Genomic DNA, 60,948 nt, shown 5'->3' on the forward strand with positions numbered 1-60,948 from the left:
ATGATTCCATTTTATTTAAGCTGTACCTGACTTCAGAGGGAGTTTGGCCCAAGGGAATACTTCTGGATTTGGCCCAAGTAATTTAAATAATGGAAGACAGCGTAGTCAGTTTCTTAACTTCTAGCTAGACAGTCTCTTTAGATTTAACCCAACTTCATCAAAAGCCTTTCTCAGCCTACTGAAAAACCTGGTATTGGGAAATGGGACAGCAAAAAAAACTGCTTTGGGGATGTCCTCTCATCAATCACCAGTGACTGTGATTCTGATTAGCAAATCTCTTACAGACACTAGAAACAGTGCCCATCCTTGCCTATATTTTGACGAGACACTCAGCCACCTGAATGAACTCTGTGGGTTGAGATAAAAACAGTTTAAAAACACACACAAAAAAGGAAGAAAATAAAAAATATTAATAATTAATACACAAACAAGTGATGAACAGCACAATTTATCTCCACCTGAGTTCGTGCAAGACCCCCCCAAACTCCCCAGCCTCACAGCCCACACATGCAAGTAAAGCAAAATAAAGAATTCATTCGCAACTTCCATGGTGTTGGCAGGTGTTCAGCCATCCTCCCAGAGTCAGTACTGTGTGAGACCCTCAGCTGCTGCCCAGCCCCTCAGGTTTCCTCCAGTTATAAACAAGGCATGACATCATACGGTACAGAATATGTCCCTTTGTCCACTTTGGGTCAGCTGTCCTGGCTGTGTCCCCTCCCAACTTTTTGGGTGCCCCCCCACCTTCCCTTGGCAGGGAAGTGTGAGAAGCTGAAAAGCTTTTTACTGTTGGCAACAGCTAAAATGTCAGTATATTATCAACATGATTCTCATCCTCAAGCACAGCACTACACCAGCTGCGAGAAAGACTATTTCCCTGCTGAAACCAGGATACTTAGTTGCAAGAAACAGATATTAATAATAATTTCTGTGTTGCTTATTAACTTCACTCACTGCCCCTTTCACCAAAAATGAGACAATCAGTGATAAAAATATTTTTGTTCACAGAGAGATGACATTGTATCTTCTCACCCTAAGACACCCCTAAGCAAGTGTCCTGATCATGTAAATATTTCTTAAGTTTATGTGTAAAATTCTCCAGTTTCAGCTGCAATGCCAATGTGCTGGATGTTCAGTCTGTGGGATCAAAGACTTGGGACAGTCATGAGTTTTGTGACCAATGGGAAAGAGTATCAAAACTGTTTACATGACTTCAGACTGAACTTGCTAAGCTATTTAGCTATGTAAACATGCAGAGGAAGACCAAAGATTTTTTTTTTTAAAGTCCCTATACTGATTTGGAAGAACAACACAAGTTTTTAAAGCTCCAAGCCAGGAAAAGGATGTGCAAAGTGAAATTTAGGTAGGCAAGCCCAAAACTTATGTCTTGGTAATCTGCTACCTGTTTAAAAAAGCTCCAACAGCTTCCTGACAAGTAGGTACTAAGGTATATGCTGTACAGTAGATTTAGTCAGTTGTTTCTGTTGAAGGAGTGTTTTTTCTTGGAATAACAGAACTATACCAGGACTACTGAAAGACAGCAAACTTTATTCCCCCATTTCATTAAGAGGCCAAAGTAAATCCACTGAGGGAAAAAATATGGAATTCCTGTCTGTAGGAGTGAATGTTAAATCCTTTTGGTTACTTTATAAAGCAATAACTACCTCATCAAATTTGGCTTAGGACTAGTGTGAAAGTATAGGCACTCAGCTAGACGGAAGAAATGGGTCTCCAGTTCCTAATGGATAAAACAATGATGTCCACCCCTTGGCTTTTGTCTGGGTGAGCAAGGTTCTTCTGCTTGTGTGAGGGAAAGGGCACATGCCATCGATCTTACACCACTGGTCTGCTGTCATGTTGTTATGATGGGGCTTTACGCTCAGGCCCAGAATAAATGCCCAGTTTTACTGCAGCAGCCATGACTCTTCCCAGAGGCATCGCACTTCCACATACATGCAATCAACCAACAGTCCTCGCTTTGCAGATTTGTTTATGACACTGTTAGCAAGCATATTTTTATTTGGTTTATAGTTAATTATTTATTGGATTTGTATTTAGCTCCTGATAGGGTGAAAGTATTTATTTTCTCGAAACTTAATGTCACCAAGGAAACACCGTAGTTGCAAACCTTATTAAGTCTTTCCATATCTTTCTGCCTTTGTTTATAACAATAAATACTAAATAATTACTAACTATAGCAGTTAATAAGCCAATATCTGCTTAATATTAAGGCCTGTTTTTTATTGTTGTTTTTTAAGCTGCAGCCAGGTTAGCAATCCACATTTAATATCCATTCTCTATTATCCTGATCTCAGAAACACCTGCCTTGGACAACTCAGGTCCTTCACATGTTTTACAGACTTACACATACTTGGTAATGAGCAGTTGTAACAGTGAGGGGAAGCTGGTTTTTTTTGTTTGGGTTTTGTCTTTTTTTGTAATTGTTGGTGAGGTCCTGTAAAGAAAGGTAGCAAAGTAGTGAGCATTCGCAAGGCAGGTTGCTGAGAAATGTGTCTGGGTCAGGGATTTTTTGTTTGTTTGCTTTTGAGAGGAAGCAGAAGTTTAAATATTAATTTCCAGCCTAATCTGTGCCTGGCAGAGATGTTTCAGGCTCCTGTCCTGGTTTATTGGCCTGCTAGAGGCAAGCTCAGTGTTGCTCCTTTTCCCAGGAGAAGCGGGTAGAGACACTCTGTGCTCCCCTGTCAGTGCAGTGCGGCATGGCAGTTACATGCAGCACAGTAACTGGCACCAAGCAAGGCAGCTTAGCAACGGGGAACTCTTGGAACAGGGGGTCCTTGGAGGTGGCACATCACATTAATTCCCATCAAGGCTGCTTCCTGAGGAGCAGAGCCAGCTGAGCTCTCCTGTCCTGCTGCCGGTTAGACCAGTATCTGTGTGCTGCCGGTGGGAGGGTTGCTTTTGTAATCATGTGAAAACCCAGCAGTGAGAAGGGAAAACGCGACAAAGAATAATCCTCTGCTAAGGAGCTTGCAATTTAAATGCAAGCACATTGTTTCAGGATTTAAAGAGATTAGAGCAATGTAACGGACACTGGACTGGCTAACCCTAGCCTTCCCTGCTCACCCTTCCTAGCCATCACCTCAGTTCAATGACCATGGGCTGAAGGGAGGCATCCCATTTTTCTCTTGCTCTCCACTGAGTCTGTGCATTGCCATCCTCATATTACCCACAGCAGTTACTGCAGCAGGTCCAAGGCAGGCCGAGCAACACATTTCTCTTCCCTCTGACAGCACTGAAAATGACTTTCAGCAGGCAAATAGCTTCCTGAAACCAAAATGTTTAGAATGAATGCCTTAAAAGTAGTCAGTATGTATGCTTAGCTCATAGTTTCATTTTTCTCATACCTTTCTGCTGTACAGTAGCAGCTAATAAGCCAATAGCTACTTACTGTTAAGGGCTGCTTTTTATTGCTGTTTTTTAAGCTACAGCCAGGTTAAGAAACCACATTTAATATCCAAGCAATTTCCCATTTTTCTGAGAACTCAGCTCCTTCAGGCTACCACTGGGCCACAATAGATTGAGGCAAATCTTGTGCCCTCCTCACCCTGTTCTCAGTAAGAGTCCTCAGCTTCACAGCCTTTTTCACGACTGATTTCACTACTGTCAGAGCAGATGTCTCGCTGTGGGTTGGTATCTGAAAATAGACTATTATCCTGCAATTATCCATACACAATCCCTCCACCAAGTTGCTGAGAGATAACTTTTCCATAACATTGCATTTTTCCAGCTTATGCCTTTCTTATCCTCCGTTAAGGCAGACCGGCTCTTCACTCAAAAGCCTTTCAGTCTTTTGTGACTGTATAACCAAAACTGATGCACAACATTAAAAATCGTCACACTTGGGTTACTCCATAGTGACTCCATGCCTGTCATGGTAAAAGTAGATATATTTGCTTTTATAAATAGATGGCATCAATCAGTTGACTTCTCTGTTTAAGGTGTAGCTTGGCTTAGGTAAGAGCTTCAATCACTCATACTATGCAAAAAGCTATTCTTATGTTAAGCACCAAGTGCTGTTTGTATGTGAGGCATAGAGGTATTCCTTTCAGGATGTGAAAATGAGAATTTTATGTGTTTAGTTTTATTTACAACTCTATGGAAAAAAAAATCAAACCTTGCTAGAGTCCCTGTATTCTCAACCTCTCCCCTTGATGTACACACACATGCCATTCATTTGTACCTTTTGATATGAAGCATTTATGGTTTATGCCTTCTGGATTGTCTGGCTCAGACAAAAGAGTCTTGTAAAGTTCTTGTTCAAGTGCCTTTCCAGCATTATTTTTTCCAAATAGGGGGTTTTAGGGTTTGTTTACTCTGTAACAGATGGAGTCAGTGCTCTGTAGTTAGCTCCCCATGAAATTAGTTTGGTTGGAGTGACCACCCAGGAAAATACAGCCATTTTAATTAATGGCAATCAATTACAAGTGTGACTAGGCTCTCTACAAGGTTTTATAACTAATTTACTTACTTGTGTATCAGTAGCACTTAAATTCCAGCTCACAACCCCAAGCAGATGAGCAGGTCCTCAGAAAAAAAACCCCTCTGTGCTCAGATCCCAGTATGAAGTTCAGTGCAAGTGAGTATTGCACCAAAGACAAGCTCTCCATGAGACCCCAGTGCCATGAAGCTTGTCCAACACGTGTATTTCAGTGTATTTGTCTGTGTCAGGCAGCAAGGCTCTGATTATTACAAAATGACCAAGTACTTTCATATATAGTAATACTTCATATAAAGTGATATAGCAATTTATAGAACAATTAATACGTTGAATTACTTCTGTATGTCTGTAATAATTTGCTATGTACTAAAAGGTAACAACAGAGATAAGGTTTCAGTTCTTCTGGACACAGAATGGAAATGTTATGTGTAGTTTCTTGTCAAAGAGCATGGTGAACTTCACAGTGTAAAAAAGTCAAAAAGTAATTGTAGAGTAGCACTGTGTGTATTTTTGTATCATTCTTGAAATCAAGGACTTCTAAACAATGCAACAATTTCCAGCTTTGTACTGTTTCTATTTTCAGTGCTTCAGTGTGAAGAGAATAGGCACATGTAAATATTTTGATAGCCACTTCAAGATCACAAGAAGAGGTGTCCCAGTATCACCATTGCAATGGGGTTTACAGATGATTGACAACACATAGCAGATACTGTGTCTTTCATTTCAATGTTTCATTTACTGAAACAAGAATTTTGTGAGAATTTGATATCATTGTCGTTGAACATTCCTGCTTGAAACATTTCCTACCATGTTCATCATCACTATTTCTTTCAGTGGCACCTATGTATAAGGAAATGAAGTATTTTATTAATGCTCTTTATCTACCTATGTGCTTTTTTTCCTGATATATTTAAACTTCATGAAAGGTTCTTTAGAACGATCAGTAAACCATGCCTGTCAAATGTACCATCTGGAAGCAGAAACAGACCTGGAGTGCAGATGAGTTTTAAAAGAGGGGAAAAAACCCAGAAGTATTTTACAAAACAAGCCAACCAAATAACAAAAAGCCACAAAGCCCATATTTTGTTTTGAATCATGTTTTTTTCATGTTACCACATCAAATATGAAAACAGGAGGCCTGGGGCACGGGTAGCTGCTTTCTATTAGATGACTGAGAAAACACTACACTGATGAAAGACAAATAACCACCTTCCTGTCACGAGAACATAATTTACAGGTTATTTGCTGTACCGCATCTGTGTTTTGTTCTAATTTGTTGTGAAGTTTGTGTCAGCAATACTTTCCCACTAAGATACTTCTTTAAGACAGCATTGTCTAGTGACCTGAATCACTTCAAAAAGCAATAAGATGTTTTTCAACAAATGGTTTATAGGCTAAAATAAGAGTGGGTTTTGGTTTTGTTTTTTTGTTTTGAGGATAAATTACACTTAAGGCTTAAGCTGATGCAATGTCTTCCTACTGCTGAGGTGGGAAGCTCTCCCTTCTCCTCCCCTGCATCCTAAGCTTCCCACCCAGTCTCATCTGTGTACTCGCAAGCCCGTGCTGCACCAGGGATGTGACATGGATGTTGGCCACCCGGAGATCCCACTCGGCTCAGCAAAGGGTCCAGCAGGCACCAGAAGTGTCAGAAGAAGGGAAGCAAGGCCACTCACTCAGAAGCAGTGGTATCAGGTGTTGGTCCCCCCTTCCAGCTTCAGCATGAACTGTTGGGCTAACGCAGCTATTCATCCTGTGTGACTTACGCTTGGGGTTATGATGCAGGAAATAGTTAACCCTGCTGTGATTCCAGTTTCATATGGAAACAAGCAAGGCCTCTGATTTAAAAAGAAATAAATCGCTTTAATCTCAGGCTATGAACTGTGGCAGTGATGGGAAAATGCTCTTTGTTTCTGTGTTTATGATGTTTCTTTTACATCACTATAAAAGAAATGTTAGGCTATGAACATGACAGTATGTGGCAGGCAACAAAAATAATCTTGGAACACAGAGGCACTATAGGGAAAAAACTGCTTCAAATGAAACTGTCTATTACATCCTGGATTTCTGTCCAATTTTGCAACATCTGAGACGCTCTTTAAGAACATCCACACTTAATGCTTTATCACAACCTACTCCTATCACAGCCTGAGAGCTCTGAATATACTCTTTACCCCTGTGTGTTCAGCAATTACTGCTATCGCTAAAAGGCAGCCATCCCAGGCACGGAACTCTAAGGCCATTTTGTGTCAAAAAAAAGAAGCTTCCGTTGGGTGGTTGGAAGGGATAGTAAAGGTTTGTTACCATGTCATAGTCCTACACTGTGCAGATAACCTGGGAATGATTATGATTAAAAGTAACTGATTTATTCTGTGGGAAATGATGATGCTTACCATTGGCCTTACGAATGCTCTCGTACTATCGTGCACTGTCATGAGGAAATTGCCTTTAAATAGCTCACAAGATTTACTAAGTTTGTGCCTAATTCCCATGTTTCAGAAGCTGTGTTTCCCACGTTTCATATGGATCTTTCTCAGAAACATAATGTGAAGCAATAGCTATTCAAGTTGCATCTTGATAAAAGGGGCATTTCCCATGCAGGAAGAATTTCTCTAGGAAATGTGGTCATTTGGTCTTTTTTGTGCTTATGCAATTCCTCTATAATACAAAAGTGTGTACAATCAAAAGATTACCAGCCACAGCAACAGCTAAAAGGTCAGAAAAATGGATGTGTAACCTGACAGATTAGACACTCTAAACTATGTCTCTCCAGAGCCCTTGCCTAAAAAAATGAGATTGCAGAATCTTTAAAAAGTTCAGGCTGGATGGGCTTGTCTAGGTGAGGCTTGTTTAGTTAAATTCTAAATACCACCACTGATGGATATTCCTCAGGTACTTCTTTCCAGTACTGCACAAAGCTTGGGGAAAAACATTATTCCTTGCTTTCTACCAGGATTTCCCTTGCTGCCATTTGTGTCTACAGTTGTTTTGTGGCCTCTCACTGAGCATCTCTAAGAGTCACAGAAGCACACAACAGTTTGTGCTGGAAGGGACTATAAAGATCATCCAGTTTCAACCCTCCCCTGCCATGGACAGGAACACCAGAAGTACTGGCTAGAGGATGGCTCTATCTTCCTCAGAGACTCCTTCTAGGTGGGAGAAGACCCATTTAGGTTTCTTTAGGTGCCTGTTTAGGTTACTCTTCTAGGGGATGAACAAGATCAGTTTCCTCAACCTTTCCTCCTATCTCATGTCCTTCAGACCTCTGGCCTTCCTCTGGATTCTCTCTATTTTACTTCATTCTCTTGCACTGGCATACCCTGATATTGGACACAGATTAGATGTGGCCCCACTGGTACTGAGAAAGGGATAACCACTTCCCTCTAGTTGCTATTCTTTTGCTAATGCATACCAATAAATACTTCAGTGAGTATCTCATGTTTTTCTTTCCAACCATCTAAATTGGAGATTTCCTCTTTGTGTCGAAGGCTGGTATTTCAGGCTTCTTTATACTACCTTTGAAGACTGCAGAAATGGTGTGAATTGGTTTTGTTTTATTTTCACATTAAAGGAAGCTGGATTCCCAGCAACACATTAGACCCTGGCAGCTTGTGGACTGGGGAAGTCATTAAATATCTCAGATATAGCTGCTGGAGCTGACACCAAGAAATATCTGCTGCTGTAGATCTTGCAAAAGGGAAAAAGAAAAAGCCCCTTGGAAGGAAAGTGAACTTAAATATGTGGTTTTAAAGGTTTCATTTAAACACTGGGGGATGTGTGCTGGTTTTGGCTGGGATGGAGTTAATTTTATTCGTTGTATCTGGTATGGGGCTGTTTAGGATTTGTGCGGAAGACGGTGTTGATAATACAGAGATGTTTTCATTATTGTTGAGCAGTGCTTACACAGAGTCAAGGACCTTTCTGCTGAGATACATCCCACCACCAGCAAGAAGGCTGGTGTTGCACAAGAAGCTGGGAGGGGCCAAAGCCAGGACAGCTGACCTCAAATGACCATAGGGACATCCCATACCATATGGTGTCATGCTCAGCATATACAGCTGGGGGAAGAATAAGGGGATATTTGAAGTGATGGTGTTTGTCTTCCCAGTAACCATAGGCAGATAGAGCCCTGCTGTCCTGGAGATGGCTGAACACCTGGTTGCAGTGGCAAGTGGTGAATGAACTCCTTGTTTTGCGTTGCTTGTGTGTGCAGCTTTTGCTTTACCTATTAAACTTTATCTCAACTCACCAGTTTTCTCACTTTCACTCTTTTGATTCTCTCCCCCATCCCACAGTAGGAGAGTAAGTGAGCAGCAGCATGGTGCTGAGCTGCCAGCGGGGGCAAAAACCACGACAGGATGCCATTTCATCCGAAACTATATTCTCCTCATGGATGTCGGCCAGTCAAGCTGTTCCATGCAGGAGTGAGTGTGTCTGTGGATCCTGGCACAACCCCCTTTGCTGGGAAACCAAAGAACATAATGAGTCCCTAACTGTTACAATTTCTCCTCACCCGTTCTTTGGCCTAGAAGTGATATTTCCTTTACTGAGAACTGCATCAAAATGCCAGTACTCACCAGGAAAAATGAACTAACAAATGGAAAGTGTAACATGAAGCTTGGTATTCAGCCTAGTATAACAAAAGCTCTTCTCATCAATACAATGTCCCTTTTTCCTAGCTCAGAAGTGAACCATCTCTAATTTTATACAGGCAGGTTTACTGCTTCTTATGAAGTATTTCAGAGGCTCAAAGGCAGTGACAATGTAGATTCACAATGACTATTATGATGTAAATCAACACTAGATCCTCTGTTCAACTGAGACACAAAAGGATTAATCCTTGTCCTCCTCTTACCTACCAGTATCTCACCTTTTCCATGCTCTACCATACCTGTAAATCTTCATGGTGAGGTAATTTTTAATCACTGTTGTAGCTCTACCCTGTGGCTGTATTTATTCTGTCTTGCTGAAGTCATGTCTGTGGTCCCCCCAACTTAATCGGTCACATCAGTGCAGCTTATGTGTGTAAAACATACACATTCTTCATTGAGGAGAGATTGCTGATAAGTTTTCTTAGCAAATCTTTTGGCTTTTTACTTATTGCAAAAGACAAACTGAACTACCACGGAAGTCCTAGTATACCAGTGATGCATGGTAAAATATCTCTTTGCTTAAATGGGGTTAGAAATTGCAATGCAGTAAGTAAAAGAAAATGCAGGCTTTTTTATATGCATGCTACCCAACTGTAGCAGCAGTTAATCAACCTGAGTCATTAAACATAAGGCATTTACAAATTAAACAGTGCGTGTGGAGGGGAGAAATGTACCAGGTGCAATGTTTGCTGCAGTTTCTGTACTGAACCATTTCTGGGCTTAACATGCCTGCATTTGGGTAAGTAATCAAAGCAAACATTAAAACACTTGACAGCTAAATTGCCAATAAACCAACGTGAATTTGGCCTTTTGCTTGCCTACAGAAACTTGTGATTAAGACAAACCCTGTTACAGTTCCTTCCTGGAATCGCTCTGAGAGTCTTCATTTAGATTTCTGTTTTCTAGGAAACCTAGGCAATCTTGAGTTCAAGATAATGGGCAAAAGTGAGAATGTTCTTCTAAAAAAGTATGTGATTGTTTATCATTTTATTCTTTCCTGGGTGGCTTCTGATTAAATAATAAGACACAGTTTTATGATGTGAATCAATCTCATCTGCGCCATCTGCAATTACAGTAGTTGTGGTTAAGGCCTGGTTTGCTTTGTGTAGCCATAAAACCACTACAAAGCTGGCATAAGGTGTTATTCATATGCAGTGGCAGAGCCAAAGGCACATACTGCAAATGGGTTTTGTGGTATTGACTTCATCCATTCACTGTGCTATTGTGAATCTTAGAATCATTGAATCTTTAAGTTTGGAAAAGATCTCTAAGAACAAGTCCAATCATCGGTCCAATCCCACCATGTCAACTAAACCATGCCCTGGAGTGCCACATCTACATGTTTTTTGAAAATCTCCACCACCTTTCTGGGCAGCCTGTTCCAATGCCCGACAACTATTTCAGTGAAGAAATTTTTGCTAATATCCAATCTAAACCTCCCCTGATGCAACTTGAGACCATTTCCTCACATCCTATTGCTAGTAACTTGGGTGAAGAGACCAACTACAACCTCCTGTCAGTTAGTGATAAGGTCTCCCCTCAGCCTCCTCTTCTCCAGGCTAAACAACCCCAGTTCCTTCAGAAGGGTACCTCATCTGTGTCCCTTTGCTCATGAGACTGCATCTTCCTGTCTTCAAACTTCCATTTCAAATTAACGCTCACAGGGCTATGTAAGTTCCAATTTATTTTCCTCATTTTCAGAAAGATTGGAGGTTTTTTCCATGGTGACACCTGTTTGTGTTGTACAATATGGCTAGAGATATTCTGGTAGATGATCCTGTTATCTTCAGAGCTGCTTCATTTTGGCAAGAACTTCTAGTTACCTGGAGGATGTACAGAGGGTCTGTAGCAATGACAATGAATTTTGGAAATAATTTAAAAGAGACTTCATAAATTCATCATGAATTTGTGTAATTTTAGCAGGACAGGAGGGCTTCCCTATAAGCTGTATAAGGAGCCTTATAAGGAGCACGGGGAAATGCAGCAGTAATGTGTGGCGGTGTTCTCACACTGACATTTCATACAGCAGGCTGTACTTACAACACCTAATACTTGGTTGCACAGCAGTGTGGAGGGCATCCTAGAGTATTCAGTGTTGCATCAATGGGTATGTTTGATGCAACTGTAAAATGACATGAGTCAGCTGGAAATGCAAAACTAGTAAATTAAGAATGGAAACGCTTGAATATTATTTAAAGTTAGGTTTTCTTTGGAATGACTTAATTTTTAGCTAGTTTTTTAGATGGTGTTTGTTATTTCCTTTTATTTCAGAACATATTAAATCTTCAAAAGACTTAACAAATCTCATGTGAAGCCAAATCCACACTCTATTTTCTGTTATTGTCCGACTGCAAGGAATACAGAGTAATTATTGTCTCCTTTAAGTGTTTATAAAGAAATCATGCAAATCTGCAAATTTAGCAGAACAGATTTTTTTGTGGTCCAAACACCAAGATCATGCTTCATGACTGACAAAGTATCTCGATTAAGTAATTTCACATTTTAATTATGGTATTTATTAGAAATACTTTTTACAAAGTTTTTTTTGTATTTTCAGAAAGCATGCTTATGGTGGCATCAAAAATAATAATTCAAACAGCTTTTTTCTTCCCCATGGCTTTATACTGATGTTTTAAAGTTTACTTAATCCTAAGAAACACAATTTATTCCTCCTATTTCAGTAAAAAGTCTTATTACGAAAACTGAATCAAAGTTTAAGGAAGCCTTGAAGTCTGGCACTATCAGAAGAAATGCAGTGTCCAAACGAAATGTGAACTTCAGCTCTATATATGCTTAGATTCAAAGTCTAACCTTTCTCTTCAATTTCATCATGCTTTGAAAATTTCAGAAATAAAAATGTGAATAAAATGTTCATGACTTTTTTTCTCTGTTTTTGGGTAATTGGAAAGCAGAACTTTTTCTGCAAGAGCAGAGACTTTGTTGACCAGGCTCAGCTGTGCAACACTCCATGGCCCTCAAAACCATGATGGGTTGGAGGAGACAGAAGCAGCCATAGCCTCACAGCCACAAGACAGCCCCCTGGGCCAGATGAAAGTTCTGCCCACCTGTGGGCAAGGTCCAGTCCCACACCCCATATCTATCATTGCTTGGATACAGACATCACAAACCCTAGCAGAGAGGGGAGGAGGTTGCAAAGGCCATGGGTTCTTGCGTGAGGTTTCTTCCTCCTCCTTCTTCTCTAGTGTCACAAGATTCAGGTCTCTACTGACCAAGGGCATACCTGAAATCTTAGAAGCAGCAACTGAAGGTGGTACTCAGGTAGCAACACTGGCATTTCATCTATTTTTTTTTGTAGCAACCATCCACCCCAGTAAGGCATTCAGGAGATATTTTCCCAGAGCAGTGCCTGCTCACTTGAGTTACAATATTTTCTTTCTACCACACAATTTGAGTCTTGCTTTTACAAATTTTTCACAATGTACATTAATTTATTTCTTAACCTTTTTCAGGGCTTCTCCAAATATTGATCTGTACTCAACAATTTTTTTTTTCTTTTAATTTTATGTAGCCTTCACATATTTACAGAGACTCTTAAAAGGGCTTTTACCCTGTAAGCAGAAGCTTAGTCTTGCGATCAGTCATACGTTGAAATTTTTCTTTCAGAAAACAGAAACTCTTTGCCTGCAATTGTGGAGCAAGGCATTTTAAATAGAAAAATAAATATTTATGTAAAAGAAAAAAAATAATCAACAGCTGGCTTAAAAATAGATTTCCCAAACGGATTACAATGGTGTTTTCCTTCTCGTGTCTCTGAAACATGCTTTATAGCCATCTACACAGAAATAGCTCCAGGCCCAGGCTAATGGTTATAATGCTCTAAATATGAGATTAATTTTCTCAAGACAATTTAACCCAATTGCAATTCATATTAAACAGCAACATACCTTCCTTGCTAGCACAAACACCAAATATCAATGGTCTAATTTTTTTACTACAAGCTGCTAATTAAAAAAAAAAATCTATTTAATGATTCCTTGTTATTAACAAACAGCTCATTTAAATAGGATTCATAGCTTTCATGCCAAGTATGAGATCTTGAAAATCTAATTTCTGTGTGAGAGAAAGAAGTGGGTATTTTTTCCTTGCCTAAAAAAACCTTTCCTCATTTCTAAAAAAGGGGCCTCCAACCCACAGTGGAATTTCTTCCTGTCATGTTCCAGATGACCTATGGTAGTGATAGCAGGATCACATGCTGTGTTCCCTTTCCAGGCGCTACTGTGGCTGCAGAGCCCTAGTGCACAGCTAGCTTCTTCAAAGAGATGCTGTTTCTCCAGTACAGAACATTTCTTAAGAGCTGTGCATCTCCTTCTACCACTGTATACCCCATTTGCACCAGCTGAGAGGTTGCACCAGCTGAGATGGGCCATGATGTACCAAGACACAGCAAATGCTAGTCAGTTTGGTTTGTCTCCTGGTTTTGGAATTCTGTGTTAGCCTAATATGGATGTCAGAACCTCTCAGCAGTGCCCATGGTCCTAACTCCATGTCTGCTGTAGTGCTGTAGTCTAGAGCACTTTCCCAGCTGGTTGAAGGAAAATTGTTCTGCCCTACATGGAGACGGAAGTGGAAAGGGAACTATTGGGAAGAAGCTTAAGGGGCTGCAGATGTCCTTCTAGGTTGGTCTGTCCCCTCAGAGCAAGGAGGAGGGATGCCAGCCCAAGCCCCAGGAGATGTCAGGGTATGGCCACCATGCATAGAAATCAGCTAATCCAGATCAGAATCTGCTCCATATTGAAGCCTGATTTAACTGTGCAGAGGAGATTTGGGCTAAGATGCAGCCACAAGCTAAATAAAACAGATTTTTCCTTTCTCTGTCATGACGGTGAAAACTAATATTAAAAGTATGTGCTCATTATGAGTCTGACCAAAAGCCTACTGGGCGTCTTCCTAATTAATTCAATAACCTTGGGTGGGGTCTTGGACGTTTTGGTTACCTTTTTCTGCCAATGGGGTCAGCTGCTTCTTCTGTGGTGATGTGTGTGCATGTAGGGAAAAGAGAAAGCATAGAGAAGGCACTAACACGTGTGCCTTCACTGCCTTTCCTGCAATTTGTTAGCACCTCAGCAGACTATTGAGCAAGCCAGAGGGAACCACAGAGAGTAGGCACTTGTGGGTGTTATAATATAGGAGTAAACTAATAAGAACATTTTTACAAGGAAGGAGAAAGAGTAAACAACCACTCAGAGCCACAAACCTGACATATAGCACGTGGCTCCCAAATGTCCTCTGCTCATGCCATTCCCACTACCCCAGGGACTGATACCAGGAATAGGAAAGGCACTGGATGACTATAAGAGGAGGCCATAGGACCAGGAATTAGGAAGAAATAAGAACAGCAGGCAGAGCAACCACAGCTGCTGGAGAGAATGTAAATCCTTCCTGCTCCGTGGCTGCTAGTGGGTCAGCACACTGGGGAAGCAGTTTCTGCTTTGGCATCTGAATGTCCTGTCTCCTTTCCAGCAGTCAAACACCAAACACAAAGTTCCTCTGTATTCAGCTATCCATGAAGACCTAACAGCTCTCTTGCAAATATTATTCTGTGATTAAAATGGGACTACTGAAATATGTATGGGCCTCTTGCCTGAGAGGGTGTTTCAGGACCAAGCCCTAGTTTACTAGGAGAAAATTAGAATAACGTCAGAGCTATTATCTCCCTGGGACACATGCTTGAACCCATTTATCTGCTAAGTTTCTTTCTGCTTTCTAACTAAAGACAGCAGGCCATGTACATCCCCAGAGGGAGGGAGTGGAGGGAATAAAAGAGGTTATTGTCGCAGAGGCAGTAACCTGCAAAATCTGCAAAGCTCCCTTCATCTTTTCCCTTTGCTGTCCAATGTTTCAGAAACTTAGCTCAGCTGTTGGTGTTTTCCATTAGGCTCACTGTCAAAAACAAAAAAGGAAGATAGTGGCTGAAAGAGAGGAAGAAGAGAGGGATCAACTATCTTTATTTTACAATTTTAAAAAGGATTATGTTAAAATCCTTTTTTTTCCTGCTTAAATGTTTATATTAAATCACAGTTTGTTTCTTACTGCCATCTGCTTCAGCATAATCTGTCTCCTTCCCTCACTATCCCATTTTTGAGAATATGTGGCATAACCATTAGAACCTGCTCTTAAAGATACAAGGTCACATTTTGGTTTTCCCTCAGTTATGCTATCAACAGCCAGCCTTAAGTGAGGAGACAGAGGGACCTTTTAGAAGGGAAATTAGTGTGATTCTGGAACACTCCCTGAACCTGGTGCTGTTGCTTTAGTTTAACAATCATGAAGTTATACAAGCCACAAAAGGAGGTTAGCTAATAGTGACCTTAATAGTGACAGAGGATCTACAATTAGAGATTATGAGGGTATACACGTGGTATCAAGAGGATTGTGTCTGGACATTTTTTCCTATTATTATTTTAAATTCTGTTTGGACTGAAGCTAGTAAGAAGACAGAGTTACTGAATGCCTTCTTTGCCTCTGTCTATGCTGCTAGAGACTGCAGGAGGCCCAGAAGGCTGAAGCTCCAGAGGATGTCAGGATAAACGATGAGTCTGCCTTGGTTGATGAGGATCAGGTCAGGGATGAAATAAACCATCTGCACATCCATAAATCCATGGGTCCTGACGGGATGCACCCAAGGGTGCTGAGGGAGGTGGTGGAAGTCATTGCTAGGCCACTATCCATCATCTTATCTAAGACCTGGGAAATGGGAGAGATGCGTGAGGACTGAAGGAAAGCAGATGTTACTCCAGTCTTCAAAAAGGGCAAGAAGGAGGACCTGGGTAACGGCAGACCAGTCAGCATCACTTCCATCCCTGGAAAGGTGATGGGTCAATGTATCCTTGGTGCTGTCTCTAGGCACATCAAGGCTCAGAGGGTAGTTAGGAGCAGTCAACCTGTTTTCACCAAGGAGAGGTTATGTTTGACTAATCTAATAGCCTTTTATGAGGATATAACCAGGTGGATAGATGATGGTGGGATGGTGGATGTGGTCTCCCTTGACCTCAGTGAAGCATTTGACACCATCTCCCACAGCATCCTCGTGGCTAAACTGAGGAAGTGTGGTCTGGAAGGTCGAGTAGTGAGGTGGATTGAGAGCTGGTTGAAGGGAAGAAGCCAGCAAGTGTTGATCAATGGGACAGTCTAGCTGGAGGTCTGTATCTAGTGGAGCCCCTCAGGGATTGGTACTGAGACCAGTATTATTCCATAAATTCATTGATGACCTGGATGAGGGAATTGAGTGTACAGTCAGCAAGTTTGCTGATTACACAAAAATGGGAGGGATGGCTGACACACCAGAAGGTTGTGCTGCTCTTCAGCAAGACTTAGACAGGCTGCAGAGTTGGGCAGAGAGAAGTTTAATGAGATTTAACAAGGGCAAGGGTAAGATCTTGCATCTAGGGAGGAACGCCAGGTACCAGTATAGTTTGGGGACTGGCCTGTTGGAGAGCAGTGAAGGTGAAAGGGACCTGGGGGTCCTGGTGGACAGCAGGATGACCATGGGCCAGCAATGTGCCCTCATGGCTAAGAAGGCCAATGGCATCCTAGGGTGTATGAGAAGGGGTGTGTTTAGGAGGTCAAGAGAGGTCCTTCTTCCCTCTACTCTGCCCTGGTGAGACCGCACCTGGAGTATTGTGTCCAGTTCTAGGCCCCTCAGTTCAAGAAGGACACAGAACTCCTTGGAAGATTCCAGCACAGGGCCACCAAGATGATGAAGGGAGTGGAACACCTTCCTTGTGAGGAAAGTCTGAAGGAGCTGGGTCTCTTTATCTTGGAGAAGAGGAGACTGAGGGGTGACCTTATTAATGTTTATAAATATGTAAAGGGCAAGAGTCAGGAGGACAGAGCGAGGCTCTTCTCAGTGATGGCAGCAATAGGACAAGGGGCAATGGGTGCAAGCTGGAGCATAGGAAGTTCCATGTGAATATAAGGAGAAAATTTTTCACTGTGGGCATGACAGAACACTGCAACAGGCTGCCCAGAAAGGTTGTGGAGTTCTCATTTGGAGACATTCAAAACCTGCCTGGATGTGTTCCTGTGTGATTTAGACTAGGTGATCCTGCTCTGGCAGGGGAGGTTGGACTAGATGATCTTTCAAAGTCCCTTCCAACTCCTAAAGTTCTGTGATTCTGTGATGCCCAGACTGTTCCTAAGTAGCATCCCTCTGGACAGCTTTTCCCCAAATTTATATACTAAGTATGATGTCATATGGCATGAAATATCCCTTTGGCCAGTTTGGGTCAGCTGTCCTGGTTGTGGGCTCCTACAAGTGGGGACCTAGTTGAAACAGTGGGATGGGTCTGATGTGGTTTTGCCCGGCAGCTGTCATACCTTCCTCTGACTGTTGATGGCACCAAGTCTCTGCAGCCTGGAGGCCAAATATATTTGTCTTTCCTGCTCTCCAGATAGCAATACCACTACACCGCTGGATCCTGAGGTCTTCCAAGCAGATCCACATTATTAGAGATATAAATTCTGCTTGATCAAACTGAAGCCTGGTTTAAAGATGTGACATCTATGTGAACACAGAGGCATGAGAGACAGACAGGCAGACAGACAGGCAACTTGATTTCTATTAAACATTTACATGTTTCTCCCAAGAGGTTATTCATAAAACCTGTATCTGGAGATAAAAACCTACCGCTGCTTTCTGTGGAGCCTGACATAATGATTTGGCTCTGAGAGAGGCCAAACTGGAAGTATTTCTTCAACTGTTTGCATAATCCTTTTGAGCTTTGGGAGCTCAACTAAAAGAAGTACTAAATCCAAACCAAGAATGACTTGGATTTTAGTACCCAAACCTCACTTAATGAGGTTTATTAAGCTTTATTGTATCTTTGGTTACAGGGGCATAATTAATGCTGAGTGGAAACCAGGATTCCTGCCACACAGAAGTTTTACCATTGTCAAAAATGTTCTGTCTGTGTTAAGACAAATGCAGCACCTTTCAGAGACAGAGAAGTTTGACCTCATTCCTCTTCTTTTGTTAAAGCGTTTTCACTTTGTGTAAGTAATTGCTCATTAAGAAGTGGATTGAAGAAGGCATTAGCTAGTGTTATAACATTCTCATGGGATGTGGAGGAGCCAAGCTGGGATCCCTGCCTCAGTTAATATCGGTTTGCTTGAAGGAAACGGAGTGCTTACAATGGAGGAGCCTGAAGGATTCTCTTCTTGTGCACTTAATAGATGGATAAGGCTCTTGTTTTAGATGTGTGAGTTGAAAGGACTTGAAATCAAGTTTTCTATAACTTGTATCAATGCACTGTAAGATATCGTTCATCCACTGAGGACAGGATGTTCTCTCAATTTTGACCAACAGTTCCATCTGGGGTTTAGAATCACAGAATCACAAAATGCATTAGGATCTAAGGGACCTTTAAAGGTCATCTAGTCCACCCCCCCTGCAGTAAGCAGGGACATCTTTGCTAGATCAGGTTGCTTGGAGCCCCATCAAGCCAGACCTTGAATAAATTTATAAATGTTTCCTCCCAGAAATGGTACACATACTTTCCTATTCCTCCGAGCATTTCAGTTTCATTTAACTGATGTTTCCTAAGTAGAAACATGCTCCCTACCACCTCTAGATTACCTGAATGTCATTGATTTTACTGTTTAGAAAATGGTGACAACACTTTCTCCCTCTCTTCTGCAGTATGTGTAGCTGTCATGTGTCAACACCTCACTTGATTTAGCCAAGGGTGATGTACAAGAAATAGGCTTGGTGTGGCCTCCATTACAGTTTTTGCTATTGCATAATACAGAAACTGTTGGGAACAACAGTAATGGTTCAAGCTCCAGCGATCTAAAGCGATTTAGCGATAGGGAATTGTTCAGCTGACAGATAGATACGAGCTAGGTCTCTCTCGGTCAGCACCTCCAGCTCACTGGAGATTCGGTGCAAGTTTGGAGCTAATTAGACTGTTCTTTTGGTCTCTTGGCCCTTGATAGTGCAGCCCAGGATGCAAGGAGTAGCCAATACAGCTTCTAACAAATGACAGGTGCAAACATCTGAGCAGCAAGGTCACTGCAGTGCAAGGGATTCTGTACTACCATGCTTCACAAGCATGAAAAACAGTTTTCCCTCTTGCTGAGGGAGCTGCTGGAAGCAGCATGCTCTCTCCCCCCATATGCATACACACACACACTCTCATATGCACTTATATGTATAGTTCTTCCAGGGAAAAAATGGGAGGTGAGAATTTGCTGTTTTTTCCATTACGTTTGCATTCAACCTTTTGTGCCAAACTGAGGAAGAAAGTGAGAGCATTCAGAGAGACACCAGCCCACACCCTTCAGCAGTGAGAAAGGTAATTTGGTTGTGTTGTCACTCGTGCACTGTGCCATACGCAATCGAGAAATCTTGGCAGATAGTGAGAACACTGTGCTATTAATTTTGTTGGTTTGTGGATGCTAGGCACAAGAGAGGCAGCTTGTTCTGGAAGGGATCAGAGAAATGCAGCAGGCAGCACAAGCTAGATTTTCCCCTGAGGCAACATGTCTGACACAATTGGCAGCTCATTTCTCCTGCCCTTGGATGTGAGCTGCCTCTGAATGCCTCCCTTGTGCTAGGGCTGGTACTGAACTACATGTGGGCCTGGTGCCAATGATTACAATTCCCATTAGCTGGAATATACATTAACTTGAGAGGCTGTGGACCTCTCCATGGAGAGAACAGCCTGCTGTATGCATCCCTTATTTTTCTAGAGGAAAAGGAACTCTGCTGTGCGCCTGTTATTCACACACACAATATGTTTGTTTGGGTTTCTTTTGGGGTTTTTTAGGAAACTGGCACTACTGAAAACAGTTTTATCAAGGCCCTGGGCCAGTTTCATCACCACACTGTAGCATTTTAGGTTGTCAAGCAACATGGCACTGGGCAGCTGCAGCCTGATGGGGATGAGGCCATAGCCTGGCAATGGGCAGCTCTTCAAGCCCAGCAGGATGGCTGGGAAGTTTGCATCTGCCTCTGCCCTGCCACGTATGGACACACAAGGCAAGAGGATGTCCTATGAACCTGAGCCACTACAGAGGGATTGCAGCTGGGAAGAAAGTCTCTTGAAAGCTGCAGTGGTTAAATCAGCTGTAGAGCTTTGTTGAATCCAGGGCATTACCCATGGTTGACACTCACCTTTGCTCCTTCATCCTTGAATGAATCTGCCATCCTGGACAGATTTTATCTATAAGCATGAATTGTTAAATCAATGAGCTGTCTCTCCTCCTGAAGCCTAAGATACAGTCTAGGGTTTTAAGATGCTGTTCACTTTGAAGTTGTTTATCAAGAAAAATTCTGGTTCACAAGTGCAAAAGTGTGTCTTAAACAATCATCCAACACATCATGTGTACAGGGTATTGATTGCTACTTTATACTGTGCTAGGAGATTCATTGTTTCTGACCTCCTTTTCCTCTCCAACCTGTATGTTACTTTCTGTGATGTCAGTTAAGCTGTGGTGTAAGCTCTTACCATTGTGATCAAGCTGCAGTTTCACAAAATGGAGCAGAGGAAAGGCCTGGAGAAGTGAGGACCTACTACCTGTTGCCATTCTTATGTGTCCTCCCACCTTCCCACCATTGAACAAGGTGTCTTGATTTTAACTTGGAGAAAATAGTCATTCTTTCATCTCCTAAGGCTGCTAAGCAAGTCTGCATGCTAAAAATCTCTGTTGCTTAGGTCATTCAGGAATGAATCAGGATCTGACCTGTTTTAATAAAATAAAGTGAAAATTCCTTTCTCCTTTTGTCTTTGTGTCTCACTACAATCAGAGGCACAGTATGTTGGATTGATTGAACACCTAAAGCATTCTAGTGCCTCAGCAGAGGTGAAGGCTCATGTCTGCTTGGTATAGCACAGACAGTCTCTGGCCAAAAGATTTGACAGTCTAGCAGGATAAATAGATGAGGTGCAAGGGCAGCATTGTCTTCCTTTTTCTGCACACAGGGAACCAAGGCAGAGAAGTCAATGGTTTACTCAAAGTTTGCCTTTCGCTTGAAACCTGTATCACACTGAGAAAGAAATTGAAGGGCCCCTGAATTCCTTTTGAGGACCTTTGCCACAAAGTTGTTCTTAAATTTGAAAACTTAGCAACTTCAGAAAATGATTAATTGCTTCTCTGGAGGTCTGACAGTCGAGCATACCAGTGGTATGGAAAAGTAACAGCTTTCGACCTGCACATTCTCCGTGGATCTGAGGTGTCAGGCACGCATCAGGCCTTCAGGCCTCACAATTTTTGACTCCCTGCATCCTCCATGCCTACAAAATGGTTTAAGTTGCTTACTTAGGCAAATAGAAACTAGAACAATGGATTTTTGCAGCAGAAATGCAATTGCTTTGTGATTTCTTATTGTAAAACAAGCTTTCTGGGGTGGGGAATGCTCATTTTGCAGAGGGGAATGATCAGTCTACTGACTAGGGCATCTTACAGTTCAGATTTTGCTTTGCAGGTCACCAGTTGCCCACTTGGCTGCTCAAGGAGAAAGGAAGAGCTGAACCACTTCTCTGCTTCTGGGGGAAGAGAATGGATTGAGTTGTCCTTTCACCTCCCTCTGTTTTTAAATCATGCACACTGGCTTGAAGAGTGGCACCAGTGCTACACTGGAATAAACAAAAGGGAATGTCTCTGGATTAACCAGCAGAAGCAGAAGGTGGACGAAGTTTTCAGAGCAGGAATGACTGGGATCTAACTTTCACGTTTTGCTTCCCATTGTCTCAAGTTTTACCTCAGGCCTTTTAAAACAGAGCCCAGCAGTGTTCAGTTCCTGTTGCCTGCATGTTGATGCCAGAACCTCATTTGCACCCAGTGCTCATTCTTAATCCCACCACTCTTCTGTCATGCTCTTTGCATGATCCAGCCTCACCCCACTTTTGACTGACTCTTTACATAATGCCAGTGCATTACACCCCAGCTCTAATGTCATCACCACATAATCCACCTTTACTGTGTCACTCGTCTCTTAGTTTTGTATTTAGTAGCCACAGCTTTTACCTCTCTCTTTACCCCAGAACAATATCTGTCCACAGTTTCAATATACCTATGAATCTAGGGTTATACTCTAACCAAAACATGAGATCTGTAGAAAGCTGTGATGTGGCTGTCCTTGGAAATAACTTGTGGTAATGAGCTTATATTTGTCATTTGGTGTTTCTGTCTGCTCCAGAGATGGCATCAGTTATCCTTGGATTTGTATTGTCAAACTCTGTTTTTGTTTTGTTTTGGATTTAACATTTCATAGCTATATTTACTGAAGAGATATACTTTTTCTGATGTTCTGAGGATTGAATCATAAAACCTTCTGTGAACATTCACTGAAAGTCACTACTGACTTTTTAGTCTGAAAGGCAGGAAATTCTGTGCATATCTGACCTTCCTGTATGATATTAGTAGTGATTTGTGACAGAAAATTCTTGCCTGCTTTATTTCAGACCTTGTCCTACAGTAGCATTGCTAACAACATTTTCTGTTGCTTAACTGCAAGTCATGGCCTTGGTGTTTGCATTGGCTTCATGCCACTGGAGCTTACATTGGCGGCCAACAGGTTGCAAAAAAGCAGAACTGATGGAATCTTTGAAAAGTTTAATTTTCTGAAAGGGTTATGCTGCATTTCCCAGCAAGGACTACATGGCTGTAAACTGGTATAAATCAGCACTGAGTCTCTAAGGTAGGTGTAGCTCTAGTGATTTACATCAGCGACTGCCCTAACAGCCACGAGGAAGATTGATAGTCTTTATTTTAAAAGGTGTAGCAAGAGAAAGACGTCAGACTCCCATCACTAACTTTGCAAGCTAGCTGCTGCTGACTACTGTACCTCCACAGTCCTTCATCTGTGGGTTGGTGTGAGTAGCATCATCTTGGCTGGTCCTTGAGGAACTGAACAAAAATTACCCTTGCATACTGTCTTCAAATTATCTTTTTTTTTTTTTTTAAAGAGGCATCTTTTTATTCTTATGTAGGGCAACACATGTTTGACCAAAGCAGCCTTACTGGCACATCATTTTTATGAGTCTTGATTTAGAAGAAACCCTGGCTCTGCATTGCCAGGCTTAATTGTGAGCGTGATTAACTTTGCTCGGAGCTGTGTTCACAGTCCCAGTTTCAGTATCCAGGCTTTCTGTACAGTGCCTGGGGAGAAAGACTGATGTCTGAGAATGATTCACGTAATCCAGGCTGAAACAGAGACTATCTAAGCTAGTCAAGAGGAAATACCAAGGAGAGAGGGGCATATTAAATTCTGTGTCTCTTTGGATCTTAAAGCTAGTGGGAGTTATTTGTCTCTTCTCAAATTTTCGTTGTAAAACATGGAACCTCTCCTGCCTTTTTGTATCTAAAACAGAGAGGGATCTCTTCTTAGTTAATTAGTTGTGTACTCATCTACAATCCAAGCATCTGGATTCAAATACCTATTATTCCTGAGGCAGCTTGAACTTTCATTTTTTACATGAGCCTGGTGAATAATGAAATATCAGTGGAATGTATCTTGCCTCCAAATAAAAGAGACAGGTAGGTAATAAGGCCTTCATCTCATGTGTGAATGCTGTGATCATGGGCAAAGAGTCATCCCCTCATTCCTTCTCTCTGCTACAATGCATGTTTAATTACCTCCCGCAGGTAGTAAGAGATTCAGAAACTGAGTTGAAAAGCTCCATTCTCGAAGATCCTGCAATTCAGGTCTTAGAGTCATCTCTTACAGTGTCTATTCATATTTCCTTAGGCAGAGAAAGGATCTGAGCCAGGATCTTATAAAACTCCTTATAAAACTGGAAACTTCTCAAACAATCAAGTTATAGAGTGATGTATAAGTATGGGCCACATCTTCTTTCTGATTATGTGGAAAAAACCTGAAATGTGCAGCAGAGGTCATGAGATGGGGCATTTGCAGATGTAAATTTTTGTGAATATTAAGGCGAGTCTCAATGTTTTGTTTGAAATATGGAACAGGGTGTGAGCAGCTCAATGTTTTCAAGGTAGATCCAGTGAAACAAGCATTAAACTAGCCTCACAGGAGTTCAGATATCTGCAAAGCTGCATGGGCAGAATTTAAATTTTGGTTATTTAAATGTAGATCTGTAAGGTATCAGCCCAGGATTGAAATGCACTTGTGAATGTGAGCTCAGGCAGATAGATCAAGGTGGCAAGGGATCTCTGAGGCAGGACAACGAGAAGATGCATCTAAGTCCCTTCCCATTTTCAACTCCACTGCATTGTCTGGCTGTGTAAGATTCATACTGGCCGCTGTTGCTTTGAAGCTTGGTGAGATTCTGCCACCTGTTGCTGCAGGAAGCTGCAACCTCAGCTGAAGGACCACCATGAGTCATGGATAATTAAGTTTAAATTATGGTAGTCCTGTTTCAAAAGACTTCTGCTTCTCCTGGGAGGTTGTGTGCTTTTTAATTTTCTTCTCTTTTGCTCCTAGCTATGAATGTATTTTTTGGCCTGTTGTGGAAGCTACTCTCCCTTGTTGGTAGATAGCACTGGTGCTGTGCAAGCTGCTGCAGTGCCAGATCAGGGCCTTGTATTTTGGCCAGAAGAATGGATCAGCTTTTACTTTCCATCCCCAGCTCTACCATCAATTCATTCAGCAAGTGAGTCACCTTGTGTGTGTGTGTCTCCATTTATCCGTCTCAATGGTGGGAAGGAGACCAATGTCTGTGTCATGCATCAATCTCATTCCACTGTGCTGGCATTCTGGAAGGCAGATGCTGCAGTGCCTATGATGCAAGGTAGGGCTCTCCCTGCAAAGCAGACTTTCTAGTTCAGAGAAACTTCCTACACATACACCGCCCCCCCCTCCCCACCCCCCCACCCCCACCCCACCCCCACCCCGCTCGCCTCTGTTTTCTAACTGAAATAGGGCAAATCTAAAAATTATCTGACAGAAGATTTGCAAAAGATGATCACAGTGAATGACGTGTGACTGCAACCTAGCCCTGGGTTTGGCAGAAGCTCATCAAAGCCAAAGCTAAACTGACATCATGATCTGATATTCTCCATTGAAAAAAAGAGACTATTTATCTTGAAAGACCTACAGACTGTTCCTCTTGAATCACGATTTGCCTTGCTTCCCCTTCTATACTCTTTCTGGGTTATAACTTGTTTCACACAATGAGCTACTAAAGAGGACATGTAAGGGTACCTCGCCTGAGGCACTGGTGGCTCCAGGGCATACCCTAGGAAATACAGGGTTTGTACACTCCCAGCCTGCTGAAGCTGTCCTTTCACCATGGCTGTATCTGTGATGGGAAGGAAGGACAGCTTTGGGTACCACAACCAGCTCTCTGTTCTCACTGTGCATGGGCTGCAAAAAGGCAGCTGGCAGCTTCCCAGTTGGGTATTTACCCATTTCTTTCCTCCCTGCCCTGTTTACAAGTTTCCTAAAAAGCCTGTGTGGGAGTAGCAGTGTGTACAGGCACTCACTGGCAATGTCAGGGTGGAGGAATGAAAAAGGAAAACTGCTCCCTTGATATCTAGCCATATCACTGAAAGTTGCATAAATGTCCATTTTCACCTCAAACATTCTGCCAGAGGCAGCAGTCTGTCACACCTTTCCTGTTCATGAAAGGTCAGATACAGGGAGCAGTGGAGGATGTGTAGCTCCAACACCTAAATTTATGAGACTTGGTAAAACATAAATATTCACCTTAACACAGCTGTGACAGCATCTAGAACTACCCTGGCTTAAGACCTGAATATTGACCAGCCAGCAGTCTAACTCTCAGCCTCCTCGTTTCAACAGCATGGCACCCTTCACCCTTCAGAATGAATCCTTCACCATAAAACACCTCTGCTTCATACATCCAAAGCAATCCAGAACTGTTTAATATTTATAGTGATGATTTTTACCCTGCTTCAGCAATTATCACAGTTGCAGCGATTCCAACCTCCAGCATAGGCAGAAACAGCCTTGAGCTGAAACTGAGCAACTACTTAATAAAATATAGTCATGAGAAGAATGGAGGCTGTATAGTTGAAGTGCCCTGAGCGTGCTTAAAAGATTTATTTCCTGGCTTCATCTGGAGGGCTTTTTAATAGGGAGGATATGACTCTGTGTATATACATCTGTATGGAAAAGAAAAAGATCTACAGTTTTAAGGGGGGAAAGGGACATTACGCTTCTTCAGGAGATGCCACAGGGAAAGCATTCTTTATTTTACATGGATGTGTTCTACTTACAGCTGCATTTCCTGTAAGAAAACAGATGTGAGCGCATCATTCACAGTCTTAAAGGCAAATTTGGCCTACGGTTGTTGCATGTTCAGAGAGGCTGTCAAAGGTGGAATGCCTGAAGACTGCACTGAGGAGTGGGGCCTTGAGCCACAGGTGGGAAGAGTTTGTATTTGGCCTAAAGAAAAGGCTTCTAGAGAGGATACTGTAGGCAGATTCATAGTAAGGAGAAGTAAGTAGTGATAATATAAAAATCACACATAATGTAGCTTCAGAGTGACATCTGGCCGGGTATGAAAAAGGAGAAATCTGTAATTGTTTCCTACTCTCATGTCCCTTTGACATGTATGCCAGTCTTAGCAGATATCTCTTCTGTCTCTCTCAGCTGCTGCCCCTCTATTGCTCCAGAGGTAGAGGAGATTAGGGAATGAATGTCCTAGGATTCCTCTCTCTCTTTCTAGTATGGTTATGTTAAGCAGTGGCAATGAACAGCAAAGGAAGTGTTGTTGGCAGTCAGGAGGCACAGCAGGGCTCCTTCTGCAAAACAGTTCTGATTTTGTTTTAGAGCGGGATGCAGCCCATCTGGCCTCCTTCATCCTCTCTTATTGGTGGCTATTTCCTTTGATGAAAAGAATGAAATTATACAGCACCTCAGAAGACTTTCCACTCTCTCCCCCCCCCCGCCCCCAAATACTACTGAAAATGGGTTTTTTTTTGTTACCCCACAGTTTTTTATGGTTTTGTGTAATTTCTTTCATTTCTCAAGCCTGCAATGCACATCCTAAGTGCCATTTCTTCCTTGTTTACCTGACTTGGAAACATCTTGTTCACAGACCCTGTTGACATTAAGATCATTGTGCCAGGGTAGCTAGGCTGCTGAATGAAGCTATCTATGCCCACCGTGTTTGCTTGCTAGAGGCTTGTCACTAAGGTGGTTTAAGTGTACTGCCTCAAGCACTCCCTGCTGTTGAAGTCTTTCCAGTAGGAGCTATACCACAATGTCTTTTTCTCAGGGCTTGACAGATCATGGTGCCCTTACTATGATAAAACTTTCACCTTCTTGGTGCAAATTATCTTGATGGACATCATTTCAGAACTGGCCATGCTGATGTGCTGATGAGTGGATTCACCTCCTCTAGAAAGCAACTCATCCAGTACTGACTTATCTGAGCTAAGTAGGAATAACCATCTCCCTCTCTTCTTCTGTCTGGGTAATGTAAAAGTAGTTTACTCAGCTCCATAATTTCCAGATAGACACATTTGATTGAGCCTACACCTAGCTTTAACCTTGCATTCAGACCCTGACCCAATATATTATGGTAATAAGAAGAGTATATATTGAGAGAGTGACCCACTCTCGGCTTGAATTATACCTTTTTTCATCTCCTTGGCATGTAAAACACTGTCTTACATTCATGTGTTGTTCATGTGGGAGTAACCTGAGGCTGTCCGACCATAGGAAAATCTGTCCATGTAGGAAAAGAAGTGGAGTTGCCTTAGGCGAGGCAACCTTATTTGACCCTCCTCCTTCCTTTACAGCTGGTGCTATTTGAAGCTGGGACAGAGAAGAATGAGGGGACTGAGGCTAAGGCCAGACTTTGGCATGAGGCAGATAGGAACTGAGTAGGTTTTCTCCATGCTTTCCTGCCAGTGCCCATTAATTCTGTGCCAGTGTCCTCTGGCATTCCAGCTCTTGGTCCTTTCCCTTAATTTTTCTATTTATAGAGTCTGAGCTGAAGACTCCTTTCTTATGTGCCAATTTTACACCCGTGTAAATTCATGGATGTTTGGGGATTTGTTCCTTGCTTACAGTCACTTAGGAAAAAAAGAATTAGACTCATCACTGCAAGGCACCAAATGGAGTATCCCCTATTCCTTGATTCTACTAAATACTCCTTTATGTTCCTATTTTCCATCAGCCTGTTCCAACACACAGAAGCCTGGTCTTATTCCAGCGTTGTATTCCCTCAAAGCGTCCCCTGATACTGCTGAATGTAGCTGTGCCAGGGACAGTACATACCTGCACCTTCCTCCATGCTGGGTCTCTCAGGAATAAATGTTCTCAGTGTTGTCTTATCTGGGGCCACTGTCAGCAAGGAGATGCCTGTCAGCAGCCTCTTTATTCAGCATCACATCTCCACATTCAGCCTGGCTGTTGTAGACTTAGGACTGCTTAGCATTACTCCGTAGGACCACTGGAGAGAGCCAGTTAAGGATTTAGACCTTCCTGTCCTCTGCAATGGCCAAACTGTAGAAAAGGCCAGGACTTGTCTTGCAGAACTGAAGTCTAAGAGTGGCATTATATGTTCTTAATAAAAGAGTGATTATATGAATCACAGTAGCAAAGTGTTCTTCCAGAGCACATGCCCCACTCCTTGGCTTCAGCATCCAAGGGCAGCTATATATCACTCCAGGAGAGGCTTTTGCCTTAGACACGGGTTAGCGTATAGCCCCCTGCGTTACAGAGGAGTAGCTGTGGAGCTAGGATTCAGGAGTGTCTTTTAATGAAGTTACTTGCGGCTGTTTATTGGACAAAAATAAATTCCAACTGGCCCATATAACAAATGAAACTCAACTACAAAAATGTAATGATATTTATTCTCACAGCTGCCAGCAAACTCACATGCACCATGAGTCATTCCAGATGTGGATAAAAACAAAGTCTGTCTGTGAAAGTAAGTTTCCTGATCCCGAGGAGACTTGGTTTGGGAGAGGAGCTGCACACTGACTTGAGCTATACTCAGAAGAGCAGACAGGTTCTCCTTCAAAGGGAGGGGGGGAAAGGAAAAGCCATTTATTTATTCCTGAAAAGAAAGGAGGTAGGAAATTGCAAAGCTAATATACCGCTAGACATACATACTTTGAAGAGAAGGATGATTTGGAAGATTTTGCTGCTGTTGCTGTTCTATTACAGTGCTTATGCCACTGTGACCCACAGATGGAGCAGAGGTAAGATTTAAACATGAAAATACTATTTGAGAAAAACTTTGAGCTTGTAGATTTGGTCTGAAATTATATTTCATTATACATACATATATATATATATATATATATACACACAATTTGTCCCTCCCAACTCTGGAATTCTTTTTCTCCATTAAACAGGTCAGCTAAATAATTCTATAGAAAAATAGAAACATACACATGCATAAGTTCATAAATGTAAAATGATATATGTATTCTATTATACTACAGATATATATATGTAAAATATCCCAAGAACCAAAAATACATTCTTTTCTCACTTTTTCCTTGCTCTTTTCTTCTTCTTTTTCCTTTGCATTAACAAGATTTATAGGTCAGGAAACCTTACAGCAAAAGCCTTTGCAGTCACAGATGGCATAATCTTGTGCTCCACCAGGCAGATACCTGTTAATATTATACACAACATTGTGTTTAATGCATTGTGCAAGGTGCCTAGGAATGCCTACAATCCTATCCTGACAGACTAGCACATACAACAGAGAAAGCTACATGTGGTGTCATCAAGCTTCAGTTGCCAATATGACAATATATAGTTGTGACATACTTGTTTTCAAGTTTTTGACAGTATCATTTGAAATGGTTTGGTACAACTGGACTGCATAGGAGATGCTTTCTTAAGAGATAGTGATGATGTCCTTTCCCTCTTTTTTTATTCTCACTTGTGGTATTTGGCATGGGTTCAGAAGCTGCTGGAAGTGGAGAAAGGAAACACCTCCCAAAAGATTTATTTGGTTCTGGTACTGAAATTCAGAGATATTTAAAGGAACCAGAGTCTGTTAAGAAACCAAGGATTCACATGCCCCCCTCCCCACCCCAATCTCCCATGTCTTCCTTACTATGTCTCATTTCTAGTTTGTTATTTGGGTTTGAGTTTGATTTTGATGGGGAGGTAATGGCTGAATGAAGCAATGAAGAGCTATACAATTCTGCTTAGGCTGTACGAATGCTTAATTGTTCCTTGCAGTTCCTTGCTGTGGGGACTCACTGCCAGGGCATTGAGCTGGGACTCAGAACAGCAGGTTCTTTCCCTAGATTTTCCATCACCTTCTTGGATGATACCTGAATGTACCTCGCTTTTATCTTACTGTTTAATAGAGGTAATGACACCAGTGTTCATCATAAAACATCTTAATTCTGTTGGTAAGAATTTGTTTTTTCTAGGAATGACACATAAAAAAAGGTGAAGAAATCTGAACTAGGTGTGCATATATGAAAACTCCAGCCTTACCTTTTGGATGAATGAGGTCATTTTACCTGTGGGGAAAAAAAAAAGCAAAAAGGGGATTAATTTTCATGAAATAATCACTGTGCAGTTTAAGAATGTTCTTCAGTTATGCTAACATATATCTTAGTTAAACAACACCACCACAACCCTTATAGGAATCCACACAACTATTAAAGTCCTATTTTAATCACCATGAATATTTAAAGGAAAACTTCAGGACGCTATTCTTCCTTATGGGAAAGCAAATTGTTTTCCAGCTGGAAGCTTAAAGCTTGTTTTTGGAGACTTCAGGAGGAACAGATAATTAATTCCCTGTTGTGATAAGGAGTTCAGTGCTCACAAATGTATACAGAGATCTGCTGGGGAGGAAAACAGATTCCTTCTCCACAACTTCTGGGACTATTCAGCTCCAAATACATTTTAGAGGCATGATTCCTTCAACAGCTACTTTAGGTAACCTTAAAGTATCCATGTATCAGCCCAACCAATCCCATCCTAATCTGCAGTATCTAGAGGTCCAAAGCACTGTCCTCATTTTTTAATTCCTTAGGAACCTAAGAGGAAATTTGACTGAGTATGTAGGCATGACACACCCTTCTGCACACTCAGAGCTCTTCCCTCCCTTCACAAACAACTGACTCTTGTCTGGGTTAAGCCTCAATCATTTAAGTCTCATCCAACTCCTGAGCTGAGTTTTGCAATGGAAAACCAAAAGCATCTGGTCTGATGGAAATGAAAGGCAGATCTGCATATCATCTCCATGTTGACTAGTAGCCCAGATTGTTTACAAAACAGTAGGGTCCTGCTCTAATTACCAGCAGTTGTTGTTTGTAGTGGAAGTCAGCATTGGATAAAACAAGGTCTAGTTTGTATTGTTCTTTCAGGTCTAGCTTGTATTGTTCTTTCACAACGGACACTGGGGCATCCTTGGATGCCCAGCCCTTGTAACCAAGTATTTAAACTTTTCCTCAAGAAAAAAAGTTAGGCGTGTGGAAAGATGAACATACTTGTGCTGACCGGCGAGTGGGAACTCCAAACTGCCAATTCCCTTTTCCTTTTGCTTTCACAAGCATCAATAAAGGGAAGGGGGGGGGGGGGGGGGGGGGGGGGAGGAAGCCTTTCTGACAAGGAAACTCAGCACTTTTTTAAAGTACTTTTTTCTCCCTCAGCCATTTCCATTGAAAAATCTCACTAGATCCAGCTATGGACATTGGTCTAGAAGTCACAGGCAAAGCTTGATCCCTAGGATGGACATGTTCAGAATAACAAAGAAAAGATCATGACCAGTGACAAAAGGACGTTTGTCATTATGTCAGGTTTCCTTGAGCCTCTTGTAGGCTTAGCTGTAGGGTACTACCCTCTCAGATTTCGTGAAGCACCTGTCTAGAGGAAAGGGTACTGTTGGGACTATACTGAGTGATATTCCCTGTATGATGGTAGAGGTGAGGTCATATTAATTCTGAAGGTCCCAAAAAAGAATTCCAGATTTTAAGAGATGTTTGGGGTGTTTTTTGGTTTTGTTTGTTTGTTTGTTTGTTTTTTCTGGAGAAACCAAGAAATAAATCCTGTTCTTTAACAACAAAAATAAATTTTAAAAAATCCCATGCAGATGTGGAACAAGACACTCCTTGCCACACAGTTGCTTTCATCAAACTGCTCTGATGAATACCAATACATGAGAGAGCAGAAATTAGCTTCAGACCTGCATAAAAAGAATTGCCTGTTTCCTGAGGAGAAACCCTGTGGCAAACCTTACTAAGACATTTCTGCTCGGCTGGCTGTAGTTTATGTGCTGTAAGGGCTTTCTGACTGAAATAAGATGGCACACGAAGAGTAATGTGCTTGCTGTGTGGTTGCTCAGGGAGCAAAGGTGCAGTAGGATTTCTTGTGGTTGTGGCTTCTTGGGCAGTGGGGAAGCAGCCGCAATGGTAAGTTCGCCCCTCAGTGGCGGCTGGAGGAGGCGTTGGAAAACACAAGGTAAAAGTTTTCACTTACCAGCGAGAAAAGGCTGTATTGGGTGTATTAGAACCACTGAGGTTTTGTGATTTTGGGGAATGGCTGTGCTGTGCCTTTCAGATCTTAAAAGCAGTATTGCAGTTGTATCCAGACCTACTTGGTCCATGTGCATCATTTTGTATGCAGTCTCTAGCACTTGGTGAAAGTCAAATGGTTGTTCCATAACACTGAGGGAATAGTTTGTGTTCCTTAGAGGCTTTCTGCAGAAGGAATTACTTGAAAGAACAGAAGGCCCATCCTCCTTGGTTTCTCAACAATAGTGCAAACTTTTAGTATTCGCTCTAGTGTTGTGGCAACTGAGTTTTAGTTTGATGGAGCAGCTGCTACATAAGCCACTTTTGGAGGCTGCTTCTGCTTGTGAGCTTATCTACAGCAGGCTGGCAGCTCTTGAGTGCCAAGAGAGGGAGGACTATGCAGAGGAGGAAGAGTCTGGCTATTGCCAGGCTCTGGCTATTACAGTTTAACATACTCTGTAATCAGTTTGCCACATACCAGGCTGCTGATGATTGTGCTGTGTGGCAAAGGATGAGTGCCTTGGAAAATTAAGGCACAGCACCCCAACTCTTCTGACCTTGTTTACCTCTCATCCCCCCCTTCCCTCATCTTATAGTGCATCCTTAGAGCCAGGCACTCCCTTTTGAGCAACTTTGGGGTTCCACTGCTGAGAGTAACTATTTTTTGACATTTTTGGCTTGGAAAGCATGGACAAAGGAAATGTGGCCTGAGTGCAGCATGAAATCACAACACAAATGGTCAAACATACATGCATATGTACCCAGCAGGCCTTGAGTATACCAGGGTATAGTTTTGGTTTATTTAGGACATGTTGAGGTATCTAAAGGTCTAATTCAAGGGTAAAAAGAAATTACACTAGCTGGAACAGCTAAAAGGACTTTTAAAAATGCATCATCTGTTTCATTTCCTTTCATTTCCATAAAGATATTTTTATTCAGTTCTTAAGATATGTAGTGCACATAAAACAATGAAAGAAATGAAATGGTCTGAAACAGAGCTAACTTTGTCTAAGCCTGACTGTCTAAAGAATGTTTCTTCTTATGGCTAAAATGCAGTATTTCCATTTCATCTGACTCAGGTGTGATCGGTTGGAAAACTGCTTCAACTGCCCCAACTTCCCTGCTTGTTGGACCCATTCCAATGACACCAGTAGAGCTGCAAAAGGCTCGATCTATCTGCTGCAGAGGTTTTTCCTGCTTACCTCAAGTCTGTTCTAGGTCCTGGGAATGCACAATTGCAGGCTGGAGTCTCCTGGTCCGGGGGGTTATTTGCCCGGAGCAAATTATTAGTTCACCAAGTATCACAACTGTACCTGCAAAGAGAGGGAGGCACTACCTGAAGGGAAGTCCAGGAATGAAATTCAGAGGAATTAGCTTTTCAGCTGGATGAGCTGAAGAAGACAATTTATATATGTATGCCTTTACTTCCTGAAATCTTTTGCAAGAACCTGTATAAGAGATCAGTAGAAATATAAGTCATAGACCTAAACATACATGCTTAAAAAACGAATTGTCCTATCTGTAAGTAGTAGGAAGGAGGCATTAGAAGAATATTTTCTGCCCTTTAAGAAATGAGAAGAAAGCTAAGATACAGTTTCAAGCAGGTCTGGAAAATATTTGAGAATTAATCAACTAAGGTGGTAACTGGCATATCTGTGTGGCACAAAGACGTGTGGGGCAGAGATCACAGACCTAGAGCTGAGGCAGTCTGCATGCCTTGCATGTCACAGGACCACGCAGAGACTCTAATTGGTGTCTCAGCAGAGCGATAGTCACGGGCACGGCACGTGCCCAACGGAATGAGATCTGCCTTTCAACAGGGATCACCTAGTTGGACCCAGTGCCACACTGATACGGTTACACTGCTTCTGTCTCTGACACCTCTGCTCTGTGCTTTTCTGTGTGGTGTGGACATGGCCCTTCTGTTCCTTGTGGCAGATCCCTCAGTCATCAGCAATGGTGGCAGCCTGAAACTATGAAACAAACCATTTTTGCAGGAAGAGCAAGGAGATGACTGAAGAAGGGGCTGAAAATGGATTAGTGATTAGTACCCAGGAAAGCTGCTTGCTATTGCAAATGGTAGCTAAAGTATAACAGGCTCTGAATGGATTTAACCTGCACAGGAGAAGTATCCAGTAGGGTAGGGCTGCAAATGTAATCAAAATCCTTTCTAGCTTGTCCTGATTCCCCAAATGCTCCTTTAGGGGCAGACTTAATTAATTTAACCTGCATGGAGGATAATCCCTGAATCAGAATTCACAATAGATACCTGAAACTGAAAGACATACAAAGGGTGCTTAAAAAAAAATAACATCAAAGTTTATAATCTCTTCTAGGGCAATGATGCTAAACTGTGATAAGATCAGAGGGAGGATAGATTATAGAAGCTTCCACATTTTGGTTTAGATCACAGATGGATATTGTACTCCATAAAAGTAGTCATGCTGCTAGCAGAAAAGATCTAAGTGATTCTGAGGCTCTTTTCACCACAGGAAGCAGCCAAAAAGTGACTAAAGCTTGCAGCTCATACAGTCATAAACTGGTTGACAGAACCAAAAGTTAAAAAGAGAAAGGAGCTAGAAAATTTTGAGGAAATCTGGGTAAGCAATAAGAGGAAGACTTATGAGGTAAAGCTGTTTTGTCTTTGATATGTGCTAAGTGAAGTGAGAACTATAAGCTGAAAGTTTGGACCAGTAGAATCTTCTCAGGGATCCCAGTTCTTTCCCAGTACTGATGACTGGCAAGTCAATTAGACTTCTGCTACCAGTTCGGTGGGGTTTTTTTTTAGGATTCCTGGGTGCTATAACATCGCATGTATCTGTCTCAGCCCCAAGTATACAACTGTCATGGGATCCAGATCACTTCACACAAGGGTCCTCAAGTCCCAACCAAAGCCCAGCTCAGAAGCACCTCCTGCCATTCAAATCCCTCCTTACACTTTCAGATGGAAATATATCCCTTCACCTCACTTTTAACTTTTAACTGCCTCACTGCTCTTAACTCATGCTGTTAAGCTAATGTTCCCTCACAACACTGTTATAAATGAGATAACTCATGTACAGATGCAAAGACTGTAGAGTACACTATGAGTCCTGTCCTGATTATCTTTGACTCGATTTCTGGGCCCAGAGACCCCACCCATACCTGGCATTGTCTGAACACACAGACTAAAAAGATCTTTCCTTCTCCAAAGAACCTGCAGTATGATTAAGGAGGGGAAACATTAGCATCCCCATCCCTTTTCATTGTGAGACAAGGGTAGTTAAGTCACTTGCCCCAGATCTCTTCAGGATGACTGTGTGCCTGCAGTCCTGTGTGCTGTTAACAGTGGTGAATCTTTAAAATTCTGCTTCTGAAGCACAAAGTGCGTTCCTTGTTTTCTTGGAGTAAATCATGACATATTTGGCAGGAGTGTAATGTCTTCTCAGGCAGAAAGAAGTCCTGTCAGAAGCACTGAATTGTACAATGTCATTGAAAGGAAAGTCAGCAGGTCTTAATGAACATCATCAGGCTGCAGAGGCTCTGATTACCCAAATAGTGACAGGCAAGATGTAAATTGCTGAGGTAAAGCACTGAGTGGTGGAGCAATTAACTTTGCGTGCAGTGCCTGCACCCGGGTTCAAAGCAGTGCAGGACCCACAGGGTCAGCCTAGGAACTTGGAGATGAGCACTGATGCTTGCCTGTGTGCACTGCCTGCACCCACCTTGGCTCTGCAAAATCATGTATTCCCTCTACATCTAAATGGCCCTGCTGAAGGGAGCTGCGTCCTCCTGAGATATGAAGCTAACTGGGTACATGGATGAGTATGCAGAAAAATGGGAAGCTGCGTGACCATCTTGAAGTGGGCAAATCAGTCTGTTCCTTGCTTTAACTTTAAAAGCACTGAAATACACAAACTACCAGTACCACTGGAGTCTCTGGTGTTTTAACCCTAGATGGAGGCCAACCAAAGCGGCTCTATCACTCCCCTTTTCTGCTGGAGAGGGGAGAAAATATGTATTGAGAGGCTTAGGAGTCCGAATAAGGACAGGGAGGGATCATTCTGCAATTAACGGCAAGGGCAAAACAGATTCAATGCAGACAAAAAAGAGGAAAAAAGTCCCATCTAATTAATTACACTACACACACACACACAGAGTGAAACCTGAGTAGGATAATGAGAAGTGCCACCCCCCACCCTTCCCTTCTTAGTAGACTTCACTTTAGTCATGATTGGCACAGGGTTGGGGAAATCAGGGCTTCTGTCAGTTCCTCACAAGTTGTCTTCCTTCCTTGTTTTCCCACCCATGGAAGATAGTCCTCCATTAACTTCTCCAACATGCATCATTTCCCATGGGGCTTCAGCTCTTCATCAACTGACCCAGTGTGGGTCATTTCTATAGGGTGCCTTCTCTCAGGCCCAGGCTGCTCCAGCCTAGCTCCCCAAAGAGTCCATGGGCTGCAGGTAGGGTCTCTGCTCCCCATCATCTTCCATGAGCTGCAAGAGGACAACCTGCACCACCATGGTCTTCTCCATGGGCTGCAGGGGGAATCTCTGTCTCTCTGGCACCCGGAGTGCCTCCTCCCCCTCCTTCTTCACTGACCTTGGAGTCTGCACAATTTCTTACATCTTCTCACTTCTTTCTCTGGTGGCAAAAAAACAACCACTTGCATTTTTTCTTCTTCTAAATGTGATTCACAGAGGTGCTATGACAGTCGCTGATGGGCTCAGCCTTGATCAGTGGCAGGTCCGGCCTTGAGCCCAGCTGGTGTTTATTCTCTGGGGCCTGCAGAGAGCTTCTAGCTGCTTCTTGCAGAAGCTGTCCCTGCAGCCCCCCCCTTCACTAGAACCCCACGATGCAAAACCACAACAGAGTCAAAGTGAATTTTTCCACAATCTCAGTCATTCTCTGTAATTTAGTTTCCTGTAGAAACGTTGATCATTGAAAGCTTCCAGCCAAAATTTATGTGTTGGTTAAAGTGTTTTTCAGCAAAATGGCATTGGCATAGGTAGAGCTGAAGCAGGTCAGCTACATGCGTAACTGGTAGTGGGAAACAGAGGAGGGAATGTATGAAAGCATCACAAAAAAAGCAACACACAACTTTGAAGATAAGATGTAAATAGCACTTGTGAGGAGACACACAAGAAAATTCCCTAAGGGGACAGTCAGCTATGGGATTTTCTCTCTCTCTGGAAGGATGGCAAGCCAAGGAAGGGATCTTGTATGCCTCTATTGTCTCTGTGTCTCTCACCACCCCCAGAACCTGTTTTATTTGTCTATTACTATGGCAACTTTATGATATATTCTCCACAGCATAATTGCTCATACAGAGGCATTAAACTAGCCCGAGTCTGCACCTGAAGCCACAGGGCTCCTTTGCTGACTCAGTGGCCAACCCTAAGGTGGTAACATTTTTTATTCCCCTCTAAGGTGCTCAAGGCTGCAGCAAGAAGCCAGTCCCTCTTGTCTCCTTACTGCAGTGCTTGTGTCAGGGCAAGCTCAGAGCTCGGCTTGAGACTAAGAAGAATGTGAGAAGAACAGAGTTAAATAAGCTCCACTATTCCCAGTTTCCACAAACATTCCTTTCCTCTGGTGAAAGTATATACGGGGCCTTTCCTGGCCCAGTTTGCCAGTTCGGTTTGGCAGCTCCCCAGTTCCCCTGAGATCAGCACGCATACCACTCGTCCTCTGGAAATTCCTCCCCGGCCACAGGGAAATAGGTCACCAGCCAGCAGCCAGGCTCCAAATTCACTGAGCCTCTCTCCACTACCAGGTGGGTAGCTGAAAAAAAGTTACTGAGAAAGGGAAAAAAACTTGTTCAAAGCTCAGAGGTTAATCAGGAAGAAACGGGACAGTGGAATGGCAACGTTGTGCTCCAGTCTCATGTTGGAGACCCAAATGTACAAGGTCTTCTTCAATGGCTGGCTGAACACCCTCCTAACCCTTGGCATGGCACTGGGGGAACAGAACACTTTGGTTAGATTTTGCCTAGTTGTGAAGAGAGCAAACTGCACTGGACTGGATGTTAGAATATCAGGATTTTATCATCTCCATCCTTTTGGCAGGTGGTGACATGCCCCACATTGAGCTGATGCTTCTAATATCTTCTCTGTTTTGAAAAGGGTACATACCTTCCAGTCTGGCAGGGCTTATTTGAGCCACAGACAGGGAGGTAAGTGAGGCAAAGGCAGAGATGCTGGGAAAGAATAGAGAAAAAGCCAGAGAAAAAAGTGGAAAATGGAAGTAAGCACTATGAAGGAGAGAAGAGAGGAAGAGAAAGTGTGGGTAGAGAGAAAATGTGATAGCAGTGTATGGGAAAGGTTAAAGCACACATATATGAAGATTAGGGTAGCATTCACCCCCTTGTCAGCATGGTATGAATCCCCACTTGAACTCAGCCTACAGAAGATGTTCATCTGTCACAGCTGGTCTTCATCTTACCCGTCTGTTTCTCAGGCTCACAGGATGGCTGTGTTTCTCTGGAGCTGGCACTGCCTGCTCCTCATGTAAGCAGGGCTTGTGCTTGCTTCTGGACCCCAACAGCCTTTCAGCACACCAGGATATTGAGATACACTCATCTGGGCGATTCACCACTGGTCAGAGTATAAAAGCTAAAGCTACTTCTACTCAATCAGCAATACATCCAGGTGTTTGTGCACATCTGGGTTTTGGGGGTTTTTTTTGCTCCCCTCCCCCTTTGAGCTTTCTAAACTATGTAGGTACAAAAATATCTCTTCCTACTGCCCAAGAAACAGCCTGTTTTATTCCATGGGAGTTGCAAGAAACTCTTTTACAGGGCTATGAAGCTACAGCATTTCCCATTAACACCATAGTAACCATGCCACATCTACCCAAATCCCTGTTTCCCCCATCATCACTCCCTGAAGGAAAGGATCAAGTTCTGCAAGGCCTGTTTCCTCCCTGGTTTTCATAACACTCCCAAGCATGACATTATGTTTTTGTTTATGCCTGTTTCTAAAAAGACACAAAGTAATTGCTTATTGGATTTATTTATTAAATGCAGATTATACGTCTGAGGGAACTGTTTGTGGTTCAAGCCCCCTCCTAAAATAAAAGACATGTAAGGCATGTCTCAGTTTTATTTACCACAATTGTTCACGACCTGGCACTGAACAAACCCCATTTCCAGTTAAACACTACTTGTAGCCATGCTGATGTAGTATAGCATGTGTTAAGTAAAACCGTTCATTTGTCATAGTCATAGCCACTTCTGGTTTTCTGGATTGCCACGCCAGTTTGGCAGAAAGTTTTGGGAGGTAATAAGTCTAATGATAAAAACGTGTCTACTTCTTGTTCTGCTGCTTTCTACGACCAGGGTTTTTTTTAAACGGGGCTCAAAGGGGCTGACCTACTGCGAGTTGCACCAAGCAAATCTAAAGCGCAGTTGGGTCCTCTCAGTGGTACAAGGGTAGAAAAGACCCAAAGTTTTTTGCACACCGGGGTGCCTTATAACAGGACTCAAATGTCATTAGGCTCAAGTGGTGAAGGTCAGTGTGTGACTGCCATGTTGGGCTTTCCAGCAGAAGGAAGACGATAACATGGCTCTGCTTCCACACAGGCTGCCTGGGAGAAGCCAGAGCAAAATAAACAGGCAGCACAACATCTGAGCTCAGGTCAGAGGGAACCAATTTTGATTAATGGACTACAGATACCAGGTTCCTCTGTCAACCAACAAGAACAGCCCAAACCTGCATTCTGGCCCAGGCTTGGGACTTTTACTTGCTTTATCTAACCCTCCTGCCTTCCTGTACCAGATTGATCTCTCACTGTGCCCTGTCTCTCCCTAAAACCAGCCTTGCTGCATGGAGGGAAGACAGCAACTGCTTGGCTGAGGTCTGGGTTAGGCTGCATGCAGCAGATGGAGGGAATCCTTCAGGAGTGCAGGGAGCTGTGAGGGCAATTCAGATGTTTAGCAATGGAATGAGAAAGACAAGGCAGTCAGAAGCTGGCAATCACACAGACTGGGGATGAGTCTTGCCATGACGCTGTATTTCTCATGTTCACAGCAGGGAAATGCTGCAGACTCCAGCTGATGAAGACTGTCTTTAAGCAGTCTGCCTGGTAAATAGCTAAGTGTTAGGAATACCATAAGAAATTGTATTTCCCTAGAAAGACACTCCTTTCCCAGCCAGAAATTGTCTTTAGGGAGCAGGCTGTTGGATATTTGCTGGGAATTTCTGGATGCCCTTCAAAACCTGAATGACTAACTGCATGTGCCACAGACCGTCAATCCAGCACGCATCCGGTTATGTCAGCCCTAATCACTGCGCACACTGCTCACAGCCAGTGTGGTCCAGCTGAGGTGAGCTCCAAGGCTGAATACCATGTACAGATATATCCTCCAACGGAACAAATGGGAACACTTAAGCAAAATATGACTGTCAAGGTAAAGAATTCAGTTTCTGCTTTCACAAGTTTCTCAGTGAGGTAAATGTAACCAACTCATCACATGGCTTAAACACTCTATACCCCTCCCTCATTTCTATTTACATAATAAAAGATGGAACTGTCTGTCCTGTCCAGCTGGCTTTTCAGACCAATTTACGACACAGTCCCCCAAGAGCTTTTCGCTCCTGGTTAAATTCATGATGCCAAACAAGACATAAAAAAGTCTTCATATCTCTGTAACACAGGACGTTCCACCTGGCCATAAGGAAAAACTTCCCTGTGAGGGTGACAGAGCACTGGGACAGGCCACTCAGAGACGTTGTGGAGTCTCCTTCTCTGGAGAGATTCAAAACCCACATGGACACGATCCCGTGCAACCCGCTGTAGGTGATCCTGCTTTGGCGGGGGGGGGGTTGGACTAGATGATCTCCAGAGGTCCCTTCCAATCCCTGCCCTTCTGTGATCTCCCCTGATGCATCTGTCTATGAATGCTGCTGAACCCCATGCTGGACCTCAGCATCCCCTGACCATCTGCCCATTGAGGTGGAAGAGAGCGTTAGTCCTTCTCACTGCAGCGGGGAACCACATATTGTGGTTTACTTTAACTGGTTGCAGACTCCAGTACATTTCCTCATGGGTGCTTTTGTAGATAAAGTGGAGCATGCATTATTTAAACAAAGTTATAAATCACCTCTTGCGTGTCCCTTTCAGAAAATGGAGTGTTCACACCAGCCTCTCTGTAACCCAATGCATTGGGTAACAGTTACTGTCCAAATTGCTCAGCCATGACAAGCTGGTTCACTTTCTGCTTTATCTTTCACTTTCTGATTTCATCGCCAAAGACCAGTAGTAAAAATTCTCCTAATATGACAAAAGGAAGCAATCTGAAGACGATTTAAGATGAAAATTAGTCACATATTCATAACCACATGATTTCTATAAGCATACCTGGGAAATCATAATCACTACCAAGGTGAGGAAGAACTGTCATGAAGAATTACCACATGACGAAGTCTAGTTTTTCAAGGACTGCTTCTCTAGACAGAAGACAGCAGATGTCAGATGGATGAAAAGTTTTTTCATTAGCAGCCTAAAATGACATACCACAGAGTGGGATGCTGGAAAAACTTTTCTGGGGAAAACAACTATAAAAATAAACCAGTTTGCATTAATCCTTCAGATTTCTTCACTATGTTTCCAGTGATGCTGACTGGTCTGCAGTTACCCAGGTCCTCCTTCTTGCCCTTTTTGAAGACTGGAGTAACATCTGCTTTCCTTCAGTCCTCAGGCATCTCTCCCGTTTCCCAGGTCTTAGATAAGATGATGGATAGTGGCCTAGCAATGACTTCCACCACCTCCCTCAGCACCCTTGGGTGCATCCCATCAGGACCCATGGATCTATGGATGTCCAGACGGCTTATTTCATCCCTGACCCCATCTTCATCAACCGAGGCAGACTCATCGTTTATCCTGTCTTCCTCCAGGGCTTCAGCCATCTAAACTCCATCTGGTTTCAGTCAGCAACACACTAGAGGTTTTCACTGGAAATCAAGTCTTCCTTCTTTTCTCAAAAAATATTCTTCCTAAGTTTAGAGCATGAGGTCATTAACATGTTTGCCTTAAACATTTACTTAAGCTATTTTCCTGTAAACCAAATATCTATTTCATAAGTTCAGTTCAAAAGACTCCAGGAGAAGAAAATGTGTGGCAAGGAAGGATAGTACTGTCTCAGATATTCAGGACAAATTGGCAGGGTCCTCTTGGGCTGGGAGCCATTGAGAGATAGCATCCACAGGGGCAGGATCTGCAGCAGCAAAAGATGTTGAGTTTTGAATTTCTATCCCTCTCAGGAGCAACCGTCAGCATTTTGCACCGTTCAGCTTCCACTCCTCAGAAAACTCAATATTCAGGTTATTTTGTTGTCTGTAAGGTTTCTGTAAGCCAGAATTTAACTTTCTTCTCTTTCATCTGATTCCAAGTGTGTCTTTCCCAGCACAAGGCTCTCTGTGACCCAGCTGCCCACAGAGAGGCATCACGGGGCTGGTGGTGCCATCTCAGGTCATCTGAGGACTTCATCCACTGCCTTTAGCAGTGGCAAAGTTCTGGCAGGGTGCTGTGTATCTAATGGTGAATCCAGTTGTGTGTCTGTTTCAGCTTTATTTCCGTGGATTGTGAAACCTGAAAGATCTAGGAACAGTCAGATTTTAGGAAAGCATGAAATAACAAGGACCTGTGGAAAAGTGACAGCTTTGTAAAATGGAAATCCCATATGTGTGTTTGAGGACTGGGGAAAGCAACTATAAAAATAAACTAGTTTGCATTAATCCTTCAGATTTCTTCACTATGTTTCCAGTAATATCACAAAGATTTTCTAGGCCTAACGTTGCATTTGCACACATTGAAATCCACCAATTATTTTTTGTGGATGATTATATTTGAGTTCCTTTGTTTCTCAAACAAAACATCTGTACCAGTCCAGTTTGGAAATATACCTGAATCCATCCTCAGCTCTGAGTTACTTCCTTAGAGTTCTTCTCTTTACCATCACTCCTAGAAAACACATAATCTATTGAAAAGGCATTGCCTCCAGAAATAACACATTCCCCACACGCATCCCCAGAAAGGACCCAGTAACCCCCTACTTTTCATTTGTTGAGCAAGGCTGATTTCTACACTTTCTCTACCCAGCACATATTCATGTCATTAAGAAAAACAGCAGCAGGTGCAGTGACATTTGGAGCTCGATGAACAGCTGGAAAGGCAGCTGGTGTTTCCCTGGTTTTGAAGAAGTAGTGAAATCCCAGAGCAGAAGAAGCAGAAAACTAGCATTTATGTATTCTCCTCCTAACAATTTATTTCAACTCAGATTTGAAGGAAAGGGTGAGACAATTCTGCTTCTTTCTAATCTGAGAGAGAGGAAATGGTCAATAAATATTTATTCCTCCTCTGTTTTGAGCTGTGATATCGATAATTAGTGAGTTTGAGGAATAGCTTGTTTCACATGATTAAAATAATAAATACTTTATTGTCAGTACAGTAACAGTTCCTAGATCCATCATCAGACACCTGAATTTATTTGCTAATTGAATCGATTCACAGAAGGTTTAAGTGAATTTCATCCCATCACTACTTCTGTTTTTATTCACTTCAGTTACAGCTCCACAGTCTCAGTGGGACAGTTCACTGCAAGACAAGCCAATGAGCAATTAACAAGAATCCTTCATTATTTTTCTTAATCTGCAAATCATATAGCCATAGATTTAAAAATCAGGACATCTCTGTATTTTTTCTGTTTGGCCACCTGCACAGAATATAATGCAGTGTCCCGTTCATCTGATCCTGTGCGTTGTGTTACATTAATTCATATGTTCTGAAAAGACTGACAGTTTGAACTGGAAGTCTTCATGAGATGGGAAATCTACTAATTCTCTTGTTAGCATGTTGTAGGGCACTGTCATTCTCCCAGACAAAAAGGGAGGGTAATTTCAAAGAGAGCTTCTAAATCTGCGTAGTACTGGTTGCTTAGAAAAAGCACATGATATTGTTCCTACCCTCTGAGTAGATGTTTTGTGGAAGCTTGTCAATGACAGCTGTTAATACCTGTGGTGAAGACTCTGAGCTGTCAGTTGTGGTACTGAAATAAAATGCCGACTACCCCCTGCCAGGTCTGTGGTTCAAACTGGACCTTTGTTTCCTTTCTCACCATCCAGTCTTGGAATAAGTTTTAGATATTTTTTGTTGGGGGGGTTGGGGGTGGGGGGAGGGCAGGGCAGAGGAATTATGTAAGCAGAGGAAAGTGAAAGTGTTTGGCAGCTGGTTGTCCTGCAGCAGATTCTCACCTCTAGCAGGAGCAATGACTACACTAGTTGAGATGGCCATCCATGGGAAGGAGCCCATGAGGTTAGTGGTTAGATCAAGGGTTTTCAGGTGTAAGGAAGGGCTTTTCATCTTTCCTAGCCAGTACTGATATCCATCCTTGTCTGAGAACTGGAGTCATCACCAAATGTCCTAAGAGCAGTCGGACCACTCTTGCCTGGGGAGTTTCTCATATGTAGGAACACTGCTTATGTAGCAGCTGTCATGGGGAGTGAGGCAGCTAAAATGTACCACTTTTTGTTTGTTTGTTTGCTTTTTGCCTTCATTCATGACCAGATAGATCCCTGGCTTGGTTCACTGTGTGACTACAGAATGTGGTGTTTGTCCAAAGGGAAAGCAGGAGAGCCTGACTGTGGCCAGACTGGTAGCTGCAGCTGTAATTAGGTCAGCCTCAGCAAGCCATAGCTACTCTGTCACCTTTGCCTTCCAGGAAACCAAGAAAGCCCAACCGAAGAAGAAAGTACAACAAAGGGTAAAATGGCCATTCTGGACTCCTGGACTCCTGTGTGCTCTGCGTCTCGGCTCTGTGTAAATACGTACCTGGGAGGTGGCACAGGGCTCAAGCCCACCCCTTTGGGCTCTGTGATACTAATAGAAAAAGGGCAGAGAACTGGAGAGAGAGAGTTTTGATTCTGAAGGGCTTATCTTTCAGAGCAGCGATAGCATGATGCACAGAGCTCTGGGAGCCGCTGCAGTCCTTTCCCACAAAACAAAGCTCTGTTTTCCATTGCTCCTGCTCTGCTATTCAACAGGAGACTCACCCCATTCGCTCCGTTCCTGGGGTCCTTCCTCATGGCCCAGCATTAGAACACCTGCACCTGTCTGTGTATCTTCCCTCCCTCTCTCCCTCCCTTCCTTCTCCGCTCCTTCCTGGGAGAAATGAAAGTCGATTGGATCATCATTACATCCTTTCAGTTGTAAGAAGCATTTTTCACATGTGTTTTATTGAATTGCTATGTGCCTTACCCTTACACAAGGGCTTTTGTGAGCAATAGAGAAGGAGAGGTGACCCTGCAATGGAGACAGGGATATAAAGTGCAGGTTCATTTCACAACTCTGCCTGAAATTTCCTGTGTTATCAAAACTGCTTGTATTAAACCTGTGGAATAGGATTGATACCTCCTTTCTTTATTGCTGCTCTTCACTCATGTGGTGTTCACCATATCCTATCCTCAGGCCTCAGTAACATGCCAGCAAGCTGAAGGGTAACAATATATTTCACTTACTTCTTTCCTTCAGTTTCCCTGCATGCATTTTTTTTCTTCATGCCTTCTTCAACAACATTACTCCAGCATGCCAGTCCTCTCTTTGCTAAGAGCACTTTTTTTTGGTGAGCATAAATAATTTCACTTGAGGACCCCCCCTCCTTCTGACCAAGGGAAGAGTAAATAACACAGCATAATGTTGCTCCAGCCTAGAACAGGTGAAAAGGCTGTGCACTGGGAATTCCATCTGAGGGAACAAATTCTCAGGCCATTTTAGTTGGCTAATGCTAGTCATATCTTTGAAACCATCTTACTGAAGTCATAAAAGAAAAAATATCCTCCACCTCTCACAAACAGGCTCAGGTGCACCATTTCACAGAATCACAGAACATTAGTAATTGGAAGAGACCTCAAAAGATCATTCCCTTCTCTAGTGATACCCATTTCTGTGAACAAGAGGTTTTGGTCTTTCTAATATACCTTTGTGTTTCTTACTCATGCAAGTAGTTAGAAAGTCTGTTGCTACTCAAGCTTTTATATAGAAACTCTGTTGTGCAATAATGAAATATAACACATCTCAAGACACTTAGGAAGGGCAGAAGAGTAGGTCAGAGTGCTTTCTGGTTTATGGATCTGAGGCACACTTCCAGAATATGTGTGATTCTTAGAAAGGAGATAAATTAGTAAAAGGTAATTTAGGAAAAACTGGTTATGTCATCAACTGATGAATTGAATATAATCTGTTATTAATTCTAAGTGTTACCAGCTTTTGTAGGGAGATCTAATTCCTACACCCTTATTGACAAAACCCAGACTTAAAAGATGGATATGGTTATTTTTTTAACAATTCTCTTTATAACTAAAGAAGAAACAGATGTCTATTCTCACTTTCAGCCAATAGGCAGGAATAGAGACCATTGCAGCTATTAATTTTAATCTTAGGACTAAGATAGCAAGGATATGAAGCTGAAAGTAAAAAGAAGTAAATTCTCTTGGTAGCTGCTTTTAAAAATGTGCTGGTTCGTGTTGATTTGTAATTAAAATGTCTTCTCCATCTCATTGCTGCGTTCTCCTAAGGGGCATTGGGATTTAATCTCCCAATAATGGAGATTTAAATGTATTAAAGCCGGAATGCACAAGCCTTTGCATTGTACTTGTTGTCATGGGAGCTACTTATGTGAGGAACTGCAATTCCAGATAGAAGTTTCATGAGGTAGCCTGCAGCACTGCACCATTTTGGTATTTTCTTTTCCTTGTGTCTCTAGGTTTTTCTGCATTCTTCCCTTGTTTCTATTCTACTTACTCTTCCTCCAGCTTCCCACTCTTTCCAAGTCACCTGTTCTAGCCGAAAGTGTTGGATCATTTCTGACACAGCAGTTCGATAGGGGGAAGACAAAGCGTCGATAAGTGCGGAGCCAATATGCCTAAGCAGACTATGTTGCTGGGCTGCCTAGGTTCTGCCCTGGCAGTGATTGCAGGCCCAGGGCAGTGTAAACACCTTGCAGATGATGAACATACATCCTTCTGGGGAAGAGAAAACGGCAGGGCAAGAAGTAAATACGGATGGGAAGATATCACATAAAACCTGTCCATTCATTTGATGATCAGAGGGTTGGAGCACCTCCCCTACCAGGACAGGCTGAGAGATATGGGGCTATTCATCCTGGAGAAGAGAAGGGACACCTTATAACCTTCTTGCAGTACCTGAAGGGGCCTACAGGAGGGCTGGAGAAGGACTGTTTGTAAGGGCATGTAGCGACAGGACAAGGGGTAATGGCTATAAACTGGAAAAGGAGAGGTTTTGGCTAGATGTTAGAAAGAAATTTTTCAGTGTGAGGGTAAAGCCCTGGCACAGATTGCCCAAAGAAGCTGCGGCTGCCCCCTCCCTGGTGGTGTTCAAGGCCAGGCTGGATGGGGCTTTGGGCAACCTGGTGTAGTGGAGGGTGCCCCTGCCCATGACATGGGGATTGGAACTAGATCTCTGAGGTCCCTTCCAACCCAAACCAGTCTGAAATTCTATGATTCTATCATTTATTAACACTGCACTTATTTGATTTACATTGCTACTTTTGCTGCCCACCACACACCTCTCATAGACCAACAGCACTTCACACCTGCTTCTGGTACCAAGATCTTCTCTAGGCACAAAGTGTAGGGCAGGAAAATATTTAGAGATTTTGATTGACTGCAGGATGGTAAGGACAGGTATTTCACAGTAAGCCTAGGCAGTAAATTTCGGATAGTGAATCGCTATTCTAGTGAGGAAGCAACTCTGCATAAGGACACACCTTATTGATTAATCTGGCAGAAATAGAACTCTTTACATATAAACTATACTTCTGATCTGATTGTAAACCCTCATAAGGTGATCAAAGATGAACAGAAAACAAAAAGCCTTTATCAAGGGTATGCAAACTTTGAGACTCATGTCCTCTTTTCTTCTGCAGTGCTCGATCAAGGAGAAATGTAGATACCGACATTAAAATGATGCCTCCCGTACACTGTTAAAGAAAATCCTCTTGTGAGTGTATCAGGCATTTGCCCTAAGACCCAAAGCAACAATGACTTCAGGAAACTGCCCAGCAGTCTCTGGGCACTCATAATTTTTGCATGGCATTATGATGGCTGCTGTCTCTGTCCGTACAATCACCTTGTGGGCAGTGCTGTGTTAATATGCTTTGGCAAATGCTTGAATTAATCTCAAAGAATCATCTTCATCTTTCAAAGAAGTCAGTGCTAGTGAGAAAACCCTGTTATCAGGTTATCAACAAATATCTTCTCTTGACAGAAGCCCCTGTGCTGAGATCCATTTAGTGCAAATTCCAGGCAGGTTAGAGAAAAATGTCATGACAGAAAGAAAATTTCCAGCTCACTAGTGGAAACAGTGTATGCTGCAGGCTGACTAACAGCAAGCTTAAAAGGGTTATGCACCTGGCCCAGGAGATGGTTTTCTTGACTCTTGCAGAAGCTTGCCATAAAAAATAGGCTGAGCATGGTCACAGATTTTTTTTTGTATTTGCTTTTCTAGCCATGTGATATTTAGGCCCGGAAAAAACTCACACCACTGGAGTATAATTAAAATGCTCTGTTTCTCCAGGCTTGTTACAGTCCAGAACAAAACAGCATTAGCCAATGAATTGGGAAAAAAAAAAGGATTTTTACATACTTTGCCATGCTTTCATGAACAATCATAGAAACATAGAATTGTCTTGGTTGGAAGGGTCCCTTTACATCATCAAGTCCAACCATCATCCTAACCTGCTATCCACTACTAAACCATGTCCCTCCACACCACATCTAGCCTCCAGGGATGGAGACTCCACCACTTCCCTGGGCAGCCTGTTCCAATGTCCAACAAGCCTCTCTGTGAAGAAGTATTTCCTAATATCCAATCCAAACCTCGCCTGGTGTAACTTGATGCCATTTCCTTTTGTCCCCTCCACAACCTCCTTTCCCGTAGTTATAGAGAACAATTAGGTCTTCCCTCAACATCCTTTTCTCCAGACTAAACAACCCCAGTTCCCTCCACTGCTCCTCATAACATTTATTCTCCATTTATTTATTCTATAAAGCTCTGTATTTTCTTTCATGTAAGGGACAGTATTTATATTTTTATTTGTATTTGTTTTCATGTACAAATGTACTCACAACACTGAACAACTATTTTGTAGTAATCACTTTTATTCCCTGTTTTACCAGTAAGATACAACTGAATAGGGAGAGATTGCTGTCATTATAATTTGGGATGCATTAACTTCTGTCTATTGGGGTCTCAGAGTCCTGACTTCCAAAGCTTTGGGCAGGAAAGGGAAACTTTTACTGTGAGGGAACAAGCTGGATGCACCAATGGATGGTTGTGAGCTTGTGGTGAAAATACAGTTGTGGTGGCCTGGGAGGATATGGTTTTGCAGAGCCTTATTAATCCCCGTTACAACTGCTGGCAAGCACATAAAGGAGTTCCTGTCACTCAACAGGAACGCTGTGTTTCGCACTTCCGGAAAAAGTGGACCGGTCCCAGGAAGACAGTGATGCCCAAAGAAATTATTTTCATTGCTTTCTTTAGAGTCAAGCCCTTTTAATCTAAAACAGGAGGACACAATGGGCAGCTTCCTGACTCAATTTGGCTTATAGGACAACTCCAGCTGGGCCACTGCCTTTCCTACACCAACGGGTGACTCCCCTTTGCTCTGCTTGCAGGGAGTCAGGAGTTTTGGCCCACAGGTCCTTCCACAGTTTTGCTGTGTTCATGTCCTGGAGCACTGGAGAGCTTATGTGCTTTGGAGTGATGTCCTGCACCGAGACTGATTCATGCTGTTGGCTTCATACCTTTTCATAGGAGAAGAAAAAGGCATCGATGATGCACAAATATTTGAGCACTGCTGCAACTATGCTCTGTACTTATTGAGCAAACACAGCACAAGCAGCAATTGGGAAATAATGAGCAGGAGTGTGCACTGGAAAGCAAAACCAAACATCTGTACCGTCACCAGTGAAACTGCATGGAAAACCTGGGAGACGATCACCAGTATCTATCACATGACTAACAAGGTCCTGAAAATTCTGGCACAGTTCTTAGAAAAGATGAAAGCATATTTAAAATAAAGCTATCATTGGCCTCCAATGTGCCATTATGTTTAAACTGTAAAGAATTTCTAAGCTGTCATGAGCAAAGTAGGTAGAACCAGGCCATCAAGTTGGTAAACACTTCTGCAACTTTCATTTGAAAAGCAAAGTAGTCTTTAAGAGAACCGGAGTTGAGTCAAGAGAGCTGTAGGAGACTGGACAAACTCTGGCAGTGAGCAGTGCAGGAACCAGGGACTCTACACCACATTTTGGTGTTCACTTTTAGCTACTATTAAGACTAGACTTGTTTGCTGCCCACCATCTTTGGCTATAAGTGGTGGTGTGCTCCAGGGCACAGGATGAGGCTGTTTGGGTTGGGTAGGTGGGTTTGAAGTGGATGGCTGCACCCAGGCACACAGCCCCCATCCACTTTCAGCCCTGAGACCTCAGTGGGCAATGAGGGAGGTCGCATCAGGGAACACTCTGATGCCCCTCTGAAAAAAGGATTTGAGTCTGGTAGCACACAGTAAATCTTTTCAATATGAATGACCTAACCCTTATTTTTCCTACTGCATCTACGTGGATGATAAGCTTTTTGTTATGTGACTGTTCAGCCCTTAGGAGAGGAGCATTCACATCTCAGCTGGAGGTGTCTCGACACATTTGTGAGAGAAGTAAAAACAATAAATCAATACGAGTCTCTCCACTGACTTCAGAGATCACTGAGTTGGACTTTCTCTGTCAATACTGATTAGAGATCTCTCCTCCTCAGACATTCACAGCTGCTGCCATTGAAATGAATTGGCTGTAACAACACCATAAAATAACACACATTGCTCTGCATCTTCCTATGAAATAATTGCTTGATAACTTTACAGGGAACTCCCTTGGGGAAGGAAATAGTAAAGAGGCAGTATGTCACAGTAATACTCATCTGTTGGTCTTTGATACTGCCTAGCTAACTCATGTCAGAGATAGAAGTAAATGCAGGAAGAAATAAAGTCAGCAAAAAAGTTTTAAGTGGAATTTTTTATCACTAAATGCAGAAACTGGCTGCAAGTCTTCCTCTATCTCAGCTTTTGTGCTTAACTTGGATGTGTGTTAAGTAAGTATAATGAAAATTGGAGAGTGTTTGCTCTAAATGTTCATACAATCTTGAAGGTAATTGAGAATTCATGGAGAGGACTGTATAGGGAGTGATGGTAGAAGGATTTGACTTCTGTGCAGGAAGAGGAAGAAAGGGGAGGACTGAAATAAAATGTAGATCAGGAAAATCAGATCACCATGACAAATACAAATGAGCTTTGAAATAGTTTCTGAGTAGAGTCTGTAAGAACTGTAATGAAGTTTGATATGTTTTGGGAACAAGATAATAAGATCAGGGAGTCAGTGCTAGCTTGGTCCCCACAGAGGATGGTATGCTTCTGCTTTGCATGCAAAGTTCTTTCTAACAACAGAGCAGCTCAGGCTCTTATCCCTTTGAAATTCCTAACCTAATCCATGTCATACTAGGAACTGTAGAAAAACCCAGCTGCTTTCTGAGGTGCTAACTGTGATTCACCAAGTGGGTCAGTACTAAATTGATTATAGGGTCTTTTATTTTTGTCCAAGTCCTTCACTGATGCTTTTCTGGGTGAGCAGTGATGGGCTGAATCTGATGACTCCTAGCTCAGCTCCATGGTAGGAATCTATATTTGGCCTGTAAGTTAAAGCGACCTGTGTCATCAGAATAATCATGACAGCACTGAAAACAGGTGCCACAGACACCTTTTCCATGGCTCAGGGATTATTTGAGATGTAAACCATCTGTGTATGTAGAGGTACTCTGCACTCTGAGGCTGTTTCCACTGAAAGGGCATCAAAAACAGATAAAAATGAATCGTCATCATTATGGATTGGATTTCTGCCAGCTGCTTACTAATTAGAATTTTAATTGTCCGGTAATAAAAGTTTTAATTACTCAACAATTAGTACTTCAAGTTTGAAGTGCTTCACATGCACTTGATTGTCTTCTTCAGTTGCCAAGAGCAAAAGATGGAATAGCTCCAGTGTATCTTAGCAAAGCTCTGAGCGAGGAGGGTGAACGTCAGCAATGGAGCAGCACCAGAAAATGGGTACATCCCCAGGTGCCAGAGCAGAACATGTAGGCAGCTTGTGTCCTTCTCTAAGCTCAGGACCTCCTCAGCTGGGGCAGACAAGATTCTCAGGTAGGGAAAGGCTATTGCAGAAACCAAGTCCTTTTCAACACCTCTGTTCTTTTACTTGGTGCGTTTGTTCCTTCAGGCTTTTAGTCACATATACTTCTTGGTTATTTGGCTATTTAAAGAATTTTTGGTTTAAACAAACTGTTTGGTTATTTAAACAAGTTTTAATCCAAACTCATATGGATCCAACAGGAAGCACTTGGCTCTGTAGTTTTCTTAGCAAAATGCCTGAAAACCATAGCTGAAGGATGCACTTAAAGTTAGTAGTATTCAATTACAGCATATTTATTGCAATTCAACAAACTATTTTACCTGTATCATATTCCCTAGCTAATTCAAGGCCAAAATAACCTTTGCTGGATCAAGCATGAATTACTTCATATCTAGAATTATCCCAATTAATTTTCCTTATGCTGGATAGTAAAGGTCCTAATTAACACAGTCTCTGAGGGCCTGATTTCTTTCTCCTTGTGATACTTGAACTTAAATATCATTAACAATTCAAACTTTAACAAAGTCAATAGTTGGCAACAGCCCAGCAAACAAGACTGGATGTAGGCTTCAGAGCTGATGCCTTTCTAAAGGTGGGGGATATTTTTTTTAACCTAAAGATCAACATCTATATTATAGAATCACAGAATCATAGAATGCTTTGGGTTGGAAGGAACCTTAGAGATCATCTTGTTCCAATCACTTGCCGTGAGCAGGGACACCTCTCGCTAGACCAGATTGCCCAAAGCCCCATCCAGCCTGGCCTTGAACATTTCCAGGGAGGGGGCATCCACAACATCCCTGGGAAACACGTGCCAGGGCCTCACCACCCTCATAGTGGAAAACTTCCTTATATCTAATCTAAACCTTCCCTCTTCCAGTTTATAGCCATCACCCCTCATCCTATCATTACATGCCTTTGTAAAAAGTTCTTCCCCAGCTTTTCTATAGGTCCCCTTCAGGTACTGGAAGGCTGCTACGAGGTCTCCCCTAAGTCTTCTCTTCTCCAGGCTGAATAACCCCAACTCTCTCAGCCTGTCCTCAGAGGACAGGTGTTCTAGCCCTCTGATCATCTTTGTGGACCTCCTCTGCACCTGCTCCAACAGCTCCATGTCCTTCTTATGTTGGGGGCCTCATAGCTGGACACAGGAGTCCAGGTGGGGTCTCATGAAAGCAAAGTAGAGGGGCAGAATCACCTCCCTCAACCTGCTGGCTACACTTCTCTTGATGCAGCCCAGGTTCTGATTAGCCTCTTGGTCTGCAAGAGCTCATTCCTGGCTCATGTTGAGTTTTTCATCAATGGACACCCCCACATCCTTCTCATCAGGGCTGCTCTCAATCCATTCTCACCCAACCTGTAGTGTTTGGGATTGTGCCAGCCCAGATGCAGGGCCTTGCACTTGGTTTTGTTGAACTTCATGTGGTTGGTATGGGCCCACTTCTCAAGCCTGTCCAGGTCTCTCTGGATGGAACCCCTTCCCTCTAGTGTGTTGACTGCACCACTCAGTTTGGTGTCATATACATATATTATATGACATGTACATATCATATACATATAAGATTAATAAACACATGTTTTTTTCCCTCTTCTCTGAAAGGAACTTACACCTTTTAATAGTACCTAGTTACCTGGTTAGTAACCTGGCTAGTGGCTCAAAGAATTTAGGTGGTCTGCAATGTAGCATCAGATACTTTCTATACTCTGGACTGCACAAGTAGAGCATCTACAAATGCTCTACTTCACCAGGGTGCTGATTTCAGGGGCTATGTGTGTATTTTCTGTCTCCTTTCCCTGACACAATATCTGTAGCACCCTTTACAGTGCTGAATAAATACCTGACCATAGCAGTCTTTGTTGATTTTAGCTATAACACTGTAAAGTATTCAAGTCATATTGATTGAGATTCAGCTCATTGAATGCAGCTGTCTTGTCCAAGCTGGCAACAAGCTCAATAAATAGACATAGGCGTCTCCAAAAGGGAGACACTCCCTCCAGACAGGTATGCCAGGACAGATTAGACAATCTACTCTCTGGAGGAGCTGTCTTTATCAACTAAGGAGAGATCAACTTTTAGACAGCTGAAACCAGGGCAAATGAAGGATCTTAGAACTGTCAGTAAAACAATGGCCTAAAGAAACCAGGGGTGTTGCAGGTCTGTACTGATTTCTCCTTGCAGAGACAGAAGTACATGTATTTCAGACAATGTTGATGTTGCGGTTATCATAATGGTTCTTACACTGTGGCTTCACCTCAGAGTGCCAGGCTTGGCACTTTAAATCACTCTGTACTGGACACTGTATAGATACAGGCAAACAGCTAACTTCCTTCCCTAGTAGATACAGGCAAAGCAGCCCAAGCCACTTATTTTAAGTGAGAAGTCATACAGTACATTGAGTCTCTGCAACAGACAGTTCTGTGGTTGAATTTGCTGCTAAAAAGTTTGCCTCTTTTGTTTGCCACCTTATGGAACCTCTCTTTTCCCATTTATTGTTTTCCAGCTATGCTTTTCCCAACTGCTCAGAGAATCAAGAGGTCTTCAGCTGCCTTCCTTAACCCAGTACTACAAAACTCACTGGAAGATGTGGTCCTGCTTTATGAGGTTCAGTATACCTTAAGTACCTTAAGCCCTAACCAAGACTGGGGTTACTCTTCATGCTGGTGTTATACTTTATCTGCCTACATGTCACTTTTATCCAGGCCAGCAGTAAAACCATTGCTCATGATGTAACAGCTCACCACAAAGGAGGGACCAGGCATATCTATGAAAAACTCACCTCTTTCAGCACTTAAATAGGCAGCAGTTCCCTGCAGCACCTCAAATGTGGGTTCAAGGTCACTGATGGGTAAAAGGAAAACCAGAGCAAATGGCTTTTCACTGAAAGTAACTTTCTTCCACAACAGTTTCATATTAAAGACACAATGCATTTAAATTCTTTGGTCTAAGTCTCCGTCCCAAATTATTTATTCAAAACGTTAAAGCCATGAGTATCAGTCATTGCAAAGTAACCTCAAGAGCATGACTGCTTCACTTCAGAATGGTTCAGGTTCCCTCTTTCACAGCAGTAGAGACTGCAGATGTAATGCACAGTCAGGAACAGTGCCATACAATTAGCTAAGAGAAGATGGCCCACCTGAAGAACATGCATGTGCCAACTCTATCCCACACCTTCAGAAACCAGGAATAAATGTCCAAAACTGAGGTGATGAGCTGGAAAGTCACCGCTGTGCTATCTCACACAGAGCTGAACCATCACTATTGCCCATGGCAGGGTAAACAGCATTTCCCAGCTGTGCTCCTGTCTCTACTCTAATCCCAATGTGACACCAGCAGCAACCCAGGCCTGTTCTGTACAACAGATTACCTGCTTTTGCCTTTTCCTCTCTCCTTTCCCCAAAGCCTGTCCCTAATTTTCCCGAGTAGGTAATGCAGGAGTCCAACATACTTTCTGGTCTGCCCCAACTCTATCCAGTGTCATGAGAGTTTTTTCTCCATTTGACCTAAGTAAAGACCTAAGGACATTGTTAACTCATGTTTACTCTGCCTAGAGTCTCTTGGAGAAGATAAATAGCTTTCTGTGTTCTGATTTTGTACCAGTTTCTTCTAGCTGAGCTTGACATTGACAAAGTTCAGAGGATCTCCATCAAGGATGAGGAGCTTGCTTCATTGAGGAAGGCTGCCAAGTTTGACATCATCTGCAATGAGATTATCCCCAAAAGCATCACAGAGATCCGCAGGCTGAGTAGCAGGCTGTCTTCCTACCCACGGGTCCTCAAGAAAGAAGACTTTGAAAGGACAGTGCTGACCATGGTCTACACAGCCTACAGGGTTGCTCAGTCCCAGGGGCACCAGAAAGACATTTGGGCTGAATCCTTTGTCAATCTTTACAAAGCACTGAAGCATGACTTGATGTTCCCATACAGTGGAGAGCCATCATAGTGGGAGACTTGATGAAAAGGCAACTCAGCCACCTGTTCTGGTTGATAAGGGACACATAGCACATCCACCACTTTATTCTAGAGTTTAATAGCCTGCTTTATGAAATATTATTTGTTTTCTAGCTCCCTCTTGTGGAATCCAGTTTATAGTTCAATGTTAAGTGTGAAAAACGTTCTCTTCAGTTCTGGGAATTCTGTTTTTGTGCTGGCTTTGGGGCACATTCTCTGACAGGCAAAGAAAGGCATCTGGTGTGCACCCCAGACAGATATGTCCTTGTTTTGTCTTGTGGGTTTCCTAGGCTTATGCTTACATACATATGTGTATGTGCTGGAGAATGCTGCTTTCCTAGCTGAGGAAACAAGTTCACATTTTCTCTCACCAATAAAAATATTACAGAGAGATGTAAAACCCTCTATGAAAAAATCTCTTATAAACTATCAGCCTTCAGAAATTATGCCAAATATATTCATTCCAAATATTCTTGTAAATAAGTACTATCTGGTTGACTTCATTTGGCTGAGACAGTTTTTAACCACAATAACATTTGTAGAAGACAAAGGGCATTGTGAACACCAGCAGCAAACAATGCCTGTGAACATATTCCCCACTTCCCAGAGCTGCCCTCCCAGTCTGCAATGATTCTTTCATTGTTTGCACATGACTTTGCTTTTGCTCCTTGTTTTTGGGGTTTTTTTTTTGAAGGGAACAGGGATTTGTCCTCAATGGAGACAAAGGCAAGACCAATGCCTTGCTAAATTTAATGATGACACATTTTTCCTGGTTCTATCCCTTGAACTTAGGTCATCCAACCCATGCTTCAGAATCCCCCTGAGGCAAGGGAGGAAGGTGCATTAAAACATACCTGGTGCTGAATTTAACAGTGTGGCTTATTTTCATTTTTGAAGGTAAAATATATATTCACTTGTGTATACGTGTGTGCATGTTTATGGATGTGTGTGCATGTAAATGCTGAGTACATGGAAGAATCCTAAATTGTTCGGTAAGGGAACGATTGCATCCAACCACTTAGCAGAAAAGGGCATTCACCATTCTAGCAGTGGGAATGATGACTTCAGGAGCAGTCGAAAAGCAGTACTTGTTTACAGAAAAAAAGTAAAATAAAGGAATAGTGCAATTGATTATTATAAGCTGCAAAAAAATCATGCAGAGAAAAAGGACAGAAAAAAATATACATCTTTTCAGACAGATGACTAGCAAGGAAAAATCCAAACTCTTCTAAAGTCCCCTATTTTTTGTGAAGAAATTAAACTCCATTTTTCTATTGGTATTAGAGGTGCTTCTACTTCCAGGGCACAGGAAAACAGATGAATACTGATTTCATACTTTCATAGCAACACTCTCTCCCTCTTTATTTGCACAATATCTTAAGGAGATGGGCCAAGGCCCTGAGTCTGTAAAAGAGAATTGGAGACTCCAAACCCAGGTCTGAATCATGTTTAACTGCCTCTCCATCACTTGGGCAAAAGGAACAAACTCTTCCATGTCCCTGAATAGGGATGATCCAAGGACTGGAGCTGAAAATAAATCCAACCACCACCACCCTGCTACAGCAAACAGCAAATAGGGCAAGCACGCAGAGCACAGTGTTTGGTAATCAACTGTGGGAATGTAGACCCATGGTAGCCTTAGGGACAGGTTGGAAACAGCAAAAACAGATGAACAAAGGGTTTATAAAAGACAGTCAGCCTCATTTCTCCCAGAAGTTTCTGTACATGTATGCATGAGTGTGTCTGTTTGCATTTGGAAGCACATATGTGTAGGAACACTTTTACATCTGAAGTTGTTTCTTGGTCATCTTCAGTCTGGCTGGCACATGGCAAAGGAAACTAAAAATCTCAACCACAAACTTATGAGCCACAAGTATCTCTGTCTCCTCTACTTGCACACATATCTCAGGGCCCACGAAGCAGTCTTGGGCTGCAATCCACATCTTTTAAACCTTCAGCACAAACACTGATGATCTGTTTGTGTTTTCTTCTCACTACCATGCTTTATGAACAGATGGAGCGGAAATGCCATGGACCACAGTCACGTTCTACCAGGCAGGCCAACCAGGGAGATTCAAGCCTGTCTGTCCTGACCCAGCAGATGGGTATATCTAGAGTTAAGCTTTGCTACCTGCCCCTGATAATATCTTTTAAAAACCACACTGGCGAGATTAGCTTCTGTCATCCTCTGCACAGTACTCAGGAGTAACCACAATTACCCAGGTGGTCCAAGCAAAGCACAACTTTACTTAAAACCAGGAGGAGAATTATAAAGCTTGCAAACCAGACTACATTACATATATTCAGAGCGATGTATTACGATTAGAAGAATGTAGCAAAAACACAAACGCTGCTACTACTGTGTGCTGAGAATAAGGTTAGATATTGAGAGATTCAGAGATTGAGAAAGTGAGAGAGAGATTGAGAAAGAGTAAAAGAAAAAATAAGAAGATATCACCACCCAGGGATCCAGTGTAGATTGTCATAAAGTTGCAGTTCTTTGATGCTCAGCACACGCCAGATATCTGGAATCTACATCTTTTATGCTCCCTGACCCCATCCTTCAGAAAGGCCAAGCATATCTTGTGCAGGCTCAGTGTTGAGTTCGGTGGGGAATGGGGATCCCAAGGAGTGATTTGACACCCCTAACTGGGCTGATGGAGCAATGACCCCGTTCAGTGGCCTCACACTGGATTTTAGCAAGAAGGCGCTCTGCCTCGGCAGGGGCCTGTTTGCCTGTCACTGTTCCTTATTGGATACGGACAGTATCCTGTTTATCAGGGTGGCTACAGAATGAGGGGCTGTCATTGCAAGGACAGTGTCCAGATGGTTTTTCAAATGAGGAAGTGTCATGTCCAGCTTGTCAGAGCGGCTGCTTTGAGATCAAGAGTCTATAGGCCCTTCCAAATTTGGGAGGATGGAAGCCCTAGTCCAATGCCCCACAGATGCTTTCAGGATAAAGCCCCTTGTGAGGCCAGACCCAGTCCACAACACATTATCCTGCCTCTGCAGGTTCTGTTATCTTGCAAGACTGACAGTTTGAGACAAACTACTCATCCCAGTTCCCAAGAAATAATATTTGGAACAATACGAGCACACTCCTGCATTTCCAGTTCTGCTTCTCCTTGGCTCCCTGAAGCACCACTTGCTGGAAGAGCCTGGAACCAGGGCAACTCATAAATTCCTTACAGCCAGTGACTCCAAGTTTGCAAAGATAACAAGAGGTTCATAGCACGTATTTATTAGTAGTAATCACCACCCACAGAAATAGCTCCCAGCTACTCTCCTAATTCCACAATAGGACTGTCCAGAAATCAGTTTACTCATTACTAACTATCACAAGGAAAAGATTTACAGGTAGTTTTGAATATCCAAACATTCCCTATGTCATATATACCCTCCTGTACCTTACAAAGTGGTAATTGAAACCTTTACCTCCCCAATGGAAAACAGTCTTTCGGAGTTTCTTTCCCTCCTCCCATTACTGCGTGTCATGTCAGAAAATAGATTTATTCCTTGGAAATGTGCTTGGATTGCCCAAGTTAATTTAACAGACAGCGTCAGTGCCATAATAAAAATATTCTATGTAAAACTAGTTGGTTTTGCAGTGTATTGATTCCAGCAGCATATTTACTGTTAAGCAACTTGCAACATGAGTAACAGGTTATCTCAGACTGCAAAACTCTTCATGGGAGCAACAGTATAGGGGGATCAGCCCTTCCTTCTGACCAGCAGGAGAAGGCAATAAAGAAAGAAATAAACAATTACATAAACAAATTGCTCCTTTTTCCACTGCTCAAGTGGGAAGGAGCACTCTGCCTCAGGGTAGCTCTTTCAGCCTAGGGTGGCTTCCCTCCTCCAGTATTGCTTAACATACAGATGTCAGTTGTCTGCTCTTAAAGGAAGGAGGGAGGAAAGACTGGAGTCTGGATTGCTCAGTTTGCATCTCGTTACTCCAGACTGAGTCATGTTTATAGGCAGTCCTCTGACTGGGTCAAAAGCTGTTGCCTCTGAATAGCACCTTTTATCCACCCTTTGATCTTACAGATCACAAAAGCCTGAAATTAACCATAGATTTTTTTTTTCATTTAAAATAAAAAGCTTTACAATATTTTTTGTGTCTTCGACATTGTTTTAGTTTCTCTGAAACAACTGACAAAACAGATATAAATTCCCTGGCAGTATTGGCCAACCCAAAGACTATATTAGCAATTTTTGTTGTGCCTCCAGAACTATTTGTTAAACTTGCCTGAAGGGTCTCAAGGTG

General features: G+C 42.6%; 1 protein-coding gene across 1 annotated transcript; it reads left to right on the forward strand.

The window, feature by feature from the left end:
* Nucleotides 1–29,138: 29,138 nt before the first annotated feature.
* FAM180A (family with sequence similarity 180 member A) lies at nt 29,139–56,673 on the forward strand (the record flags this gene model as incomplete). The annotated part of the gene is made up of 3 exons (XM_084275946.1): nt 29,139–29,214; nt 55,235–55,335; nt 56,332–56,673. 3 exons carry the CDS (start codon nt 29,139–29,141, stop codon nt 56,671–56,673), a joined length of 519 nt encoding a protein of 172 aa, XP_084132072.1.
* Nucleotides 56,674–60,948: the final 4,275 nt, after the last annotated feature.

The sequence above is a fragment of the Gallinula chloropus genome (assembly GCF_964237585.1).
Source record: "Gallinula chloropus genome assembly, chromosome: 1".
Classification (NCBI taxonomy): Eukaryota; Metazoa; Chordata; class Aves; order Gruiformes; family Rallidae; genus Gallinula; species Gallinula chloropus.